This window comes from Staurois parvus, unplaced genomic scaffold (genome assembly GCF_062004578.1).
Source record: "Staurois parvus isolate SC_StPar_1 unplaced genomic scaffold, SC_StPar_1.0 ptg001274c, whole genome shotgun sequence".
Lineage (NCBI taxonomy): Eukaryota > Metazoa > Chordata > Amphibia > Anura > Ranidae > Staurois > Staurois parvus.
Window position 1 is genome coordinate 1 of NW_028319070.1, and position 50,543 is coordinate 50,543.

Here is a 50,543-nt window from a genome sequence, read left to right on the forward strand (position 1 = left end):
TCTACCAATTGGAAAGAAAACAATTTATATCAATGTCCACATTTAACCCTTTAGGGGCCAATGTGACTAACTGATAAATCCATTTTGTTTCATTCTGTGAAACAGACTTGACCAAATCACCACCACGCCAAGGGGCTGTGATTTTGTCTATGCCACAGAACAGCAACGAACATGGATCTCTATTGTGAAATAACCTATAATGATGAGGTGGTTCTCCCTATATACTGGAGGTGACATGGACATTCTAACAGATACGTTACGTGTGTACTTCCACATGAAAAACTCCAATCTTATGGGACATCCCATTAGACCGGGACTGAAAATGCGTATATTTCTTTCTATTCTTATCCCCCTTCATAGTCCTACATGCTAAGCACCTCCCATAGCCATGCTAAGCACCTCCCATTTAAAGAAGCCCACTCTATCTAAAAAAGTAAGCTTCGTCAAGGGTGCATCAAGGACATTTTTTACCAGCCTACTCCTAAGGGTTGCTGGTTTCCTATAAATAAATCTGGCTTCTTAGGCAATAAATCGATTAATACATCGTTTCTCATTAAAATAGGCCAGTGATTACCAATATTTTTCTCTAATAATTTATATTGTTTAGAGAACCCAGTGATAAAGGCTAGATCACAATTATCATTTTTCCTGCTTTTTGTGCATAATAAATCATCTCTGTTCATCTTTTTGACTTGTTCTTTTGTATCAATTAAGTTCTCCATCTTGTAACCTTTTTCTTCAAACCTCTGTAGCAACATATCAGACTGTATTTCAAAATCCCTATTATCATCACAATTACGTTTAATTCTAATTAGTTGGCTTTTTGGAATTGCACTCAACCACCTCCTATGATAACAGCTGTGATTGGGGATGTACCCATTTCTATCTACCTCTTTAAAGCGAGTACGGGTACAGAATCTATCCTCATATTTAAAGATGATTAAATCCAAAAAATGTATAGCCGTAGAACTAATATTATCGGTGAAAGAGATATTAAATGAATTCCTCCCCACATCCTGAATATATTCCTCCAATGCTCCCTGAGTTCCATCCCATATTATTACAAGATCAACTATAAATCTCTTATACAATAAAAATTCTGCTCTTATGTTCTTAAAAATATAGTCCTGCTCCTATAGGAGAAGTCCAGCTTCGGGGTTATCAGGTGTTAACATGGAAAGCAAAATAAAAAGTCCTGCTGCTCTTAAAGAAGTCCAGCTCCAGGGATTTAAAGGGTTAACATGGAAAGCTCCAATGATCCTTGTAGAAAGCAATATTCAACTATTCCGCTGCACCTTAAAGCGGAGCTCCACCCAAAAGGGGAATGTCCGCTTGTCTGCATCCCCCCTCCACTGCCATATTTGACACTTTTTAATGGGTGAGGGTTAACTGGTTTTGACAGGTACTTGCTCCCACTGAGGCCTGATGCTACATCCACTTAGGCAAGTAGGATTTAAAAAAAAAAAATATACAAAAATTCCATACTTCTCTTTTAAGTGGATCCAGGTAAATCCAGATTGCACACATCACTCTCTCTGCGCCCTTCTGCTTTCTGTTTCTGGTTTTAGATTGTGTGTCCTGGGACTGTAACCAAAAACCAGGTAAAAAAAATTAAGTTATTGACTTCCCATTGACTTCAATGCAAAACCGGCTCCCACTTCAATGCAAAAACTCCTGTCAATAGCAATCCTAAGTGAACACTTGTTTCTACTCTTATGAGTCTGGAACGTACCGCTACAAACTCGCACAAGACCCTTTTTTTCGTAATAGTACTCAAAATCAAATGCGTGTGGATCTCATCTGTGTGAACCACCTCAACAAAAACACATATCTGGCCTGTCATGCGAATGTGAGTTTGAAAACGCATCCAGAATCACATATGTGTGAAACAGAGTGGTTCCATCCACCTGGGCGTTTTGGGATCACAGCAGAATGGCTGCAATTTTGCTCGCAATCGCAAAATGCAGGTTCAGGTGCCATTATTTTCAATGGCACCTAAAACGTGGTACGGTTTTGTCGTGATTTTCACGCAGCAAATCACACCCCTTCCTAACGAGCACTGAACTGTTGCTCGTCACACTGCAAGGTCTCTCTCCTTCCTGCTAGTTCCCTGGTGCGGTGCTGGTGACAGGCAGGGAGGAGTAGGAGGTAAACAGCGCAATGTGAAAAATAAACGTTTAAAGAGTAACTCCACTTTTGTTGGGAAAAAACTACCCCTCGGAGTGATCTATGTACATTGCAAGGATAACAAACTTTGTTGCAGATTCCTATTTATTTCAGGTACTTGTATAGCGCTGTCAATTTACGTTTTATTACTATCAATCAGCTGCTGCACCTGCAGGGCTCTAATGAGGAAATTGCAGGGTCTGCATCCCTTAAGACATCATTTCCTATTGGGAGTATCTCACCAAAAGACATTTTTGTTGCAAGAGATGGCTGAATTCTGACTCGTATCTTAGTGCAGACTTCTGGGAAAGTCAGTGAGCCAATCACACAAGCAGGAAATGAGGTTGCTGGTGGTTGTTCTGTGTACAGAACACCATCAGATATCCATATTGCATTTTACAGAAAATTACAGCGGTGTAGAAGGAAAGGTAATTTTTAATAACATTCAGTCACAAAATGACTGCTGTCGCAATATATACACTATACAGTTAGGTCCATATGTCTTTGGACACAGGCAATTTTAATTATTTCAGGTATTTACCAAAACATATTCAAGCTATATTTATATAATGGATATGGGCTGACTGTGCACACTCTCAGGTTTAATTTGAGGGTATGTACATCCACATCGGAGGAAAGGTTTAGGAATTACAGCTCTTAAGAGTAGCCACCCCCCTTTTTCAAGTGACCAAAAGTAATTGGACAATTGAATCAAAAGCTGTTTTATGGCCAGGTGTGGGCTACTCCATTATTTCGTCATCAATTAAGCAGGTAAAAGGTCTGGAGGTGATTCTAAGTGTGGTATTTGCATTTGGAATCTATTGCTGTGAACCTGCATCATGCGTTCAAAGGGGCTGTCCATGCAAGTGAAACAGGCCATTGTAAGGCTTCAAAAATGAAACAAATCCATCAGAGAGATGGCAGCAACATTAAGAGTGGACAAATCAACAGTTTGGTACATTTTGAGGAAAGAAAAATGCACTGGTGAGCGCAGCAACATAAAAGGGCATGGACGTCCACGGAAGACAACAGTGGTGGATGATCGCAGGATCCTCTTTATGGTAAACAACAACCCATTCACAACATCCAGACAAGTGAAGGACACTCTCCAGGAGGTCGGCGTATCATTGTCAAAGTCTACAATCAAGAGAAGACTTCACGAGAGCAAATACAGAGGGTTCACCACAAGGTACAAACTGTTCATAAGCCTGAACAATAGAAAAGCCAGATTAGACCTTGCCAAAAAACATCAAAAAAAGCCAGACAAGTTCTGGAAAAGCATTCTTTGGACGGATGAAACGAACACTAAACTGTACCAGAATGACAGGAAGAAAAATGTGTGGGGAAGGCTTGCAACAGCTCATGATCTAAAGCACACAATGTCATCTGTAAAAAATGGTGGAGGCAGTGTGATGGCATGGGCATGCGTGGCTTCCAGTGGCACTGGGCCATTGGTGTTTATTGATGACGTGACAGAAGACAGAAGCAGCCGGATGAATTCTGCAGTGTTTACAGATATACTGTCAGCCCAGATTCAGCAAAGCTGGACGGCGCTTCACAGTACAGATGGATAATGATCTAAAACACATTGCCAATGCAGCCCAAGAGCTTTTTAAGGAAAAAAAGTGGAATATTCTGCAATGGCCGAGTCAATCACCTGATTTCGGCCAAATTGAGCATGCATTTTACTTGATGAATGCAAAACTAAAAGGCAGAAAGACCCACAAGGAACAACTGAAGGCCGCTGCAGTTAGAGCCTGGCAAAACATCAGAAAGGAGGAAACCCAGTCTTTGGTAATGTCCATAGCTTCAAGACTTCAGTGTAGCCAATAAAAAAGGACAGTTATCTACTGTCTTTAAACAGCAGAAAAGTGCCCATTAAAACGACACTTGTCCCCGGGCCTCCTCTACCACCACGCCCCCCCCTGTGCACTTGATTAACGGACCAATCGCCTGCCCAAGCTGAGCTCAACCACTACTAATCGGCCGGCTGCGGAAAGGAAGTTTCAGAGCCCGCTGATTAGTAATGGATTGAGCTCTGTTCGGACTCGGCTTGAGTGGGGGGAAGAGGGGCGGGTCGCTGGTCACGTGTGCAGTGATGTGGTGACATATTTGAAAGTGATTGCAAGGAAGGGGCGCGGGGGAGGAGGACCAAAGGCTGCAGGAGGTCAGTGTGTGACAGCTCTGTGTGGCAGTCAGTCACCCCCCCCCCCCCCAGACACCGGGCCGCGCGCAGCTCCCCCCCCCAGACACCGGGCCGCGCGCAGCTCCCCCCCCCAGACACCGGGCCGCGCGCAGCTCCCCCCCCCAGACACCGGGCCGCGCGCAGCTCCCCCCCCCAGACACCGGGCCGCGCGCAGCTCCCCCCCAGACACCGGGCCGCGCGAAGCTCCCCCCCAGACACCGGGCCGCGCGCAGCACCCCCCCAGACACCGGGCCGCGCACAGCTCCCCTGTAATAAAGGCCCCGCATAGTGTTGATACCTCATCCTTTTAAACCCAAAAGCATATTATTTACACTGGTTCTGTGGCGGATTAAGGAGGTAATTAAACTCACCTAGTCCTTATCTGTATTAAATTATCCTCAGATCCTGGGTATATTAATATGTGTTCGATTGATGAGGTGACAACTCTAGCACCGCAACTGGAGTAGAGGGCCCTGGGCTCGGGTCTGAGAGGTTCTTCGTGGATTTTTGTACTGGGGCCTGAAGGTTCGTTTCTTCTCTTCCTCATATCACAGACTCCCCCCCCCATATCACAGACCCCCTCATATTACCGCCCGCCATACCACACAGTGCCCGTGCGGAGAATGCCCGGAGACGTCCTTCACCAGCGTTTCGATCCCATAAAGTTGACGCTTCAAAGGGGCGGCAACGGTGGTCTGCGGGAGTTGTAGTCCGCCTGTGATTGGCTGACGGTCCTTGACCACCGGAAGGGGCGTTTCCGGCTGTGGTGCGATCCTGGAGCGGAGAGATTGAGCAGCGCGGAGCGGAGTGAGTGTTGCGGTACACACCTACACTCCGCGATACTCACTCTGATCCGCGCCAGGATCGCACCACATCCGGAAACACCCCTTCCGGTGGTCAAAGATCGACAGCCAATCGCAGGCGGACTACAACTCCGCACGGGCACTGTGTGGTATGGCGTGAAGGTGGGCGGTAATATGAGGGTCTCTGTGATATGGGGGGGAGTCTGTGATGAGGGAGATATGAGACGTTCTGTGATAGGAGGCAGAGGAGAAACTGGAACCTTCAGGGCCCCAGTACAAAAACCATGAAGGACCTCCCTGACCCGATCTAGGGCCCTTTACTCCTGTTGTGTGGCCCTTTATTACAGGGGAGCTCTGCCTTCCCTGATGTAAGGGGGGCTCTGGTGACCAAAGAACCTCCTACACCAGAGTTCCCCTTTACCCAGAATCTGCAGAGTGAATACACTAAGGTAAAGGGGTTCACTGATGTAAGAGGGGAGTGAGGACACTGATATAAGGAGGGAACTTTGATATCAGTGCCCCCCCCCCCTCCTTAGGATCTCCACTCACCCCTTACATCAGTGATCCCCCCATAGACAGACTGACTGACTGCTAGACAGACTGACTGACTGCTCCACAGACTGTGGCCTGGAGCTGTCACACACTGATCTGTAATTTCCTGCAGCCTGTGGTCCTCCTCTCCCCAGTGCCCCCTCATTGCAGTCGCTTTCAAATTTGCTGGAAAGGCACCAAGTGTCATAACGTCATCACGCTCATGACCAGTGCCCCCCCCCCCTTCCATCCCGCTGAAGGCAAGCTAGAGCCAAGCTCAGCCAAGTAGTAATTGGTCGGCTCCGAAACTTTGCATTTCTACAGCCGGCCAATTAGTAACTGGGTGAGCTTGGCTCGGACGGGTGAACGGTCCGCTGGTCAGGGCCCCCTCTACAGTGGCAGAACACCAGGGTCCGGTCACAAGTGGATCCTTTGGTAATGATATGTGATATGCAGGGATTCTGTGATATGGAGGGGATGATATGAGGGGATTCTGTGATATGGAGGGGATGATATGAGGGGATTCTGTGATATGGAGGGGATGATATGAGGGGATTCTGTGATATGGAGGGGATGATATGCGGGGATTCTGTGATATGGAGGGGATGATATGCGGGGATTCTGTGATATGGAGGGGATGATATGCAGGGATTCTGTGATATGGAGGGGATGATATGAGGGGATTCTGTGATATGGAGGGGATGATATGAGGGGATTCTGTGATATGGAGGGGATGATATGAGGGGATTCTGTGATATGGATATGGACATCAGAGTCTGCAGGATTCCCGTTACATTGCGGAGGGGGGGGACTGAGTGGACCCTGATGTAAAGGGCAATGCTGCAGACCCTGATGTAAGTGGGAACTCTGATGTAAAGGGGAATGCTGTGGACTGTAATGTAAGGGGGTTTGATGACCAGAGACCACCTCATTTCAGAGTTGCCCTTTACATCAAAGTCTGCAGTATTCCCCCTTACAACATGATCCGCAGCATTCCACTTTACATCAGAGTTCTTCTTTAAAGTACATCAAACTCCGCAAGATTTGCTTTACAGTGCAGGGGGGATCTCCGTGGACCCTGATATGAAGAGGAACTCTGTTCCCTTATGTGAAGGGAAACTCTGCAGACTCTGATGTAAGCGGGAATGTTGTGGACTCTGGTGTAAAGGGGATCTCTGGTGTAAGAACTGTTACATTAGAGTTTGCTGAGTTTCTCCTTACCTCAGAGTCTGCAAAGTTTCCCTTTGCACTGTAAGGGTGAACACTTCTGACTCTGATGTAAGGGGTAATGCTGGGAACTCTGATGTAAGGGGGGTTCTAATGATCAGAGAACCTCTTACATCAGAGTTCCCCTTTACCCCGGAGTCTGCAGAGTGAATACACTAAGGTAAAGGGGTTCACTGACATAAGAGGGGAGTGAGGACACAGATATAAGGGAGACCGTTATATCAGTGTCCCCCCTTACTTTACGGTCTGCACTCGCCCCTTACATCAGTGATCCCCCCATAGAGTGACTTACTGCCACACAGAGCTGTCACACACTGACCTCCTGTAATTGCCTGCAGCCTTTGGTCCTCCTCCCCCGCGCCCCTTCCTTGCAATCACTTTCAAATATGTCACCACATCACTGCACACGTGACCAGCGACCCGCCCCTCTTCCCCCCACTCAAGCCGAGTCCGAACAGAGCTCAATCCATTACTAATCAGCGGGCTCTGAAACTTCCTTTCCGCAGCCGGCCGATTAGTAGTGGTTGAGCTCGGCTGGGGTGGGCGATTGGTCCGTTAATCAAGTGCACGGGGGGGGGAGTGGTGGTAGAGGAGGCCCGGGGACAGGTGTAGTTTTAATGGGCACTTTTCTGCTGTTTAAAGACAGCAGATAACTTTCCTTGTTTTATTGGCTGCACTGCTTGCCCCCCCCCCCATAGTGGCGGAACACCAGGGTTGGGTCGCAAGTACGATCTTTGCATCCCTGGTGGTTCAGCCACAGATATGAGGGGACTCTGTGATATGGAGAGGATGAGAGACTTTGTTAGGATTGTGGAAAGTTTATAAAAAACTACTTGTCCAAGGGACTAAATCGAGGTCCCAATCTTTTTGTCCCTCATGACAATCTACTTGTCTTGATTAAAAAAAAAAAACATTTGAATCTGAGCTGCTTTTGGAATGTCTGGGGCTTTTAAAAATGAAAGGGGCTTTATGGTGACTTAGAAGGTAACTCTACTTTCATGGGAGGAAAAAAGCAAATAATAAAAGAATATACAGTATATAAACAGTTAGGTCCGTATATATTTAGACACAGGCACAATTTTCATATTTTTGGCTCTGTATGCCACCAGAATAAATTAAAGAGAAACAATCCAAATGAATCTGAAGTGCAGACTTTCAGCTTTAATTCAAGGGGTTGAACATAAATATCAAGTAAACATTTTAGGAACTGCAGCCATTTGTATACACAGTCCTTCCATCTTCAAGGGCTCAAATGTAATTGAACAAATGAATATAATCATAAATAAAATATTCATTTTTAATATTTTGTTGGGAATCCTTTACTGGCAATGACTGCCTGAAGTCTGGAACCCATGGACATTACCAAAGACTGGGTTTCCTCCTTTCTTATGCTTTGCCAGGCTCTAACTGCAGCAGCCTTCAGTTATTCTTTGTGGGTCTTCTGCCTTTAGTTTTGCCTTCAGTAAGTGAAATGCATGCTCAATTGGGTTGAGATCAGGTGATTGACTCGGCCATTGCAGAATATTCCACTTCTTTTCCTTAAAAAGCTCTTGGGTTGCTTTTGCAGTGTGTTTTGGATCATTGTCCATCTGTACTGTGCACCACCGTCCAAACAACTTTGCTGCATTTGGCTGGATGTTATGAATGGGTTTTTCTTTACCATAGAGAGGATCCTGCAATCATCCACCACTGTTTTCTACCGTGGACGTCTTTTTATGTTGCTGAGGTCACCAGTGCATTTTTCTTTCCTCAGAATGTACCGAACTGTTGATTTGGCCACTCCTAATGTTGCTGCTATCTCTCGTATGTTTAATTTTTGAAGCCTTACAATAGCCTGTTTCACTTGCATGGACAGCCCCTTTGAACGCATGATGTAGGTTCACAGCAATAGATTCCAAATGCAAATACCACACTTAGAATCAACTCCAGACCTTTCACCTGCCTAATTGATGAAGAAATAACGAACAAGTAGCCCACACCTGGCCATAAAACAGCTTTTGATTGAATTGTCCAATTACTTTTGGTCCTTTGAAAAAGGGTGTGTGGTTACTCTTAAGAGCTGTAATTCCTAAACCTTTCCTCCAATGTGGATGTACATACCCTCAAATTAAACCAGAGAGTGTGCACAGTCAGCCCATATCCATTATATATCTATAGCTTGAATATGTTTTGGTAAAAACCTGAAATAATTAAAATTGCCTGTGTCCAAAGACATATGGACCTAACTGTATAGTGTATATATTGCGACAGTCATTTTGTGACTGAATGTTATTAAAAATTACCTTTCCTTTTCAATCTACACCGCAGTAATTTTCTGTAAAATGCAATATGGATATCTGATGGTGTTCTGTACACAGAACAACCACCAGCAACTTCATTTCCTGCTTGTGTGATTGGCTCACTGACTTTCCCAGAAGTCTGCACTAAGATACGAGTCAGAATTCAGCCATCTCTTGCAACAAAAATGTCTTTTGGTGAGATACTCCCAATAGGAAATGATGTCTTAAGGGATGCAGACCCTGCAATTTTCCTCATTAGAGCCCTGCAGGTGCAGCAGCTGATTGATAGTACTAAAAAAACTCCCATACAGATCCTCTCTGCAAATGGACACAGACAGACAGCTCTTTCTTCAGAATAACAAAAGATACCTTAGATTGTACGCCCCTTGAGGGTTAGGGATTGATGTGAATGTACAATATTTATATGTAAAAGCGCTGCGTAAATTGACAGCGCTATAAAAGTACCTGAAATAAATAGGAATCTGCAACAAAGTTTGTTATAATCCTTGCAAATGTACATAGATCACTCAGAGGGGTAGTTTTTTCCCAACAAAATTGGAGTTACTCTTTATACGTTTATTTTTCACATTGCGCTGTTTACCTCCTACTCCTCCCTGCCTGTCACCAGCACCGCACCAGGGAACTAGCAGGAAGGAGAGAGACCTTGCAGTGTGACGAACAACGGTTCAGTGCTCGTTAGGAAAGGGGAGTGTGGGGTTCTTTTAATGGTCAGCAGAATCGCATCTGCTGAGTGAGTAAATAAGGCACCGACCCCAATGAATAAAACTGTCCACACTTGGGTGTTTTGGTATTGTGGCACAATCTGCAGTTCTGCCCGCAATCTCAAAATGCACTACAATTGCAAAACACAGGTTCAGGTGTCATGATTTTCAATGGCACCTAAAACGCGATGTGGTTTTACCACGGCGTTCCTGCGATTTACTGTGTGGCAGTCTCGGCAAATCTTGTAAAACTTGTCGCCCAAAAAGAAGCAGGAGCTTCTTTTGGGAGAAAAGCTTCATGCGATGCGATTTGCCACGTGAAATTCACGGCAAAACCGTACCACGTTTTAGGTGCCATAGAAAATAATGGCACCTGAACCTGCATTTTGCGATTGTAGTGCATTTTGCGATTGTAGTGCATTTTGAGATTGCGGGCAGAATTGCATAGCAAAAAAAAAATTATAATCCCATACCCACAGTTGATCCAGACAGAAAGGCAAATCCAGCCAGGAAGGCAAAAAAAAGTTATGGATTTTGGGGGTTAACCCCACACCATTTTTTTTTTTTCATTTTGGTTTGGGGCTTCCCCTCATAATCCATACCAGACCCAAAGTTGGATGGGAGGGGGGACCCCACGCCGTTTTTTAAAATTGTTTTTTAATTGCTGGCAATTTTTTCTTTTACATTCAGCTGTCAGTGGGAACCCCACTGACAGCTGAAACATGATGCATGCTTTTCACTACTAAAATACAGCATGACTTGATCAAATAACTCATGCAGTATTTTAGTAGCCTTTTTTTAAGTGAATTTACTATTTTTTAGTGCATTCTGGGTATTTCGGAGGGTCTCCTGAGGTTATCTTTTAAAAACGCTTCTAAACGCAAATGTGCATAAATGCGGCTAAACACGGTATGCAAACGCGGCTAAACTGATGTTTTTTTAACCTACGTTTTTCAGCAGTCAGTTTCCATCGTTCAGAAGAGTTTTCCAAACGCCCCGTGTACACGAACCCTTATTCTTCAATAACAAACTGTGCCAGATCTTGTATAATGTGTGTGTGAGATCAGGAGCAGACATCACAGGCACAACTGGGGGTAGAACAGACCATAGAGATGCACGTAGTAGTAGTTTTTACAACGTCTAGTTATTTTTAGGGCTGCAACTAACGATTATTTTTATAATCGAATAGTTGGCTGATCATGGTTTCGATTAAACAGACAAAAACCTCAAAGTTTGGTGTAATAATTAGTTAATATGCAAAGTTGAAAAAAAGACAATTTATTTTTGAATATCTGTATGCAGTGTTAAATATAAATAGCCAGCTATATGGTTAGGGAACACAATATCTAATCCACTCTGAGAATAAGACAGAAGAGACATATACACTATTAGAGGTTGAATCTGGTACATATCATTTTGACTCCGAGATCAAAAAGTTTATTTAAAGAAACAAAAAAATGTAAAAAAAACCCTAAAACGCTATTTTGCAGATTTTCAGACAAGACGGTAATATATTATTATAAATGACAGACTCCCTTGTCCTAGGCAGGCACCTTGATACAAGCTCCCCGCACCTGCTATCACTTATGCTGGCCGTACATGAACACATTTTTACTTTATTAAAATAAAGATTAGAAAATATCTCAATTGAACACAGTTTTGGACAGTGTATGTGGTTTTTATTCAGAAATGACATTCATTTAAAAATAAGTTGATTGCTAAAAGCAAGTAAAATTTTTGAATGGCATTTGTCCACACATCGAATGTACAAAGAATGTTTGTACGAATATTCTCGTCCAAAAATAGATATACGTGTATGGCCAGCATAAGGCGTCTAGTAGCAGCAGCAGCATGCGTTTTTTATCACCTGTCATAATGGAGTTAAAAAACCCAAATTAGCTCTTTATAGTACAAAAACAGCAGATAATCACTAATCATATATAAAAATATATCTCTATACCCAAAAGTAGGATATATTGGGAATTTTAACTGGGAGTCAGACATGAAGCTATATTAAGGGTGGAGGGAGGGAAAAAAATATTTTATATTAGCCCCTTGGAGCTAAGCGTACACAAATTAGCGACCCCACTGGACTGAGCTTTTTTCTGTGGGGCCCCTAATTTGCATACCCGTCTTGTCTCAAAGACTGTGATGTCAGTGAGAGCCCCGGGCCACGTTCTAACGATCAGGACCTGGAACTCCCAAATCCGGGTCACATGATCGATGTCAAAGCCTGTAATTGGAAAATAAAATAATTAATAAAAATACCTAGATTGAGGTTTAGTCTACGTCAGTGCCAGGGTTAGTGTTTGGGTCAAGGTCAGGGTCAAATGTCAAGGGTCAGTAATTTTTTTATTTTGTCAGGATTTTTTTAAAATAATTTTCTGGACCGTACTATGGGTACAAACAAAAACTAACACACACATATGTAGTATCATTTTAAATATAATGCATAATACTGGTAAACTTTTACTTGAAATTTAATTGTAAGGCCTTATATTACCTCCAGTCTATCAGCCTCCAGCTTCTCTGGGTTCAGATGCTGATCTTCCCCGCACAGAGTCCTTAAAGTGATTGGATTTTTTGTTAAACAACAAACATGTCATACCTACTCTGTGTAATGGATTTGCACAGAGCAGCCCTGATTCTGCTCTTCTGGGGTCCCCCACTGGCCCTTCTGACTCCTCCTGCCTTCAGAGTGCCCTTATAGCAAGCTGAAGAGTATAGGATAGAGCAGTGGTCTCCAAACTGCAGCCTGCGGGCCGGATGTGGTCCTTTGCCTGCTTTTATCTGGCCCCCGGGGAACCATTCCATCCAATGACACCAATAATGTGGGACCATTGCTCCCACAGACACCTATGACGGGGCACCATTGCTCTCACAAACACAGATGATGGGCACCATTGCTCCCACAGACACCAATGATGGGGCACCATCCCCCAAGAGACACCAGTGATGGGGCACTATTCCTTCCTTGAATACCAACAATGGGGCATTATTTCTCACACTAAAACCAAGGATGGGGGAATTCTGTACTCCCACTGACACTGGGGCATTTTTTACTCCCAGTGGGCACAGTCCGGCTTCCCTAAAGCCTGAAGGAAAGAAAACTGGTGTTTTGTTTAGAAAGTTTAAAGACCCCTGGTATAGAGTGTCCTTATAGCAAGATGAAAAAAAACTTCTACCTTTAGATTCATTCACTTCCTTCTTCTGCCCCGGACTACATGTCCCATGGCATAGCTCCTCACACATTCACAAGTTCTCAGGCACTTACTGACATGTATGGATGGTGTACTGAGCTGTATGTGTGCTGCACTGTATTTCCCACCACGTAAACAAATAATGCATAACGTATTCAGGCCAACTAATCGGCCTGTCAACTATTTTCATAATTGATTATGTCAATGATTGCTCACCTTTGCAAGCACGACGATGCCACTACACCGGCTGGTATGAGTAGGCAGGATAATCATGGAAGGAGCGAAGATTCAGCAGCGTTTGCCAGGTGGGGAGGATGTTGTGAGTTATTTCATGTTTTCATTTTTCTGTGAAAAGTTGAGCTAAAACTGGCAATACACTAGTAGAATTTTGTTCATCATTTTAAGTTTTATTAACATTCGTTCAATTCTTTTAATCATTATTGGAAAGAAATCGACATTCGTTTTCAATAGCAGTGAAAAGAAAATTTAAAGGAGAAGGATGAATTTCTAACAGTGAATGTGGTTTTCAATCAGAAAGTTGATTTTGTTCCAAAATTGAATTTTAAAATCAAGTGAAATTTTGATCTACTTTTCGGGTGGTCAGTCTGGGGAAGATGGGGGTAGGGTGGGTCAGTCTAGAGTGGATGGGGGTGGGGGGGTCATTCTGGAGCAGATGTTGTGGGGAGGGTCAGTCTGGGGTACACGGCAGTGGGTGGTCAGTCTGGGGTACACGGCGGTGGAGTAGTCAGTCTAAGGGTAGATTGGGTGGACAATCTAGGGTACATCGGGGTGGGGGGGATCTGTCTGGGGTAGATGAGAGTGGAGGGGTCAGTCTAGGGTGGGTGGCGGTAAGTCCGGGGTAGATTGGAGTTGGGTGGGGCTGCCTTGAGTAGATGGGGTGGGGGGAGGTGGGTTCCCCACTCCTTAGTGTTCCTAATATATTTCAATAAAAGTATTTTACAATCTCGGTGTTTATTTATCTCAGAGTTAGGCTACGTTCACACTAGCGTTGTGTGCAGGCGGCAGAGAGGCGTTTGGGAAGCGTTTTTACCAGTTCCCAAACGCCTCTGGCAATTCTGCACATTGCAGCACATGGTGCTGTTCTAACGGGAGCGGTAGCGGCGCGGCAAAACGGACGCCTCTGGACGAGTCAGGAGGCATTGAAGCCTCCTATTCTTGTCTATGGTGCCGCTCCGCAAATGCCCAGCCGGCGTTTGCGGAGCGGTAACACCATTCAAACTTCATTCTAGGCATTTGTGGGGCATTTTTAACGCTCAGCAACTGCCGCTAAACCGCACATGCGGTGTTTGCAGAGAGTCAAAAAACGCTCCGCAAACGCCGGACCAACGCTTGCCAAACGCTATAGGGGCGTTTGGCAAGCGTTGGTAAAACAGTCAAGTGTGAACGAGCCCTTAGTGGTGATTTGTGTTGATTATCAGGTGGATCCTCCTGAAAGGGCCCATTCACTCTATATTGATGCATTAACATTCATCTTACAGCGATGTTTACACAATGCACTATAAGGCCCCGTTCACACTTGGGCGCATGGCCGGATCTAGCCAGTATGATATGGGGGTGCAGTAATAAATGTCAGGGGGGCACAGGGTATAAGATCTGCAGGGCAGTGTATAAAAACAGGAATCAGTAGCGGAGTGTACTGGGGGTCAACAGATCAGAGGATGGGGTTTAGCAGAGCAGAGGGCAGGAATCAGCAGTTTGTAGGGCAGTGTACCGATTGACTTCTGTACAACCAGCCTCTAGGAAAATGTCCATACGACCAGCACAGCCAGTTATAGCTGGCAGCACTTATCAGTGATAAGAGATACGTCTCTCCGCTGTCAGAACACAATACCTCAGGGGAGTGATTTCCGCATCCACGTGGGAACCCCCATGTTGAACAAAAATGACTAATGTATAGACTGCCTTACTGAGCCTACCATAAGGAAGAATTTCATTAAAACCAGCAAACTGTTGACACAATGAACACCTTGGGCAGGTTTATTTACTGTATATCAATGCATAATGTACAGAGTACAGGGGTTAGGTGTAAGTAATATACAAAACAACATATGGAGTGCAACAGTCAGGATGAGTGCCACATTCACATCAGTGTCCCCAAAGTGCCACCACCTTACTCCAGAGTCGGTCAGAGTCTGGCAGAGTGTCCCCTTACATCAGATTCTGGTAGAGTCCCTTTCTTACATCACATTCTGGTAGAGTCCCTTTCTTACATCACATTCTGGTAGAGTCTCCTTCTTACATCAGAGTCTGGCAGAGTGTCCCCTTACATCAGATTCTGGTAGAGTCCCCTTCTTACATCTGAGTCTGGTAGTGTCCCCTTCTTACATCAGAGTCTGGTAGAGTCTCCTTCTTACATCAGAGTCTGGCAGAGTGTCCCCTTACATCAGAGTCTGGTAGAGTCCCCTTCTTACATCAGAGTTTGGCAGATTGACCCCATTAAACATACTTTAACTACTGGTAGGCAGCTGGCAAGAAAAGGCTTACAAAAAAATGTTGTCGGCTCTGTACTGTGCATGCAGAGTGCCAAAGCGAGCCAATCAATGAACTGCTGGGTTCAGCCTCAACTTGTGTGGTGGGGTGTGTGAATATAAGCCATGCCTAAAAAGTGCCATGATGTCACTGCACAGGTGCACACCCAGTTCTCTAATTGGCTGGCTGCGGTACCGAGCATGCACAGTTCAGAGCCCATGGCAAGGGGGGTTTTATGGGCACTTTTCTCCTGTCTGTGAACATTTATGGACAAGAGAAAAGCGCCTGTTTTATACAAAGTGTCTGTAAATGTATGGATGGTTGGCAACACAGGGCTGGGGGTGTACACATGCTGCCACTATGATGTTTTGCTTGGTGGCTGTGGCAGGAATGATATACTCTGTTGCATTTTGTGGGCTCAGTGCCTGCTGAACATGACCCATTCGAGTGAATGGAGCACCTCTGCAAGCACCCCACAACTGTGTGCAATGTATGTGGTTCCAGTGCACTAGTGTGGGGTTCTAGGGGTTAACCACTTGCCCTCCAGAGGATTTACCCCCCTTTCCTGGCCAGGCCATTTTTCACGTTACGGCGCTGCGTTACTTTGACTGACAATTGCGCGGTCATGAATTGCGCACCCAAATTAAGTTTATGTCCTTTTTTTCCACAAATTGAGCTTTCTTTCAGTTGTATTTGATCGCCTCTGCAGTTTTAATTTTTTGCACTATAAAAAAAAAGTCCGACAATTTGGAGAAAAAAAACAATATTTTTTTACTTTTTGCTATAAAACATGTCCAATAAAAAAATTTAAATTGCGTCATACATTTACGCCAAAATGTATTCTGCTACATGCCTTTGCTGAAAAAAAATCCCAATACGTGTAAATTAATTGATTTATGTGAAAGTTATAGCGTCTACAAATGGTGGTATATGTACTGGGATTTTTTTTTTCCATTTTAACTAGTAATGGCGGCGATCAGCGACTTATAGCAGGACTGCGACGGACATTCTGACACTGGGGGGACCTGGCTTGGTGTCACTGACATGTCAGCGACACCAATACAGTGATCAGTGCTAAATTAAAAAAAAAAAAAATATTGACACTGTACTAATGGCACTGGGCAGGAAGGAGTTAACATGAGGTGCGATCAAAGGGTTAACTGTGTGCTGGGAGTGTTTTAGTAGTTGGCGGTGTCTGTGTGCTTCACTGTAATCGCACTGCTCTGGTGATCCTCGGAAATCACCGGTGCAGGCGAGTAATTATCGGCTGGAGCTCGGTGATCAACAGCCACGGCCGTGAATGGCGGCACGGGTACGGCGCGCGCCTCCTACCCAGAAATGCAAAATCACGTATATTTACGTGATTTTGCAGAGCAGTGCCGCCCTGTAGCAGTATTTCTGCTACAGGGCGGATGAGAAGAGGCTAAAGCAGATGGTGAGGAGTTGAAACAACACCTACTCACTGCCTGCCAAATGCTCTCTGAATGCAGATCACTCTTCAGAGACCAATGCTCATGTAAACAGGCCCCTAAAGCCATGCTGGGGATGGACAGAAAGGTATTAAAACAGAAGCATCATAAAGGTGTGAGTGAAAACCCCAGAAGTTTAGCCAACTAGCAGATTGCCAGCTATATCCAATAGTACAAAGGTGTCCCGAAGTGTTAACTGGACATGAAGGGGGGAGGGGCAGAGAAGGGAAGGAGATGGGGAATTAGAGGGGAAGGAGATGGGGAGAGAAGGGAAGGAGATGGGGGGGGGGGAAGGGAAGGAGATGAGGGGGAGAGAAGGAACGAAATGGGGGAGGTTAGAGGGGAAGGAGATGGGGGAGAGAAGGGAAGGAGATGAGGGGGGGGGGAAGGAGATGGGGGAGGGGGGAGAAGGGAAGGAGATGGAGAGAGTTCAACATTGGGCAGAGCTCAGCTCACTCAGCCCACGCTGGTCATGTGGCTCAGGCAGTCTTCAATCTTGCAGCCACCATGTAGTTGCCAGCTGTAGAGCTTCAAGTTTGAGCTTCTTTTTGTGCATCTTTAGAGCGAAGGGAGGCCCATTCGGATAAATGGTGCAGCTCCAAGAACATGCAAAAAACATGGCGTAGTAGTGTACTCAGGTGTGAATGGGGCCTAACCTGGTCGAAGTGACGTGGTGGCATTCTTATTGGCCCCCAATGTACCTTCCAGCAGACATACATTGAAGTGTAATGTGTGACAATGCAGTAAAGTGTACTGGGGTGCGCTGCCAAGCAATAGAACATGGACCGTTCTTCCACACACAGCAACGCACCTCACTGTATTGTTGCGCTGTGCTGGAATTGTGCGTTGGGGTGCCGTGTACATAAATGGGGGGAGACTGTACTGAACAATTCATATGAAGGAGGAAAGAACACATTTAACAGCCCTGTACTACTGAGCAGATAGGAGATTTCAGAGGCCATTTTGTTACAGAGATTTAATATGTCCTGTGATCTCCGGTATCTGGTGAAATCTCGTATCCCCTCACTCACGCGCCCTTTGATCTCTGGTATCCTGTGTATCCAGTGAACGGGGTGGTGTGTGATCTGGGGCAGTGATATCAGATTTATCTATAATAAAGAGTCGGTTCACCTTTACTTAGTTCTCCCAAACACCTCCCTATCCACAAAGGGCATTCAGATCCTCTCTTCTCCCCCTTCCCTCTTAAGGTGACCATACACTACGCAATCTGATTGTACAATCTTCCGTAGATCTACCATCAACTAGGTACCATCAACAAGGGCCTGCCTGATGTGGCCATCTTTACACATTTAAAAAAATTACAAATTTAAAAAAATATTTGATTACTTTCTAAATCTTGGCCTAGGCAAGGGTGACACCCAGGCCTCGCTCATGCACACACATGCCAAAGGTCTCTAGCAGACACCCCTGCAGCCTTCATGCACGAGATCTTGCCAACTGCCTTCTGGGATGTGTGATGTAGACACCCCAGGATGCAGTTGATCTCACACAGGAGCACACAGGCTGCGTGAGTCAGAGACATAGACCCGTGGGGTGTGTGCATGTGCCACAGATCTGATGTATACACAGACAAGCCATGGAGATCTCTGTCCCCTAGACCTGGCAGAGAATTGCAGTGTGTCTGAGCATGTAACGGGTCTCCAGTGAGGATGGCGGATCTGGAGAAGAGCAGCTAATGGGGAAGTTCTGCTTCAACCAAGACAAAGCTGAACTGCTGAAAGTGCAGCCGATAACCGGCAATTGCATTTCCCAGTGATCAGTGTGTCATTGGACACGGCTGATCAGCTGATAAAAGGCAGCTATGATTGGCCTTTTACCACATCAAGTTATCAGCTGTGTCTGTAGGACACAGTGACCATGGAGATCGCCGGATGCACGCCCCTGGGGGCACGCAGGAGAGCGCGTTCTGGGAGAACGTCATATGACGCCCTCCCAGAACTGACCGGCCACAGTGAAGCTGTCATTCTGCTATCTGCGGTCGGCAAGTGGTTTTTAAAGAGTAACTTCATTCTGCCTAACCCCTTCCCCCAAAAAATCCCTAAAAATCATCTCAGAATACACATCCTACAACCATGGAGTCCAGCCTTGTCTTGGTTGAAAAATAAATTCTCTCTTAGCCACTCTTCTCCAGAGCCGCCATCTTCACTGGAGATTTGACATGTGCCGACACGCCGGTGATCTCTGCCAGTACTCTGCCAAAGACCCCCTCGGTGTGATGCTACATCACACATCCCAGAAGGCAGTTTGTGAGATGTCATGCATGCTCAGACATGCCACGGGGGTCTTTGTCCGAGTACTGATAGAGACATGTAGCATGTCTGTACTGTACATGTGGGGGGAACATGACATCATCCTGGCCTAGGCCAAGATTTAGGAAGTAAAAAAAAAATAAGGAAAAATGTATTTACTTATTTTTGCTAATGTGTTAGAAGGAGGGAGGAGACCTAAAGAAAAAAATCAGCAAGGTTCCGCTTTAACATGAACTCCCTTCCCCTAAGGTGAACAGACTTCTCAACCCACTTAAGAAATGTGATTGCCTGTTGCAGTGGTCACATGATTGCAAGTCCATCCTGCCAACTCCCAATCATAGCAAGAGACGAGGAACTGTCTGTGACACACAGCACGGAAATGTATGCCGCCATGGATGTATTTGTGCGGTGTGTGGTCGTTAAGGCCCGCCCTTATTACTGCCGTACATATGAGTTATGTGGTCAGTAAGAGGTTAATATGGCTGTGCTCTGGTTTGCAAAAATGGCGCTCGCGTATGCCAGGTACAACGTTGAGCTTAGGCTATGCATTTCCTTGCCGCGGACCAATGAAAAATGGCGCCCGCGGTTTCGTGCATGCGCACTTGCCCCGGTCTCCGGCAAGATGGCGCCCGGTAATCTAGGCACGATTTTTTAGATCTTGAAACCTATAAATAGCAATGTACAGACATCAGGCTGCAAATGGCATACCCCTTTTGACAATGTACTTGTAATACGAAACGCATCAAGGAGGAGCCCTGCACGCCGTGACGTCAAGCCGCCGGATCACGGAGGTCCAGCGGCCACCTTATTTTACCAGCTGGTCAGTGTTATATTCATGAAATTGTCATTTTATTGCTTCACCTCTAGTACAAGTGTACGTGTTTGGATTATATACTATTTAATACCATTAAAGCATCATTTAAATACACTATGGGAATACCCTTTTTTTTTGCTCCGCACTGAGCATTTTAACTTCCCAGCAATCCCCGGTAAACATCCCAGAGCCTGGGCGAGGTTGATCCATTTACCCTGGCGTGCCAATATCCTGTAACCTAAGGAAGGCCATCCACTCTCAGGCTGCATTCCGGACCACCCTAAGAAGGGATCCCTGACTGTTCCAACAGTATACGATACAACGCGCTATATTTATGTGCTTTTGGTGAGTGCGCATTTCATATATCTATTCACACACCCAACTGAGGATCCATATACTGCGATTTAACTTAATCACCTGGCGATTATCCTGACAGTTATCTGGAAGATTATACTAAGATCGTTATGACATTTTATGTTTGAAAAACACATCAGAGGTGCCTGTGCATTTTTATGTAGGGGACTATATTTCCAAGTGGTTTTAGGCATTTTATGATTATAACGCATCTAGTATTTATGTTCATCTGCCTGATAAGATTTATTTTATTATTTTTAGCGCTGCACTTTTATGTGAGACTGTTTTGTAAATAAATGATCACTTTTCAGATGCTCATATGATTGTCCTCCCCTCTCTGTGCTGCTAATGACAGGAGGTACCCAGCATTGGATGTGCTACTCCAGAAACTTCCAAACACATACTTAGCTACATCCCCTACCCATGCATGCGCAGTCTGCTCTATTTTACTCTCACAGAATGCTGAACTGCAAGAGCAAGCGGAATGTGCATGCGTGGGTAGAGTGTATTCCTGAGTTTCTGGGGCCATGCATCCAACACTGGATACATCCTGCCATCTAAAGGATAGAGCGGAGAGGACAGTGATATGTCCACCTCCAGCCCAGGGGCCCCTGTCACCTACCAGGCCCAGCTCTAAGTTACTGTACCCCCATCTGGCCACACACTGCCACTGCAGAGCACAGAGTTCTCTTCATGCTGCCAGACATAGGAAGTTAGGCCTCTTCAACTGAGTACCTATCTGAGGCTTAGCCTTTTCACAATGAACAGGTAGGTACGTGATGGAGGTGACCTACTACACTTCACTGTGAATAAACATTTCTAGAATTATTATTAGCACTAAAATATTACACTTGTACCACAAACGGATGTCCCGGTTGGGGCCCCGGATCCCATTATCTATGTCCCACATAATATTGTGTGATTGTACAATGCTATGGCATATGTTAGAGCTTTATTCATGTATAGAAATAATGTGTGATGGAACAACACACATTACACAAGACACATTTTGTCACAGAGCTGTAATAATGCAGAATAGTGTTTGAATGTACAACCCCACAGTATATGTCAGAGAAGGTTGGCAGGAATGGCACTTGGAAGGGCTTCGTTATGAAGTCAGGATCTGATTACAAAGTAAAGCTAATATTCATGATGAGTCATATATATTACAAATATTTATTACAAGGTCACATCTTGACCTATAAATGAAGGTAATCTGATTCTGGCCACTTTGTAATTCTGTGTCTGCTTAGAGTGGAAATCTGATTTTCTGTTAAAAAAAAAAAAAAAAAAAAATCTGAATTTGAGTTTTCCTAATTTGCATAATAATTGTCACCAGGAAGAATTCTATATGCTGCAAATCCTACTTGAGGAAAGGCAGCTGTTTGGGGCAAACAAGGTTGCCATGCAACATAGGTGGAATGGGCGGGGCCAAAGTCACGGTGGAGTGGGCGGGGCCCAGAGTACCAGTGGAGTGGGCGGGGCCAGAGTAACAGTGGGGTGGGCGGGGCTAGCTTTTACATTCCAGAGCGCAACTGGAAGGTAGTCATTTCTCACTAGCAGCAGCAGGGTGAGGACACGTTTTTCATTGTTCTCATTCCAGTGCTAGAGATTACTTGAACGTATTATATAGAAATCATATAATATATTCTATAAAAAGGAGACAACGTAGGAGGTTTACATCTCTCTGAATTTCTAATTTTTTCTGCAATTTAGCAAAAAAAATGACAATGTCAGAGTGCAGAGGAAGAGAGGCAGGGACTCTCTGTGTAGAGAGCTTCACATTTCATACTAAACTTGGACAAGGAAACTATGGGAAGGTAAGTAATCAAAGGCTAGTCCTGAGGACCTATAGACACAGCTAGGGCACAACATGACATTCTCAAGGATGACGGTTTGACAAATACAGATAAACATGTATGCTGAGCTCAGACTATGGGAGTGGGGGGGGGCACTGAAATACTGAGCAAGGGGGCTGTATACTCTGTATACAATTTACAGTTTAAAGCTGAACTCCAGGGAAGAAGAAACCCTTCTCCTTGTTGTGGGTCTCCCTCTACACTGCAAAGGTTAAATACTTGTTTTGCCTAGGGGGTGATGTAATTATGGCCGAAATTCAAATGGACATACATGATACAGCCTGTCAGTAGTGTTAACACAGCAGTGTTTGTTTTTCTGAGTCCCCCTGTAACATAGTGTATTACCTGCTGGTCCTGGCAGTAAGTCTGTGGTTTTTCAGCTTCTTTTAACAGACCAAGCTGTCCAGCAAAAGTGACAGTTGGGAGGTTGGAACAAACTATTTAATACTGACAGGGGTGCTGACAATGGTCAGTTTTTATTTATTTGTGTAAAACCTCTATCCCAAACAGATAAAAACTGTGTCTGCAGTTGCTTAATAAGTGTTGGCCGAGTTTGGCTTTAATTTGTTAGTCACTTATGTAAAGTCCATCTTAATCTACTACTCTATCTAGCACAACCCTCTCCACCAATTAGGAATGCTACTATCCAAGGGTGACTATGTTGCTCCTTGGTATGCTACAATATAATAAATCATGTTTGTGGGTTTAGTTAAGCTTTAACCCTTGCAGTGCAGATGGGTAAAGCTTTTCCCCAGAGTTCAGCTTTAATCGCTTGGCCTCCGCCCTATAGCAGATTTACTGCTACAGGGCGGATGTTCTATGCAAAAATCACGTATATAAATGATTTTGCACTACCACCGTAGGGGGCATGCACACAGCCAGATCACCGCTTCTGCTGTGATTGGACACAGCAGAAGCCGATCAACAAGTGCCACCAATGGATAAGCGCTGTCACCCGTTGATTGCCGAGGAGATTGACAGAACACAGCTTTGCCTATGTAACAAGGCAGAGCTTTGTTCTTCCTGAGGCACTCTGCTAGATTTTCTTTACCCGCTAAGCAGGGAATTAAATATAGCAGATTGCCTAGTAAAAACACCCAACACTGTACACAAAAACACAGGTTAGGCACACAGTTAACACTCTGATCACCCTATATGTTTAACCCCTTCCCAGCCAGTGTCAGTAATACAGTAATAGTGTATATGTTTAGCATTGATCACTGTATTAGTGCCAGTTCACATATATGTGGATTGGATGCGGTCTGAACCACATCCAATCTGCATGACATGTGAAATAACATTTCTTCCTATGGGGCACTGGTGGTACGGCTTCAGTGCGGTTTGAAAAAGAGTCATGTAGGATTTCTGAGCAGTGTGGTCTGGTTCAGGTGCGGATTACAGGCTAATGACTTCTATGGGAACAGTTTCTAAACCACATATGTGTGAACAGGATAATCTTGAGAGCTAATTCTGTCCTTACCAGTGGTTAGTCAGAATAAGTAGGAGGAGGGGAGAGGGAGCATTTGTGGAATAGTTGGGGTTTACCTAGTTTGGACTAGGTAGGGTGTGCAGCAAGCAGTCAGAATCAACCATGTACAAGTCTGATTTCTGCAGAGTGAATTATGATTGGTCGTTTTGGGGTATGACACCTACGAATCAGCCTGCTGTAATGAAAAAGACCGATGGAGGCTCTTTGTTATGTCTACAGGACACTAATGCAGGTTGATAATATGTCAACAAATGACAGAAAAAGAGGAGGAAAAGAAATGTAATTAGAGACACAAATTGAGGAATGTTTAGTAATGATGTTACAGCTAGAGTATGTGGAAAAGATGATATACTAACTGTCCCTTTCTTACAGGTCGTGGCAGCCACCCATCGTGACAGTAAGCTCCTGGTGGCCGTGAAGTTGGTCAGCAAGAAGCTTCTAATTGATGAAGACCCAGATTCCGTCCTTATTGAGCGCCAAGTACTGGAAATGGTTGAGAGCAGCCCTTTCTGTACTCACCTCTATGGCGCATTTCAAACAAAAGTAAGTATTTTAGGAAAATATATACAGTAACAAAAAAATTCCTTTATGACATCTGTCTGTCCGCTTTTGAAGCTGAACTCCAGACAGGCAGGAAATATGCAGATGTGACACATGTATGTATTCACACAATCGTGGTTGGTGGTCTCCCCTGCCCCCTACACTGACAACCGTCATACTGCATTGTGCAATACTATGTAATGCAATCTGGCCTGACTGGCTCACACTGGTACCTGTTCCTCTTCTATTTTGAATCCTGCTGTGAGGAAGGGAAGCCAATATAAAAATGACTTTGGCTAATTTTACTGATTTACTTAATACAAGGGATGCACCGATACTGGTTTTTTTATCAGCAAGTACGAGTACCGATACTTTCGGTCAAGTACTCGCCGATACTGAGTGCCGATTCTTTGCGCTGCAATTTGCGCTAATGGATGCAAATTGCACCGCACAGAACAGCATGCAGTTTTAGAAGGAATACAATTCCCGTCCAAACCGCATACGGTTTCCCCACTGCTCTTGTGTGAACCCAGGCTTGTCATAGCCCGAGTTCACATAAGAGTGGTGCAGGTATACCTCCCTGCAGGCATCCCGTGCTGAGTATCAGTGGTAGAAGAGGAGAGAAAGTGGCAGGGATTTCCTCTCATTGCCGCAATGCTTGGGCTAGACGGCATCTGACTGGTCAGCTGCTCTCTCCTCTCCTACCACTGACACTCAGCATGGAATGCCTGTAGGAAGGTTTCCTGCACTGCTCCTGTGTGTTTGCACAGGAGCAGTGGGGAAACCGCATGCCATTTGGACAGGAATCGCATTCCTGTTCAAATCGCATGCTAAACTTTGCGGTGCAATTTGCATCCATTAAACGCAAATCGTGCCGCAAAGTATCAGTTAAGGTAACGGGAGTAGTTTCACGAGTACTCATGAAAATACTCGGTATCCCTACTTAACACATCACTGGAATCAAGGGATGGTTTATATCTGACTGAAGTTCAAATATAATTGGATGAGATAAGTCAGATGTAGGGAAAGACACCAGAAACATGTTACCAAAGGTTGTGCAGCGATAGACAGACATAGATGTCATGCAGTGTATTTTGGTAGAAAATATTCTGCTGCTTTTATTTTGACCTTTTTATTGAATTCATTCACTGACCTGTCTGTATTTGCTTCTCCAGAATTACTTATTTTTTGCTATGGAATTCCTGGGTGGAGGAGACCTGCGGAAGAAGATGATCACCACCAAGCAACCATTTGACGTCACCACCATCAGATGTCTGGCAGTGGAGCTGCTTTGCGGTTTGCAATTCATACATTTGAAAGGTGTAGTGCACAGGTAAGTACCTTGAATAAACTAATCATTTTTACAATCTGCCCCTCCTGCTGCCTCAGCACCTATACTGTTACTAAATCCTATTTGTGAAAAGATCGATGGCGAGCTCACACTTACCCATTCATCCTTCTCCATCCAATGTCTGTGGCTGCCCTTCTGCTGGCAGTTCACATAAGAGAATGGTTGAGCGCAAGTTGGATCACTTTTAATGTTTCACTTACAAAGTAAAGAAGAGGGCCCATTAGGTCAGGTTTGATTGAATTTTCCACCAGGACTGATTGATTAATTCAGATGAAAATGGTTGTTTAATGGTCATACAGTAGCAGTGTAATCAGTCCCGGGAAGACACCATTGTTTCCTGGATCAAATCATTCTGTCTACGGGCAGCTAGGAAAGGCAGATTTGTGAATGTTGATCCCTCTATTGATCAGTAACACTGGGACATATGGGAGATAATTGTCTGAACTGCAGAGCTAACGCTCTTTTTCTCCATAGGGACCTGAAGCCTGAAAACATCCTTCTAGATGATGTTGGTCATGTGAAAATTGCAGATTTTGGTCTAGCCGTGACCAATATGTTCAGAAACAAGAAAGTGAAGGAAAGAGCCGGAACAGACACTTATATGGCACCAGAAGTAAGTAAAAGACCAGTCATCTGCTGGTTCAATGTGCCCATACACAGGGCAATTATCAACTAGATTAGGCCTTAAGTAGAACCTGTATATAAGGAGCAATTATCAACCAGATTAGAGGTGAATTAAAGAGAACCTGTACACATAGGTCAATTATTGACTAGATTAAAGGGAAATTTTCAGTCTGGCATTTTCCAGTCTCAGCTGAGGGTCCCATCTGACACTGGAGGCAGCCAATGACTTCCCGAAGCAGTGCTTGTTCCACGGCTGGCAAATCTCTTTGTGACCCTAAGGAGGTCTGGTGTGCCCTGGAGGTGTTGAACACTGGCAGCCTTCAGAACAGAAAGAAGGTTGGAACTGAGACAAGTTTAATAATCTATGCTGACAGGTTCTCTTTAAGGTTCCCCTAACTGGGTGACATGTAAGGAAATCAGTTATCTGCCCTGATCAGACTTCGGAAATCTCACATTCAGTTATTTTGTGAGATTGGAAGTTTAGCTCAGGAGCCACCCACTTCTGGGGGGTCCCATTGATCAGGAATGTTTGGAACTCAAGTAATCTTTATCTAGGACATCAGTCATCTTAAAGCAAAGTTCCACCTGGAAAAAAAAATAAAAGTCAGCAGCTACAAAAACTGTCCCTTGGTCCAGCGGTGTACTCAACCGCTGGTTTCACCAGCCGTCTTCTCTCCCTGGTGCCGGCATCTTCAGTGTGGGCACCCGGCTATCACAGTTTGCAGCTTCACATCCGGGTGCCCACTGCGCATGCGCGAAAAGCGCTGTGCTTTGTGAGCGGCCCCGTAGATTTCTGGGACCTATCACGTGTCCCAGAAGACTACTGGGAAGGAGGGTAGGACGACAACTTCTGCTTCCCATCGCCTAGGCGATCGCAGCAGAAGTGGGGGCGGGTACCTGTCAAATCCCCCCCCCCCTGCTCCACAAAGGTGCCAATCCTTAATGGGGAGCGGGGAACAAAGGCTTAAAGCGGAACTTCCCCTTTTTGGTGGAGCTCCTCTTTAAGGTGAACGTGTTAGGATAAAATTGCTTTGCCAATTTGTTTTTCTTCTTTGTTGTTGTGTCTAACAGGGGTAGAGGGTTGCACTTACATTTCTGAGTGCACAGGCAGTAAAACTGGACAGCGTGTAATATCTAGCTTGTGTCCGCTGCTTCTACATTAATTCAATATTACAAATTGAACATTTCTGGGCGAAGCTTTCTTCTAAGAGATGCTTCTGCTTTCCAGTCTGATTTGTCACTCTGATCCTAATCTCTCTGATTTTCTTACAGGTGCATGATGGAAAGGCATATAACCAAATCGCAGATTATTTCTCACTGGGAATAATTCTGTTTGAGACAGCCTTTAAATATCACCCATTCTACGACGGCGACGACTCGAAGAAGGTGAAACATTCCATATGCCATGAGGAGCCAAGTTATCCAGAAGAGGCTGACCCCGAACTCCTGGACTTACTGAAAAAGGTAAGTAGTGACATAGTCCCAGTGGGATAAGAAAAGTTTAGGCTCATCTAATGAGTCAGTGTGCTCTGCAAATGCAGTTTACTCTTTGCTTGCTATAGGGATCTGAACAAACTGGAGCCCCATTCATCCTAATGATTGTAAAAAAAAAGTGAGCTAGGAGGTGGAGGAAATTTGTCACATGACATTTCAAGGTATTCTTTGCAGCATGATGCAGAGAACACACCGCAGACTCCACATTGCGCTGTGCATTTCATTGATAGGATATAAATTGCCAACGCCATGTGGAGTGTTTCCTGCGACCTGTGGGGAGAAGAAGCTACAGGTCTTTATAAATAAATCTCTTAGCATTTTATGCCATTGCGACCATCTTATGTTTTTCTATTTTCTTTTTCCTCTACAGCTCCTGTGCAAAGACCAGAGTCGTCGCAAAGTGGACGTTGACAACATCAACCAGCACCCATTTTTCAATGGCGTAAATTGGGAAGAGCTGGATGTGAACGGGACAAGTCCCCCATTTTCTACACAAAAAAAGAAGGTAAGTAGAAATTTCAGCAGTAAGTGTGCAGTCCACCCAGCCTGGCACTGTACACACACAATAAAGGGTGTTAGTAAGACAGCGAATCATTGTGCTTAAAGGGAAACAATCAAGCCCAGATTAATGAAAAAATCTGAAAATTTCATCTTTATTATAATTGTGCAGCATTTTTACTTCATATCTTAGCTTTACTTGGAGTCTGACTCATCAGATTGAGAGTCTGGGGGAAGGAGTTGCAGATCGCTTTGCTACTGTTATGCACTCAGGAGCTGGGAGACAGTGTGTGAAAATGTGACCTTGAGAGGATAGCAACTGGTACACCTCAGGTGAGCTCTCAGTCTGACTCTCAAACTGAAGACTCAGGAAAAGTGAGTAAAGTGAAATAAGGGGACAAATATAAACCCTTTCAGAATTGAGTCTGCACAAATCTAATAGTGAAAATCCATATCCATGCTTATGCACAGTGGTGGCTGATATCTGATATCTCGCAATAATGGATTTGGATGACCCATACAGGTGGAAATGGCCCTCATAGGTCATAGAGGCATTTCTTTTATTAGTGGATCTAATTACTCTCTCTTTTGCTTTTTCAGACCACTACAAAATTGAAGAAAAAGGAAATAGAGCTGGAAGAAATCACAGACGACGATGAGGCTATTACAGCTAAGGATCAGCAGAGATTCAAGGGCTTTTCTTTTGTCAGCAAACAATGGAGAGCCTTGTAGACGAGACTATTTCACCTAAGGAGTATAGGCTGTTCATTGGATTTTTGGTTTCAATGGTATTTTTGGATCAATGGTAAAAGCCAATAGACGCCAGATGAAGAATAACAAGTAGCTCTTGGAAAGGACTTCTGGATATTACAACATTTTAGGGCATTTTAACACATAGCAGCTCTGCTGTGTTCAGTAGAGGATCCATGAACAGATCCCCTGATGAATCAGAGCTAACCGGGATGGACATCAGTTTTCTATAGCAATGGCCATTCAGTTTGTGTCTGCATTTACACAGCGGATACGGGTTGACCTGTGATAGTTCTATGGGTGGTCGGATGTAAATGGACTATAGCCTATAGAGCAGCCTTCGTTAAATGGTGGACTGTGGGCCGTATGCGGACCGAGTCACTGTCCCATCCAGACCACCATATTTCCGCCATTTAGGAGCCAGTTCTTCACCTCAGCCGCCGCCACCGCTGTCATTATCACAGAGGGCAGAGGTAGGACATTGGTTACTAGGATACACAGCAGTCTTAGCAACCAATCACCTGCTGGGACACCTGAAAAGTTAATTCCGGCAGCTCCCACTCCCGCCCTCTATCCGAAGCTGCTGTGTCCCCAGCTCTCTGTCTAGAGCTGTCCTGTCTCCTGCTCTCTGCTCCAAATACCCTGTAGTGTTGTGGGACACGTGACAGGTCCCAGAAGACTACAGGGCCATTCACAAAGCGCAGCACTTCTCACGCATGCACAGTGGGCACCCGCTGGACCGAAGGACAGGTAGGTGTCTGTATTTTAAAAGTCAGCAGCTACAAGTTTTGTAGCTGCTGACTTTTATTTCATTTTTTTCCAGGTGGAGCAGGTTCCTAGAGAGGATACTGATGGGATTGTTAGGCCAACTTTGCTTAATGGGTGGAAGCAAGTGTCTGGGAATGTTAAGTTCAGTCCGGTCATATCAAATGGTTAACAGGTCAGTGTTTCCAGGACAGCATAGTGAGAAACACAGATTTATTATTTCCACTGGAGATATAAATATTTGCCTGAGAGTATTACAAGACAGTAGTGGGCACCCTACAATGATTTTGCAGCCAGAATGGGCAGATTGATAACTGTGAGCAGTGCGCTGTGTATATTGCCATAGTTGAAAGGAACATATAATCTGCTGTGTTTTATACTCTTTTAAGGTGATGAACATCAAGAGGTGAAGAAAGCAGACCAGAGGTCAACGTGAAAGAAGATGAGGCAGACCAGAGGACAATGCGGGAACACAAAGAAGGCACTTGCAATTATCCCTTAGATACAAACCTGTAGAAAGAAGCGGAAACCTGACAGGGAGCTCACACAAAGAGGAAGAGGTCCCTGCTAAGATCAGGCTTACCTGACCCCAGGTAGCTGATAAAGCACTGCTGTGTCACATGGCGAAATGGTGAGTGCCATAAGTGCAGTACAAGCTGGTGAGGTGGGTAGCACTTGTAGTGTCCCACAGCCACCAAGATTTCAGGAACAAGCCTGTAAAGCCCATAGAAGCCTTCCAGAAGTGCTTGCAAATCCTGGTTGGCAGCCCCCAGATTCAGCAGTACCTGGTATCCCCCATTCACAGCCAAAGTCAGAGTTCAGGTGGAAAAGGCCAACTTGACAATGCCCCTTGATTTATTTTTTGCCCATTTTCACCGAAGATTGCTACAATTTGATTGTGGACCAAACTAATTTAATGTAAATTGCCCCCACCCAAATTAACACCTTGCCAGGCTATTTGAATGAAAACTAGTCATAGTTTCCGAATTTAGAACTTTTTTGGGGCTGACCCTTAAAAATGGCATTACAAAAAAACATTCAAAACACCAAGATTGGAGGAAGGAGCCTGACCATGTCTTGGAGTGGGAGCTCGATGTGAAAGCTCCCGGCTCTCAAGCACCTCCAGTGTCCTGCCGAGAAGGGGAGAGATGTGCGGGAAGCCCTGGAGAAACTAGCCGGGGAGAGGGGGGCTTTCCTGGTGGGGTGCGTGGACCGAGGACCTCCGGGAGTGGCAGCCATCGCGGTGGGTCTTCCTGTGCTCTCGGCCCAGCACTGTGTGTTCCCCACAGCTCAGTGGACACCGGGCGATCAGGTGATCTGCCGCAAGGGAGTTCTGGGAGGCAGAGGAGCCAGCCAGCGTTTCTTGGAGCAAGGGAGACGCCGGCTCTCTTCCTCCTGCACACAGGACTGTGGCAGCTGGAGACACGTGAAAACGGGCTGAGTGAACCCCCCCCTTCAATCCACTCATTGTGTGAGGGAAATGTCGAGTGCAATGTTCCCCAGAAGAGTACCTGGAGCCGCCTCGTCCCTCACTTGGACCCCTGACAGCATGAAAAACAAAGTATCAAAGGGAGGAGAGCCTAAGGCTTCCCAAACAGGGTCAATTAAAAAATATATACCCTCACAGGAGAAACAGACTCTAGAGAGACAACAGGGAATAAGTGTAAGAGGTGAGAGGGAAAACGTCGGGAAATGTTCCAGACTATCCCTAGAAATAGAGAAATATGAAAGTGAGCGCTCTCTCAGCAGCTGCCAATACACTCAAAGGTAATCACAGTTAAACCCTCATAATACACAAATAAATATAGGAGTGCGGCGCTAATGAATAAATGTCTCAGATTAACTAAAACACAATATGATGTATAAGCAAAAAAATATAATATCCAAATAAATGTCCAAGTAATAGAATAAAATAAACGCAGGATCTTGCATAAAAGATGAAAAAGATGAAAAACCAGGATCCAACGGTAAAAATGCGCACTCACCGGACGCGCTATGGAAAAGCGCATATGTAGTATAACCTTTAGGAAACCTTCATCATCTGGAGACGGTGGATAGCCATCCAGGGACAAATGATCTCTATATAATGGACAATTTCCAATCCAGGAATCCCTTTAGAAGTTGTAAGTAAGGAACTCCCTCCGGTGGTGAAGATAGGTAATTCCTAAAAAATGTTAGCTCCAAATGGGAGCCAAAAAATCTCTCATAGTGTAGTAAGTAAAATGTATTTATTCAAAAATAAGTATCATAAAAGCAAGGCAGAAACACTGTGACAGTCAAACATGAAAAAACTGAAGTGTAACTGACCACAAGTAAAATGGCCGCCGGGCCTCCTCGTGGCTCCAGGCGGCTAGATATCACGCTCTGCTGGCTCCTCCTAAGGCCTTTCGTGCTCCAGCACATCATCAGAGGGGAGGCCAACAGAAGCATGACAGACCTCTCTCCCTATATAACATTTGTGCGGTAATCGCGCATGCGCGAATCGGCGCCGCCATTTTGCCGTGGTCGGCACAAGTGCGCATGCGCGGAACCGCGGGCGCCATTTTGCCATAGGTCTGAAATCTTATTTCAGACAGCACTCTCAGCTGCGGAAATACTGTGCCACCACAGCACACAACAGCTGATCCTGATTAAGTCCAGACCTTAAACACTCTATAGTAGTGCATGTAGTGCAGCACCATCATCATATTAATGTTATTAACACCCATAAGGAGTCACTTAACAGGCGCCATTCTACTAAAGGTAATAAATAAACTAATATCATGTTATATATAAAATTAAAATACATACAGAAATGTCAGTGAATCTGGCTGCAACATTACAATATTAGATATTAATTATGTTATTATAACACTCAGAATTCTTAAACAAACTCAATGTGCAATAAAAATACTATTACAGATTCACACATATGGAATATATAATACAGAAATGTGTGGGAAAAGATACAAATAACATCCATTGTAAACGGTTGACAATTGTCATAATGCTGCCAGTATATTTAAAATCCAAAAAGGTGTAAATATACACTCCCTACACATCGAGAAGACCCCAACGTTTATGTTTATCTTTTAAGAAATCCGCATAAACAATTAAAATAATTTAAACTGGTGATAACCACTAAAATTGGAAATAATAACCTTAAACCAAAAAAACCATTAAAAGTGGTTAAGGTACCACGAATGCAAAATTATTATTTGAAATTTATAGAAGAATCTCACTCAGTCAAGTAAACCCATAATGGGAAGAGAGGAGGGGGGAAAGAGCAAAACTAGACCAATACCAATATAATATTATTAGCTATTAGCGATGAAACTGTTAACATCAATTTCAATGTTAAGTCCCAGAGGGTATAAAGTACCCAACTCATATATCCATCTCGTCTCTGCCTGGGACACTGCACGCGTTTTGTTCACACCCCTCCAGTGGGGAGTGACAACATCAATAGCGGTAAACTTAAGGGAAGTAGGATCCATATTGTGATGTATTCTGTAATGGTTTGACAGGGAATGGTCCTTGTACCCTTTTCTGATGTTTGCCACGTGTTCTCGCAAGCGGTCCCTTAGCCGCCTTGTGGTGCGTCCCACGTACTGTTTTAGACAGGGGCACTGAAGTAAATAGACAACATATCTACTATGACAGGAGATAAAATTCTTGATGGTATATGTGTTGCCTGTCGTGTGTGATGTAAACTCAGTGATCCTGCGTTTTCTACTACTATCACATCTACAGATCACACATCTATTACATGGACTGAACCCCTTCATGTCAGAAAACAGGGAAATGTGGGCTGGTGGATCTATCACATTTGGTGCTAAATTATGTCTAATAGATACAGCTTTCCTGAACATAATCTCAGGTCGTGCGGGCAAGACATTACTCAAAATTGGATCAGAAAGTAGAATATCCCAATTTCTTTTGATCAACCCACTGATAGCTTTATGTTGTATGTTGTAAGTAGTGACAAATGGGCAGACTTTAGTTTGAACAGGTCTATTGTTGTCCTGTAGCATAGTGTCCCTATCAGAGTTCGCAACCGACTGTATTGTTTCCATCAGGCTACTGCTACTGTAACCCTTTTCCATAAATCTTTCTTTCAAGACCATAGCCTGGGAATAATACGCATCCAAGTTGGTACAGTTGCGTCTTATTCTAGTGAATTGGCCCCGTATTTATTTGTGTATTATGAGGGTTTAACTGTGATTACCTTTGAGTGTATTGGCAGCTGCTGAGAGAGCGCTCACTTTCATATTTCTCTTTTTTGGCATCTAATCTAGTTTAAGTTTGTAGCTGCTCTCACCTATTATCTCCATTTTTGATTCTTTATTGAATACCATTGGTTATACCTTCCTAATAAGATGTGTGACATTTTCGAACAACGATTATCACGTGTGGACATATCAGAGGATGTCTACACAATGGATAATGATCCTGATGACCTTAAAGGTCTCTTTTTGCATCTTAAAAATCTAACTTCAGCAGAAATTAAGACTTTATGGGATATATCTTTTTTAAATAAATATGTTAAAGAACAAATGGTCCCAAGGTCATTGCGTTGGGATGTACCCCCTGACTCTGATGACGTTAATGGCCATCTAGAATGGTACCAATTTTTCAATTCAGCAGGTTGTGATCTTATTAAATTCCTGATTTTGAGGAAAAGAAAGAAACTCACACATTTAGATAGGGAGATTAATCTAGTAAGGGAGAAACTTATACCATTTAAAGAAAAGGATAATTATAAGAGCGAATCAGATAGACTTAAAACACATTTGGAGGGGGTAGAGAAAGAGCAAAAATTAAAGAAAAAGAAAAAGTTTCAGAGGGATTATAAAGATTACTCTGATGGAATAGTTTTCCAGTGGCAGAAGGAGAAGGAGACTCCACATGTTCCTCCCACCAATACCCCTAAACCGCCTGATAATATGAATAAACCTAGACCAATTTCTAAATATCCCCATATAAAAAAACTCAATATTATAATTCTAATAACACTGTGACTAGTGGCTCTGAGTCCATACAACATTTATATGATGAGAATATAGGGTCCAGGGATTCTTCCTGGCATCCTAATAGGTACCCACCAGGATATAGAAATTCCCCTTATAAAGACCCTAGGAATGGTTCCCAACAGTGGGATAACCCAAGAGAAAGAAGGAATGATACTTTCTATGCCTCTCCAAGGCAACATTATAACAACTATTCAAATTACCCTGGTGGTCCTCAAACATGGAGGAATGACCACATGTACTATGCGTCTCCACGTCAGCATGGAGGCCACTTTAATCAGAACAACACTAGACCTTATAGACCTGGTCCCCAAACATGGAGAAATGACCATGTATATTATGCATCTCCACACCAGCATAAGGGCTACTCTAATCAGAACAACAATAGGTCTTTTAGACCTAGCCCTATGCGTTCTAACCATCCACATGCTCAAAGGACACCACATACTCCCCCTAGGCATATTTTCCATCCTGATGGTGGGAATAACGGGAACAATCACCCTAGACAACCTTTTTTAGGGGAAGGCAAGGTGAGAAAAAGGAAGGACGCAGAAGAGGCAGACGAGGAGGGAGAAGAATACACGGACATAAACAAGAAAAGAAGGATTTAGTTGGTAAAGGGTTATTCAATCTCAGTAATATTGCCCTTAATAGTGATGAACTACGTTTGTTAGATAAAGGTTTGAAATATGCCCCTGCTGGCAGATTGGATAAGTTTAAAGTTTATATGGACATACATAAATTTACTAGGCAACTGTCTCTAAAAAGATTTTTTGCCAACAAACCAAGTAACAGCAATATGCATGTAAGCCAGTTTGTGCATTCCAATTTACGGAATGCCTCCACATATAACCCTCCTCCACAAGCCCATTCGTATGTCAATATTTTTAGAGATAAGGTCCTGAAAGAACTAGGACACCTAACCGTTAAGCAACCACATAATAGGATGGGTGATATTACAGCGATGAGATCACTTCTCGAAAAGAAAGATCTAGTAATTAGACCCGCTGACAAAGGGGGTGGGGTCGTGATCCTCAATAAGTCAGATTACATCTCAGAAGTTATGGATATTTTGAGTGACCACACGACATATTCTCCATTACTTAGCGACCCACTCCCTGGCTATAAACGTATATTGAAAAAAATCGTTGATGATGGCTTTGAACAAGGAATTCTAAATAAAAAGGAGAAAGCTTTTCTCATTCCAACTGCTCCTAAATTGCCTATTTTATATATACTTCCAAAGATTCACAAGAATCCGATCAAACCCCCAGGACGCCCAATTATAAGCGGTATAGGATCCCTTTGCTCAAAGGTGGGCGAATATATTGATCACTACCTGCAACCATTGGTAGTACAAACGCCTGCTTACCTTAAAGATACTAAACAGGTACTCAACCTTATTAAAGATCTTACAATATCAGCAGATACTTTTTTCGTGACGGCGGATGTCGCCTCACTATATACTAACATCAAACACGGTGATGGAATGGAAGCAGTTGATTATTACTTACTACACCATAGTAATTTGCCGGCTACACAAAAAGAGTTCATTCTCAAATTGCTTGATTTTGCAATGACCAATAATTACTTTTGGTTTAACAAGTCCTACTATTTGCAGATCAAGGGTGTAGCCATGGGGGCTAAGTTTGCCCCCAGCCTCGCTAACCTTTTTATGGCAAGATGGGAGGAGGACATCATTTATGCCAGAGACTGGCCTGAATTGGCCTTTTACGGGCGATACATCGATGATGTCCTCCTCCTATGGAATGGCAGTGAGGAATCACTTGTGAATTTCTTTGGAACCTTGAATAACAACACACACAATATAAGTCTAACATATGTGTATAGTAATTCACAAATAAACTTCCTTGACCTTACACTCTTTAACGTAGAGGGAAAGATTATCACGGAGTCTTTTTTCAAGTCCACGGATCGTAATAGCTACATCCCCATGCATAGTTGTCACCACCCTTCTTGGCTAGCGAACATTCCACGGGGCCAATTCACTAGAATAAGACGCAACTGTACCAACTTGGATGCGTATTATTCCCAGGCTATGGTCTTGAAAGAAAGATTTATGGAAAAGGGTTACAGTAGCAGTAGCCTGATGGAAACAATACAGTCGGTTGCGAACTCTGATAGGGACACTATGCTACAGGACAACAATAGACCTGTTCAAACTAAAGTCTGCCCATTTGTCACTACTTACAACATACAACATAAAGCTATCAGTGGGTTGATCAAAAGAAATTGGGATATTCTACTTTCTGATCCAATTTTGAGTAATGTCTTGCCCGCACGACCTGAGATTATGTTCAGGAAAGCTGTATCTATTAGACATAATTTAGCACCAAATGTGATAGATCCACCAGCCCACATTTCCCTGTTTTCTGACATGAAGGGGTTCAGTCCATGTAATAGATGTGTGATCTGTAGATGTGATAGTAGTAGAAAACGCAGGATCACTGAGTTTACATCACACACGACAGGCAACACATATACCATCAAGAATTTTATCTCCTGTCATAGTAGATATGTTGTCTATTTACTTCAGTGCCCCTGTCTAAAACAGTACGTGGGACGCACCACAAGGCGGCTAAGGGACCGCTTGCGAGAACACGTGGCAAACATCAGAAAAGGGTACAAGGACCATTCCCTGTCAAACCATTACAGAATACATCACAATATGGATCCTACTTCCCTTAAGTTTACCGCTATTGATGTTGTCACTCCCCACTGGAGGGGTGTGAACAAAACGCGTGCAGTGTCCCAGGCAGAGACGAGATGGATATATGAGTTGGGTACTTTATACCCTCTGGGACTTAACATTGAAATTGATGTTAACAGTTTCATCGCTAATAGCTAATAATATTATATTGGTATTGGTCTAGTTTTGCTCTTTCCCCCCTCCTCTCTTCCCATTATGGGTTTACTTGACTGAGTGAGATTCTTCTATAAATTTCAAATAATAATTTTGCATTCGTGGTACCTTAACCACTTTTAATGGTTTTTTTGGTTTAAGGTTATTATTTCCAATTTTAGTGGTTATCACCAGTTTAAATTATTTTAATTGTTTATGCGGATTTCTTAAAAGATAAACATAAACGTTGGGGTCTTCTCGATGTGTAGGGAGTGTATATTTACACCTTTTTGGATTTTAAATATACTGGCAGCATTATGACAATTGTCAACCGTTTACAATGGATGTTATTTGTATCTTTTCCCACACATTTCTGTATTATATATTCCATATGTGTGAATCTGTAATAGTATTTTTATTGCACATTGAGTTTGTTTAAGAATTCTGAGTGTTATAATAACATAATTAATATCTAATATTGTAATGTTGCAGCCAGATTCACTGACATTTCTGTATGTATTTTAATTTTATATATAACATGATATTAGTTTATTTATTACCTTTAGTAGAATGGCGCCTGTTAAGTGACTCCTTATGGGTGTTAATAACATTAATATGATGATGGTGCTGCACTACATGCACTACTATAGAGTGTTTAAGGTCTGGACTTAATCAGGATCAGCTGTTGTGTGCTGTGGTGGCACAGTATTTCCGCAGCTGAGAGTGCTGTCTGAAATAAGATTTCAGACCTATGGCAAAATGGCGCCCGCGGTTCCGCGCATGCGCACTTGTGCCGACCACGGCAAAATGGCGGCGCCGATTCGCGCATGCGCGATTACCGCACAAATGTTATATAGGGAGAGAGGTCTGTCATGCTTCTGTTGGCCTCCCCTCTGATGATGTGCTGGAGCACGAAAGGCCTTAGGAGGAGCCAGCAGAGCGTGATATCTAGCCGCCTGGAGCCACGAGGAGGCCCGGCGGCCATTTTACTTGTGGTCAGTTACACTTCAGTTTTTTCATGTTTGACTGTCACAGTGTTTCTGCCTTGCTTTTATGATACTTATTTTTGAATAAATACATTTTACTTACTACACTATGAGAGATTTTTTGGCTCCCATTTGGAGCTAACATTTTTTAGGAATTACCTATCTTCACCACCGGAGGGAGTTCCTTACTTACAACTTCTAAAGGGATTCCTGGATTGGAAATTGTCCATTATATAGAGATCATTTGTCCCTGGATGGCTATCCACCGTCTCCAGATGATGAAGGTTTCCTAAAGGTTATACTACATATGCGCTTTTCCATAGCGCGTCCGGTGAGTGCGCATTTTTACCGTTGGATCCTGGTTTTTCATCTTTTTCATCTTTTATGCAAGATCCTGCGTTTATTTTATTCTATTACTTGGACATTTATTTGGATATTATATTTTTTTGCTTATACATCATATTGTGTTTTAGTTAATCTGAGACATTTATTCATTAGCGCCGCACTCCTATATTTATTTGTATCCCTAGAAATAGCTAACAGTAGTCAACATATGGAAGAAGAAGTGGATATGGATAAAGTAGAAGAACAAGAGGAGAGCTCACAGATGCCTACTAAAGCAGAAATGTTTAAAGGACTTGAAAGATCCCTAAAACAGAAACTGGCGAAATTACATAAAGACCTGGGGCAAATATTATCAAGGGTGGAGGAGACGGAAAAAAAAACTAGATAAACATGCCCAAATTATACAGATATTAGAAAAACGGGCGATGGAAATTTGAAAGAAATTAAAGAAATTCAACATAGATTTTCTTCAGTGGTTTTGTTTACAGGAGACACATTTGGTGCAAGAATCAAATGTGAAATTAAATTCCAGATATTATCCAATGTGGTTTTATGCAGATTCCCCAATTAAAAGTGCCAAGGGAGTGGCAATAGGTTTTGCAAAAAATATAAGGTTTAAGCTGGAAGACAGATTGGTAGTTCCAGAAGGGAGTTTTCTGTTTCTTAAGGGAAAATTACAGGAAATTGACTGTACATTAGCAAATATTTATTGCCCGAATAAGAAACCGGAGGTATTCCTAAAAATTACTCTGAGGAAGTTAATGGATTTCAAAAAAGGCAATTTAATTGTGGCAGGTGGTTTCAATCTCTGCATGGATCCCAAGATGGATATGACGTCCCCTGTGCAGAGAGATGGTAGTAGGTCTCTGAAATCCTTGAAAAAAATGATATACCAATGTCAACTTGTAGATATATGGAAAATTAAGCACATGAATGGCAGAGACTATACGTTTTATTCTCTTGCACTTGAGATGTATTCAAGATTGGATTATATATTGCTGGTCCATCGACTTATCGAGTCTCTGGTCACAATGCAATTATTATGGGGAAATGAGCAGATCGGAGGGAACTTATGGAGGTTAAATGAGACACTTCTCCAGGATTCAGAGGTGGATCAAAGAATTAAAAAAATAAATTTTTTGAGGAAAATGATTATGGGGAAGTGTCCGTAGCAACAGTGTGGGAGGCTCATAAGGCTTATATTAGAGGAATCCTGATAGCAATTGGAGCAAAAAAGAAGAGGGAAAGAAGAGAAAAAATAAACACGCTTCTTAGTGAACTCTGTGAGTTAGAGCAGATACATAAACATAAAGTAACAAAAGAGATTATGCAGAGGGTAATAAATAAAAGAGAAGAAAAGAATTAAATACATTTCTGGAAGAAGATAAGAGAAGAGTGTTCAATAAAATGATATGTGAGAGATACAGATGGGGAGATAGGCCAGGAAAGTATTTAATGAGGGCTCAAGAGAAAAAAAATCTAGGAACTATATAAAGAAAATAAGAGACCACAAAGAAGAATTAATGTATTCAACTAAAGATATAGCTAAGGTGATTAAAGAATATTATAATACGCTATATAATATTATCCCCCACAGCTCCATAAGTAAAGATGAAGTAGGAAAAATAGAAAAAAGACAGACATACTTAAAAAAGCCAGGATTACCAAAATTAAGTGAGGAGCAATTAAAATCCTTACCATTAGCAATAACGCAGGAGGAAATACACTTAGCATTAAAGAGTACTATAGCTGGGAAAGGTCCAGGACCTGATGGATACACAGTGAGATATTATAAAAAATATAAAGAATTATTAGTACCTAAACTGAGGATATATATGAATGCATTGGGGGATGGAAATGAGGAGGGAATCCCTACAAGCCCATGTAGTTCTCATACATAAGGAAGGTAAAGATGATATTCACTGTTCAAGTTACAGACCGATTTCCTTATTAAACACAGATACCAAACTATATGCAAAAGTTCTGGCAAACAGATTGAAAGACCTAATGTTGGAATGGATACACATAGACCAAGTAGGCTTTGTCCCAGGGAGAGAGGGTAGATATAACGGACTCCGATCTCAGTTTCTCATACAAAAAAGTAGGAAAGAGAAAATCCCTGCGGTGGCACTCTCTTATCGATGTTGAAAAGGCATTTGATAGAGTAGATTGGGGATATATGTTGAATTCATTGGAAGTATTGGGGATGGGACCTAGAATTATAGAGTGGATAAGGAACTTATATAGTCAACCCTCTGCAGCAATCATGGTTAATGGGGAATTGTCAGAGTATTTTGGGATGCAGAACGGAACTAGACAGGGACGCCTTTTGTCTCCATTGCTATGTTTTATCATTGGGATCTCTTTTGGCTACAATAAGGAATAATAAAGATACAAAAGGAATTTGGATAGGTGATACGGAGCACAAGGTAGCAGCTTATGTAGATGACATGCTGTTCTATGTGGGAAACCCAAGGATAACATTGCCAAATTTAATGAAATCACTTAAAGAATATGGGGAGATGTCAAATTTAAAAATTAACCCAACAAAAACAGAAATTTTAAACATAAATCTTCCAAATAGAAAGAAAAATAGTTTACAGGAGGAATTTCCCTTTGTTTGGAGTGAAAAAGAATTGAAATATCTAGGAATAAAATTAACTGTATCCTCCAAGAACTTGTATAAATTGAATTATATCCCATTATTAAATGAGATCAGGGATGAACTAAGGAAATTAGGAGGGGGAACCCCGTCATGGATAGGTCGTATAAATTTGATTAAAAATGGTGATTCTTCTAAAAATATTATATAAACTTCAAATGATACCAATTAAACTACCAGAAGTATACTTTAGATCAATTAAAAAAATATTAAGATTTATTTAGAGGAATAAAAAACCGAGAATACGCCAGGAAATTTTATGTAGAAATAAAGAGGAGGAATGGGAGTCCCAGATATAAAAAGATATTATAACTCAGTAATAATGGCGGAGATTTTTGACTGAACATATAATGCAGAGGGGAAAAGCTGGGTTAAAATAGAAAATATACTAAGTAATACTAAATTAAGTGGAATTGTATGGTTAACGCCACAATACAGAGGATGAGCATGTTTTAAGAGTTTGGGATATTTTACACAAAAAGATGGGATGGGATGGGAATATTATTCACTGTTAATGCCCTTAGGGTCCACAGAGTTTTTCCCCCCAGGTAAGGAAGGTATCACAGGGAAGTAGATTAAGAAGGAAGATACACAATTAAGGGATATAATGGTGGGAGAGGAAATAGGATCACTTAAGGAATTGGAAAAAAAGGAGAAGTTTTTACGAGAATGGATGAGTGGCGTTATTTTCAATTGAAACACTTTATAGGAAAACATTCAAAGCCTTTAACTGCTTGCCGTCCAGCCACTGTAGAAAAATGGCCACATGGTGGCACCTCTGCGCAATATCATGTTTTAAAACGTGATATTGCAAAACAGGTAGGGGGCGCGCGACCGCCCTACCCGTGCCGCCGATCGCAGCCGCTGGTGTCAGTCACCGGGTCCCGGCCGGTCATTACCCGCCGGGTCCCGGCAATTGCAAGCAGTGACACAGAGCACAGCTGCATTGTTTACAAAGCAGCTCTGCTCCCTGTCAGTTCCTAACACACTGTTCCTGAGAGAGGAGTTTAGCTCTTGGGATCAGTGTGTTCCTGTGAAGTACACCCCCCCCCCCCGCCCACTAGTAAAACACTCCCTTCACACAGTTAACCCTTTGAGTGCCTAAAAAAAGTTAACCCCTTCCTCCCCAGTGCCATTAGTACAGTGTCAGTTTGTTTCACTGTCATAAATTGCTGATCACCACCATAAATCGCTGATCGCCGCCATTAGTATAAAAAAAAAATCCCAGTATCTTTCCCTCCATTTGTAGATGCTATAACTTTCACGTAAACAAATTAATTTACACGTATTGGGATTTTTTTCTTAGCAAAGACATGTCGCAGAATACATTTTGAGCGAAATTTATGATGAAATTTGATTTTAAAATTTTTTTACTGGACATGTTTTATAGCAAAAAGTCCAAAATATTGTTTTTTTTTTTCTAAATTGTCAGCCTTTTTTTTATAGCGCAAAAACATAAAAAAAATGCAAAGGCGATCAAATACCACCGAATGAAAGCCCAATTCGTGGGGAAAAAAAAGGATGTAAATTTAATTTGGGTGCAGTGTTGCACGACCGCGCATTTGTCAGTTAAAGTAATGCAGCGACGTAACACAAACCGCTTCTGTAACCGCTTCCTGACCGCCCTATAGCAGAAATACTGCTGCAGGGCGGCATGGGTGTGCAAAATCACACACACACATATATAAAAATATATACACACACATGATTTGTGCTCCTGTGGTTTTCACGCCCCTCCCAGATAGCGTCAGATTGCCCATCAGTACACCAGTCATAACATTTAACCCCTTGATTGCCGGGAGCACGCTCATGCACAATAAACCTCCATTGCTAGTATAGTGTCTGAACGGGTCAATATCTTTGATCAGATCAGAACTATACCAGCGTTCACATTAGTATAGCGCCCCCAAAAATGCAGCGTTAGCGGGATCAGCCCCGGCACCTGCCAGCACCTGCATTTAGTTTCGACGCTTATCCCCCTTCAGCAAGTGCAGTGTCAGTAGGTCACTGTCACTTGATACATTGCACACAAAACCGCAGTGTTCGCAGAATCAGGCCTGATCTCTGTTAGCACTTGCCCGTAAATTTTGATGACTCTCTGGCAGAGTGCCAGAACAAGTGCCGCGCTACCTTTTGGTGAACTGGCGAGTACCAGCGGTCTAGTACCCTTGGTCTTTCACATACCTCCTTGATTTTTGGAGCTGTTTTTCACGGAATATCTGTATGCGTTATGCATCAAAGCAATTTATATGCACAACAATTTATCGCTGCCAACCCAAATTCAAACCTTGCCAGACCAGTCGCATGGAAACGCATTACGGTTTCCAAATTTAAATTTTTTTGGGGCCTAACCCTCACCATGGGCATTACTAAAAGAAATGAATTGCGGTTGCATTGGTCCACAGACCCGATTCATCATATGCCGTGTTCTCTGCTGCCATGGCCAGGCATATAGATATGAGAGTATAATGTGTTTTATGCATTTCAACGACGATACACTCTGTCATCCTCGGGGAGACCCTGAATTTGACCGGCTCCACAAAATTCAGCCCCTTGCAAATCACTATAACAAAAAATTTGCAGATGTCTATACTCCCCGGCAAAACATCTGCGTTGATGAGTCCCTGATTCTTTTTTCTGGCCGCCTTGCATTCAAACAATTTCTCCCCAGCAATCGTGCCAGATATGGGGTCAAGATGTAGAAGACCTGTGAGAGGGCAACAGGCTATACTTATGTTTTGGATTTACGAGGGAATAGATAGTCACGTGGACCCCACGGATGCCCAGACTACATGGGGAGCAGTGGCAAGATAGTTTGGGACTTGGTGTCATCCTTTTTCCATATGGGGTACCACTTATACGTGGATAATTTTTATTCAAGCGTGCCACTATTTAGACGTGTACAATCTTGGAACTGGTGCATGTGGCAAAGTGTGACCTAATGTGTGCCCACCATTAAAAGTGGGTGGATGCAGGGCGGTATATTCTAATGGTGGGCATACCACACACTTTTTCTGGCAGAGATTTCTTCTCTTTTTTTCATTCAGTCCACAGGATGCATACAAAAAAAAAAGAACATAGCATATACACCCAACAAGGACCAGCGACGTACTGGTACATCACGGGACTTTGAATGGTTATACCAGGATGATGCCTACAGCTGCAGGCATCATCCTGGTATCGTTTTTTTCAGCTGGCGATCGGCTTTCATGTAAAAGCAATCCTAGTGGCTAATTAGCTGCAGGATTGCTTTTACAAGCAGCGCTGCCTTCCACGGCCTTCTCGGGCAGTCCCGTGCCATCGGGGGAACCTGAGAATGCAGCCAGTGTTTCTGCCAGCTTACCATAGAGCTGATTAGAGACCAGAGTGGTGTCAATCATCTCTATAGTCTAAGAATTCGGAAACTATGAGAATTTCATCACTTCACTTTTGCAGGATATAAACAGCGTCATTTGTAAATTGGGAAAGCATCTGATCACACCGATTTTGATTAGATAATGTAAGGGTAGAGGAGATATCTAGAGCCTAATAGACCCCAGATTTCTCAAAAAAGAATATATGACAATGCCCATTGAAGTTATAGGGGATATTTGCATTCCCTGTAATAGCATTAAAAGTGATCAAAAAAAAAATGAAAGGTACAGGGTAAAAATAATTTAAAAAAATCAAAATAACTTTAAAAAAAAAAAAACTTGCCCCTCCCATGCACGCACACCTGTGTGCACAAGCGTTGACCCTGTGCCCGTATGTAAACAGCGGTTGCACCATACATGTGAGGTATCACCATGAACGTCAGATCAAGGACAGCAATTCTAACACTAGACCTCCTCTGTAAATCTAAAATGGTAGCTTTTAAAGTGTTGCCCATGGATATTAAAAATGTATGCAGTTTGTCGCCATTGCACGGGGCATGCACAGTTTTAAAGCATGTCATGTTTGATATCTATTTACTCGGCATACCATCATCTTGTATATCTTACCAAATAATTGGCCAATATATTGTGTTTTTGTGCATTAAAAGTAAAAAAAGTGTATTTTTATACAAAATTGCTTTTGAAAAATCGCTGCGTGAGTACTATGTGCCATAAAAGATTGTAGTACCCACCATTTTATTTACTAGGGTGTCTGCTTTAAAAAAATATATAATGTTTGGGCGTTTAAAGATTTTTTCATGTGAACAAAAAGTGTCAGAAAAGGCTTGATCTTCAGGTGGTTAGAAGAGTGAATGATGTGTGGCAGAAACTTCTAATGCTGAGAATAAAACGCCCCCCACCCCCCAAAACGACCCCTTTTTGGAAAGTAAAAAGGGGTCATTTGAGGGTGTTTGTACTATCCTGGTATTTTAGCACCTCAAGAAATCTAATAAGCAGTCAGAAAGTAAAAGCTGTGTAAATTCCATTATCTATACCATAGTTTGTAGGCGCTGTAACTTTCACACAAAGCAATAAATATACACTTACTGGGATTTTTTTAACCTAAAACATGTAGCAGAATACATTTTGGCCTAAATTTATGACAAAATTTTAGTTTTTTTGGATATTTTTTATGACCGAAATGAGAAAATGTTTTTTTAAAACATTTTTCTTCAAAAATGTTTTTGTTTATAGCGCCAAAAATAAAAAGTGCACAGGTGATCAAATACCACATAAAGCAAGCTCTATTTGTGTGAAAAAAGGACATAAATTTCATTTATGTACCCTACTGCATGACCGCGCAATTGTCTGTTAAACTAGCGCAGCGCTGTATAGCAAAAAAAGGCGTAACTTGCAGTATCTATACCATAGTTTGTAGACGCTATAACTTTCACACAAGCAATCAATAAACACTTATTGGGATTTTGTTTTGGCCTAAATTTATAACTCAGTAAATATAAATCACTGATTCGCCCCAATTCTTTATAAGCACACTTCACCTCTACCCTTAGAGGTGTACAAATATAAACATAAATATGCTCAGTGAGAAATTAATAAAAGAAACCCTTCATTAGATAATAATTTCAAATTAAAATACAAAATATATAAAAAATTATAAAAATTAAAAACCAAAATGTCCAAAAGTATATATATCCAATACCCCAATAAAATAAATAAGTACGTGTTGTCCAAAATTGATTCAAGTGTAAAAGCTCTCCGCTGTTTGCAAAAACTTGATTACCTCAAAAAAACAAAAATATACATAGTGCATTATCCTTTATAAATCAAAAAATGACATGTGAAATCACTCCAATAATGATCACCCAAGTGAAAAACAAGTGTGTATATCAAACCACATACACATGCAGTATACAGTGCCAAACCGTGTATGTGAAACACTCTACTGTGCTCAAAAACTCACAACACAGTGTACACTTCTATCAGGGTAAGGAGTCCTTTATGATTATGTCCAATGACGAAACGCGTCAAAGGGAAGTGACGTCAGACGCATACGGGAAACCGGAAGTGGAGTGTCGGCCATCTTGGAGAGGGCAAAAATCGGCTGTGACTTGCGATTAGGACTCTCCTGGATCCTGGATGGCAAAAAGGTTTCTATATGCTTTATGCGATTGAAAGATGGTTTTAATGTAAGCAGTACTATTAAAAATTTGGATCTGATTATGTGGCAGTATTACACTATGATTTGTTCCTTATATATGGGTATCTGAATGGCGTATATGGTGGAAACATATCTGAGTTGCTAGGGTGGAAGGATCCATACAGTGCTATGGGATCAAAGTAAACCCTGAGGACACCTGCAGGAGGTTTTATCTCATCGTGCAATTTTTGTGGATCGAGATCAAAGCAAAAATTATTTTGAATATTGGTAAGGGTATTCACTCCTTACCCTGATAGAAGTGTACACTGTGTTGTGCGTTTTTGAGCACAGTAGAGTGTTTCACATACACGGTTTGGCACTGTATACTGCATGTGTATGTGGTTTGATATACACACTTGTTTTTCACTTGGGTGATCATTATTGGAGTGATTTCACATGTCATTTTTTGATTTATAAAGGATAATGCACTATGTATATTTTTGTTTTTTTGAGGTAATCAAGTTTTTGCAAGCAGCGGAGAGCTTTTACACTTGAATCAATTTTGGACAACACGTACTTATTTATTTTATTGGGGTATTGGATATATATATTTTTGGACATTTTGGTTTTTAATTTTTATAATTTTTTATATATTTTGGATTTTAATTTGAAATTACAATCTAAATGTATAACTAACTTTGAGTTTACTATATATTTGTATGAAAAAAAGGACGTAAATTTCGTTTGGGTGCAGCATTGCATGACCGCGCAATTATCAGTTGAAATTCTGCAGCGCCGAGTAGCAAAAAGAGGCCTGGTCATTAATGGGGGTAAATCCTCAGGAGTGCAAGTGGTTAAGAATAAGAGAGGATTGGAATCCTTTTTCGCACTTATTAGGTACACGGGGAGATGGGAAACACGGAACCTCTAAAATATATAAGATTCTCACTGAAATAAACGCAGATATAAGTTCTCCATATATAGAAAAATGGGAAAGAGAAATAGGAGTAACAATAGGTGCGGAAAAACAGAGGAAAATGTATAGAATAATCCACTGAAATATAAATATGCAGGAGGTAGAAATGAATTATAAGTGTTTGGGAAGATGGTATATCACACCGAGTGTGGCACACAGATTGAGTAGAGATAATTGACCTTTATGTTGGCGCGGATGTGGAGGTAGAGGCACAATGTATCACGTATGGTGGGAGTGTTCTAAAATACAAGAGTATTGGGGGAAAATAGTAAGCTTGATTCAGAAAATTACAGAGGTTGATATTCTAGTAGACCCAGAGATTTGCCTTTTTCATAGTACTAAGCTTTCAGTTAAAAAATACAAAGAATATGGTTTATTGTACTATTTGAATGCAGCAAAGGGACTTATACCAAAGTATTGGAGGAGACAGGAGGTGCCAAAAATAAAAGATTGGGTGGATAGGGTGGATCAAATATGTAAATTGGAGGAACTTTATCGTTTGCATGAAGATAAGATGGAGAGTCACCATACAAGATGGAACAAATGGGAGGAATTCAAAAAGTCAAGGGTAGCCTTAGAGGTTATGGGGGATTAACAAAGAATAATATGGAATTATATTTTGTTCTTCTTTTATAGGGTTTACGATCCAGAAATGAACAGGAAAATGCAGAGCAGAAGGGGTCAGGGATTGGATGGGGGGGATGGGTGGTATATAAGTAGGGGGGGGAGGGGAAGGGAAGGGATGAAACAATAAATGTTTTGATAATATGCTAAGGTTTTAATGAGCATGTTTGTATAACTTGTTTATCTGAAAAATAAATAAATATTTAAATTTAAAAAATGGCATTACAAAAAAATGAAATTGTAGTCATATTGGTCCCAGGGATGCACAATTCCTGATGCCCGACGCCCGGACATGCAGTTCCAGGCACCTGGCAGCACAGTGGTTAAATGCTTAGCACTTCCGCCTGGCAGTACTAGAGTCATTCGTTCAAATCCTAACCACGGCACCACCTGCCTGGAGTTTGCATGTTCTCCCTGTGCTTGCGTGGGTTTCCTCCAGTTACTCTGGTTTCCTCCCACACTCCAAAGACATGCTGGTAGGTTAATTGGCTCCTGTCTAAATTGTCCCTAGTATGTGTATGTATGAATGTGAGTTAGGGATCTTAGATTGTACACCCCTTGACAGTTAGGGACTGATGTGAATGTACTATATATATATATATATATATATATATATATGTGTGTAAAGTGCTGCGTAAATTGACATCACTATATAAGTAGCTGTAATTAATAAATAAAATAATAATTTTGCTCTACATTTAGCCCAACTGTAGGCAGACAGCAGGGCTTGTCAGGTGGAAGCAATTTGGTGGCTCTGAAAAAAGATTCAGTTATTATTCTACCGCTCTGATTAAATAAGTTAAGATCCAGAAAGTTAACGCTGTGTTTACTATAGTTGTAAGTGAGTTTAATATTTAATGAATTATTGTTCAAAGTGCCCAAAAAATTCAATAAAGATTGTTCGTCACCATCCCATATGAGGAGGACATCATCTATGTATCTTTTGTAGAAAGAGAGTTCGGGCCATTCTCTTCCATAGATGATGTCCTCCTCCCACCTGGCCATGAAGAGATTGGCCAGGCTGGGGGCAAATTTAGCCCCCATTGCAACGCCCTTTGTTTGCAAATAAAACTTCTGGTCGAACCAGAAATAGTTCCTAGTCATTGCAAAGTCCAATAAAATTAATATAAAATCTTTTTGTGAACTGAGCATCCCATTAAAATCATTTAAATAAAATTTCACAGCCTCCATGTCGTCAGCATGATTAATGCTAGTGTACAGCGAGGTTACATCTGCTGTGACTAAAAAAGTATCAGTATTCAAAGTCACTTGTTTAATTTCTTGGAGCACTTGTTTTGTGTCTTTCAAGTAAGCGGGGGTCCTAGTTACCAGCGGTTGTAAAAAATGATCGATATATTGCCCTGCTCTTGAGCAGAGTGACCCAATGCCGCTAATAAATGGTCTCCCGGGGGGATTCATGGGATCTTTATGTATTTTCGGTAGTATATACATTATTGGTAGTTTTGGGGCTGTGGGGCAAAGAAAGAGTTTCTCTTTTTTAGTGAAAATGTTATCATCATAGGCCTGTTGTATAATTACTTTCAGTTGTTTTTTGAATTGGCCCACAGGATTTCTTTGTAAGGGAAGATATGTGTTATTATCATTCAAGATATTGTAGACCTCTTTCATGTAGTTAGTTTTGCTCAGGATTACTACCCCTCCCCCCTTATCCGCTTGATGAACCACA

At 42.5% G+C, this 50,543-nt stretch overlaps 1 protein-coding gene across 2 annotated transcripts; it reads left to right on the plus strand.

The window, feature by feature from the left end:
- Positions 1 to 5,190: 5,190 nt before the first annotated feature.
- LOC149437657 (protein kinase C delta type-like) lies at positions 5,191 to 29,774 on the plus strand. 2 transcript variants are annotated; one of them, XM_089660789.1, is made up of 7 exons: positions 5,191 to 5,316; positions 24,231 to 24,401; positions 25,574 to 25,731; positions 26,224 to 26,362; positions 27,646 to 27,837; positions 28,238 to 28,372; positions 28,966 to 29,774. In XM_089660789.1, exons 2-7 carry the CDS (start codon positions 24,348 to 24,350, stop codon positions 29,095 to 29,097), a joined length of 810 nt encoding a protein of 269 aa, XP_089516915.1. In that variant the 5' UTR covers positions 5,191 to 5,316; positions 24,231 to 24,347; the 3' UTR covers positions 29,098 to 29,774. The 2 variants fall into 2 exon arrangements, with proteins under 2 accessions (XP_089516915.1, XP_089516914.1); XM_089660788.1 differs by lacking the exon at positions 5,191 to 5,316 and having other exon boundaries at positions 24,111 to 24,401.
- The last annotated feature ends 20,769 nt before the right edge of the window (positions 29,775 to 50,543 follow it).

Excerpts from the sequence above, each read along its gene's own strand:
- LOC149437657 (XM_089660788.1), top strand. The coding sequence starts at position 24,162 with ATGTTTAGTAATGATGTTACAGCTAGAGTATGTGGAAAAGATGATATA. Across the intron at positions 26,363-27,645 it reads ACACTTATATGGCACCAGAA|GTGCATGATGGAAAGGCATA; the intron begins GTAAGTAAAAGA and ends ATTTTCTTACAG. Across the intron at positions 27,838-28,237 it reads TCCTGGACTTACTGAAAAAG|CTCCTGTGCAAAGACCAGAG; the intron begins GTAAGTAGTGAC and ends TTTCCTCTACAG.